This window comes from Elephas maximus, chromosome 9, assembly GCF_024166365.1.
Source record: "Elephas maximus indicus isolate mEleMax1 chromosome 9, mEleMax1 primary haplotype, whole genome shotgun sequence".
Taxonomy (NCBI): Eukaryota; Metazoa; Chordata; class Mammalia; order Proboscidea; family Elephantidae; genus Elephas; species Elephas maximus.
In genome coordinates, this window is record NC_064827.1 from 3234448 (window position 1) to 3304082 (window position 69635).

The 69635-nt window shown below is 50.7% G+C and overlaps 3 protein-coding genes across 4 annotated transcripts; 1 reads left to right on the forward strand and 2 right to left on the reverse strand.

Moving 5' to 3' along the window:
- Positions 1-7040: 7040 nt before the first annotated feature.
- On the reverse strand, positions 7041-11730 carry MRPS2 (mitochondrial ribosomal protein S2). Of its 2 annotated transcripts, XM_049896374.1 has the most exons (4): positions 11631-11730; positions 11083-11208; positions 9771-9900; positions 7041-8214 (listed from the first exon to the last, which is right to left on the reverse strand). In XM_049896374.1, exons 1-4 carry the CDS (start codon positions 11671-11673, stop codon positions 7668-7670), a joined length of 846 nt encoding a protein of 281 aa, XP_049752331.1. In that variant the 5' UTR covers positions 11674-11730; the 3' UTR covers positions 7041-7667. The 2 variants fall into 2 exon arrangements, with proteins under 2 accessions (XP_049752331.1, XP_049752332.1); XM_049896375.1 differs by lacking the exon at positions 11631-11730 and having other exon boundaries at positions 10228-11176.
- A 561-nt stretch (positions 11731-12291) lies between these two features.
- On the forward strand, positions 12292-29598 carry PIERCE1 (piercer of microtubule wall 1). Its single transcript, XM_049896376.1, has 3 exons — positions 12292-13317; positions 15893-15971; positions 29063-29598. Exons 1-3 carry the CDS (start codon positions 13175-13177, stop codon positions 29249-29251), a joined length of 411 nt encoding a protein of 136 aa, XP_049752333.1. The 5' UTR covers positions 12292-13174; the 3' UTR covers positions 29252-29598.
- A 3512-nt stretch (positions 29599-33110) lies between these two features.
- Positions 33111-40852, reverse strand: PPP1R26 (protein phosphatase 1 regulatory subunit 26). Its single transcript, XM_049896363.1, has 2 exons — positions 40791-40852; positions 33111-38604 (listed from the first exon to the last, which is right to left on the reverse strand). The coding sequence occupies exon 2, from the start codon at positions 38541-38543 to the stop codon at positions 34776-34778; it is 3768 nt and encodes a 1255-aa protein (XP_049752320.1). The 5' UTR covers positions 38544-38604; positions 40791-40852; the 3' UTR covers positions 33111-34775.
- Positions 40853-69635: the final 28783 nt, after the last annotated feature.

Consider the following 69635-nt stretch of genomic DNA (forward strand, 5'->3'; position numbering starts at 1 on the left):
CCCACACGTCCATCAACAGATGACTGGATGAACAAAGTGTGGTCCATCCACACAATGGAATACCATCGAGCCTTAGACTGAGAAACTGACACATGCTACAACATGGATGGACCTCGAACGCGTGAAGCTAAGAAGTAAGATACAAAAGGCCACATGTTTCTATTTAGATAAGAAATCGAGGGCAGGGAAATTCATAGGCACTGAGAGCCAATCACTGATTGTCATGGGCACAGGGAGGGGGCACAGGGAAGACTACTTCATGGGTCCAGGGTTTCTGTTTGTGGTGATGACAATGCCCTGAAGTCGGTACTGGTGATGGTTGGATAGGCTAGTGAAGTACATAAAGCCACTCTATCACACCTGTTAAAACTGGAAAAACAGAACTGTATTTAATGAGAAATCTACCAGTTAAAATAGTAAAAACTATAAAGTATAAAGTGAGCTGTAAAAATACCACAAATAAGCCACACAAATGCCCAGTCAGGTGAAGGTAAGAACGGATCTCGTTCTGAAGCCGATGCTCCCTGGCTGGGGCTGAGGAGCTGTTGTGGAGAAGGTGTGGCGACTTGCTGGGACCCTGGTGCCCGGGCCAGAGCTGGCGATGGAGGATCGGGGCCGTGTTGAGCCCCGGTGTCGATGCAGGAGCAGGATTCACAACACCTGGTGGCCTGGAATCCAGTTCTGGAGGTGGTTCAGGGTTAGAACCTGGCTTTCCAATAGGCTCTTTGGTCTAGTGCCTGGACCAGGGCTGGAGGCGGAGGAGCTGTGGATACACTGAGCTCCAACACTGCTCCAGGCTTAGTATCACAATAAGCTTGTGGCCCAGGATTGAGTACTGCAGGTGGCTGACTTTCTAGCAGGCTGGAAGCTTGTTCTGGGGGTGGCCCAGGATAACAATGGAGCTTTTCAGTAGGCTCTTCGTCTGGAGTCTGAGCCAGAGCTGGAGATGGAGGACATGGGACCATAGCTAGGTCTGCTGTTGCTATAGGAATAGGGTCGACGTCAGTTGGTGGCCTGGAAGCTTGTTCTGGAGGTGGCCCAGGATAGCAATGGAGCTTTCCAGTCAGCTCATTGTCTCATGTCTGGGCCAGAGATGGAGATGGAGATGGAGGACCTGGGGCTACACTGAGTCCCTGTGTTGCTGCCGGCTTAGGATCACAATCAGCTTGTGGTCCAGGATCGAGTTCTGGAGGTGGCCCAGGATAAGAATCTGACTTTCCAGCGGGCTCTTCATCTGGAGCCTGGGCCAGAGCTGGAGATGGAGGACATGGGACCATATCTAGGTCTGCTGTTGCTATAGGAAGAGGGTCGACATCAGTTGGTGGTCCAGAAGCTTGTCCTGGAGGAGGCCCAGGATAACAATGGAGCTTCCAGCAGGCCCTCCGTCTGGTGCCTGGGCCAGAGCTGCAGATGGGGGACACAGAGCTACACTGTCACCTGCTGGTTCTGAAGGAATAGGATCCATATCAGCTGATGGTCCAGAAGCTTCTTTGGCGGTGGCCCAGCATAAGAATTGAGCTTTCCAACAGGCTCTTTTCTGGCGCCTGGTCCGGGGCTAGAGATGGAGGACCTGGGGCTACAGAGAGCTCCAGAGTTGCTGCAGGCACAGGATCGACACCAGCCAGTGGTCCTGGATTCGGTTCTGAAGGTAGTCCAGGATACGAATCCCACTTCCCATCGGGTTCTTTGTCTGGAGACCGGGTCTGAGCTGGAGACGGAGGACACTGGGCTACTTTGAGCCTTGGCGTTGGTGTGGGATCAGGTTACTCTGGAGCCAGTCCTTTAGGTGGCCCAGGGTAAGCACCTGGATTTCCAACAGGCTCTTGGCCTGGTTCCTGGGCCAGAGCTAGAGATGGCAGAGATGGGTTCTCCTAAGCACTGGTGTGGGGGCAGGTGGAAGATTGACATCGGCTGGAGGTCCAGGATCTGGATTTGGAGGTGGCCCGAGATTGTTGTCGTCGTTGTTAGGTGCAATCGCGTTGGTTCCAACTCATAGTGACCCTATGTACGACAGAAGCACTGACCAGTTCTGTGCCATCCTCAAAATGGTTGTTATGCTTAAGCCCACTGTTGCAGCCACTGTGTCAATCCATCTCCTTGAGGGTCTTCCTCTTTTTTGCTGACCCTGTGCTTTACCAAGCATGATGTCCTTCTCCAGGGATTGATCCCTCCTGACAACATGTCCAAAGTATGTGAGATGTAGCCTTACCATCCTTGCTTCTAAGGAGCATTCTGGTGTACTTCCTCCAAGGCAGGCCCAAGATTAGAATCTGGGTTTTCAACAGGCTCTTAATCTGGTTCCTGGGCCAGAGCTAGAGATGGAGATGGAGGACCTGGGGCGACACTGAGTCCCAGGGTTGGTGCAGGTGGTCCGGGAGCCAGTTTTGGAGGGGGCCCAGCATCAGAATCCAGCCTTCCATGGGGCTCCCCATTTAGTGCCAGTGCTGGAGCTGGTGATGGCATAGCTGGTGCTCCATGGTGCTCCGAGGTTGGTGCAGGAGCAGGACTGACATCTGCAGGGGGTCCAGGAGCTGGTTCCCGAGGTGGCCCAGGACAGGAATCCACCCTTCCAGCGGCTTTCCTTCTGGTGCCAGTGCCGGAGCTGGTGATGGCATAGCTGGTGCTGTGTGGAGCTCCGGTGTTGATACAGGAGAGGATCGACATCTGCAGGGGGTAGAGGGGTCAGTTCTGCAGGTGACCCAGGAAGAGAGCCCGGCCCTCCAGCAGCCTCTCCGTCTGTCGACGGAGGTGGTGGTGGATGATCTGGTGTTCTACCTAGCTCCTGTGATGGTTCAGGAGCAGGCTCTACCTCACCAGGTGCTACAAGAGACAGTTCTGGAAGTGACCCAGGAAGAGAATATAGCCCTCTGGCAGGCTGTCCATCTGGTGTTGGTGCTGGCGATGGAGGCCCTGATGCTCTATTGAGCTCCAGTGTTGGTGCTGAAGCAGGACCTGCCTCACGAGGTAGCCCTAGATTCCAAGCTGCTTTTAGACCTGGTGCCAGCCCTGATGCTGGAGGTGCAAGAAGAAAAACTTACAAATATGACTGCCTTTTCTCACACCTTTCCATTGATGGAAAGCATCCCACTGCTCTGAAAAGAAGCCCAAGCCCAAGTTTTCCACCCCAGGAAGTCTTCCCAGACTGTGGTCGACCGGAGGAGGGTCTGAGGTCACTCTGAGCTCTGGCCCAACCCCGCCTCTGTGGGTCCTCCCTGTGGGAGCAGCCCCATGTCCCCCTCACAAGCTCACATGCAGGCATGCCCAGTCCTCCTCACTCTCTGGCTCTGCCTCAGTGGGCTCCAGGTGGTCCAGCTGGGCACAGAGAAGAAGGGTACGGCGCTCCAGGTCTGAGCCCGCATGTTCACCTGCACGTAATCCACCAGGGGAAGTGCACGGGCTGGTCGAAGTCTACGAGTATTCATCCACCCAGGTGTTCAGGATCAAAGAGATGGCGCTGTGGACGGATGATCAACAGCAGGGCAGAGGCCTGGCCTTTCCCACCACACTGCCCTCCCAGGACACCCCTGAAAGGCACCGGGTCCCTCTGTCTGTCCCTGTCCTTCCAAAGGCCAGCTCTACTCTGCACCACACCCTCTGGCCGTCCTGGCAGTGGCAGGCTTGATCATTGAGCAGGGGTCTAACTCAGAGCCTCGGTCCCAGGGAGCTCCCCATCAATTGTCTGATCAACTCTTCCTCCTTGGGGAGCCTGACTTATGTCCTTGTCTGTCCCCTGGCCCATTCCCCACTGAACAGTAAATGCCTGAGGGCAAGGAGGGGTATGTCTGAGAGTTCACATCACAGCCTGGCACGACGCAGTGCTCCAGGGATATATGAGGCTGAGGATACACCGAGTCCACCCCCTGCCCAAGCCTGCCCAGGCCTGCGGGCCCCTCCAGTGGAGTGTGCACAATAGTCGTATTAACTGATTGTCCTTGTAGCTGTATGCATATCCTTCTATCACCAACAGCGTTGTACTTCAGGATGAATCTTAAAGTGTTCTTTTAGAAGGTGAATACATCGCCCAAAACAAAACCAAACAAAACCCCTGAGACTGTTGCTGTCGATTCCAACTTACAGCGGCCCTATAGGACAGAGTAGGACTGCCCCATAGAAGTTTCCAAGCAGCACCTGGTGGATTGGAACTGCCGGCCTTTTGGCTAGCAGCCATAGCACTTAACCACTACGCCACCAGCGTTTCCAATGCATCGCCATTCCTGGCGTAGTAGACCATAGGACTGTCCTATTCAAAATGGCCAATACCAGTCCACCTCGACCCACTAATGCCTACGTTTACGTGTTCCATTCCTTTTTTTAACGATTTCCAGTTTTCCTACACTCGTACTTCACACTTTTCGTGTTGATTATTAATGGCTGTTTGCAGCTCTTTCTTTTCGAGTTGTGCCACATCAGCAAATGAAGGTCCCAGAAGCTTAGCTCCGTCCCGTAGAGTCATGAAGGTTGACTCTACTTTGAGAAGGCAGCTCTTGCTCACTCTCCTTTTGAGTGCCTTCCAGCCTGAGGCGCCGTATCGCATACTGTGCTGGTGGTTTTTATAAGGTTCTCACTGGCGAATTTTTCTGAAGTAGACTGCCAGGCCGTTCTTCCTAGTCTGCCTTAGTCTGGAAGCTCCACCGAAACCCGTCTACCATGGATGATCCCACTGGCATTTGAAATACATGGCAGAGCTTCCAGCATCACAGCAACATGCGAGCCACCACGGCATGACAAACTGACAGCCCCATGGGGAAGCAGCATGGAGTACAGCTCAAAACAGGGCTGGGTTGCGGTTGTGAGCTTGGGAAAGTCACTTCCCCTCTTGGCCTTGTTTCTCAGTTGGCACCAGGAGGGTGTTGGGATTAAATGAACATCAGGTATCGTTACCCTCTGGATAAAACCCTCCGATAACTTCTGTTATATTTAGAAGCCAACCCAGTGTCTCATCTCAGACTAGGGGGCGCGCAGCCTGTACGATGGCTGTCAACGATCCCGCCTTCCGGCCTCCACTTCCTGTGTGACCACCTTTCCTGAGTGTAGACTGGACTCAGGGCCTTGCTTCTAAAGAATCAGAGAGGACAGCTGTCTCTTTCCTCGCTCTCTCTGTCATCTCTATCCCCCCGGAAGCAGCTGTATGACCTGCCCTATGAGGCCCACATAACAAAGATCTCAGTTTGGGCCCTGATCAACAAAGAAGGACCGAGGCCCCCAGTCCAACAACTCACGGAGCCCTTCCCGTGACCTGGAACGAGCAGGGGGCGAATCCTCCCCAGTCGAGTCTCAGTTGAGACCACAGCCCCAGGCTCCTGAGAGGACTTGAGGCAGAGTCACCAGCTAAGCTGTGGCGAATTCTTGCTCCACAGACTGTGGGATCATCGGCGTGTCCTGTTGTAAGTCATCAGTTTTGGGGTGATGTTGTCACAGGGCAGGACACAGCTCCTCCAGCCCACCAGGTCCTGGGACCTGGACCTGCCTTCCTCCTCCCTCGCCTCTGTTCTCCCCAGCTCCCTCCCGCCACACTGGCAGCTTTCCAACCCCCTCTCTGGGCAAACTCACATCTGCCTCCCAGGCTCTGCACCAGCTGTGCCTTCTCCCTGGCACACTGTCCCCAGACTCGTGCAATTCCATCATTCCGGTCACACCTAAGTGTCACCTCAGTGAGCCCTTTGCACCCCCACTCAGTGGCCCATCCCTCTCACTGGCCACACCCTGCTTTATTTTCCCTATGGAATATGCTCTTTTCTCTCCCATGTATTTGTCTTCATGCTCTTGTCCCTCTCCCCTCCACTGTGAGCTCCTGGGGCAGGAACCACGTGGGTCATTTTCAGTTCCCTCCCAGGATCTAATACAGACCTGCCCACGGTGAGAGCTTGGGCACCACTGCTGAATGAATAAATGACAGGATCTGATTCACTTCCTGTCTGACCAGCTCCGAATGCAGACATGGATAGTAATATAAGGAGTTGCAACTCCCAAACCAGAACGAGCTTGGGGTCTCCTAGTCCAGCTGCTCCAGCAAAGTCCAGAGGACAGGGCCAGCAAGGGAGTCTGTTGCCCCCTGGTGGCCTGAGCTAGTACTGCAGCCCCAGGGAAGAAACCTCTTATCCCACGTCTGTGTTGAGGTGTCCTGGAGGCAGCAGCTCCTCGGTCCCCGGGTGGAACGGGCAGGACCTACAGGTCCACAGGCGGTGTGAAGGACCTCAGGAGGCTCCCTAGCTCCCTCTTTGCCTCCACTGGCCCAGGGGTGTCCAGCTCACTCACGAAGAATCCTCCCCACATTAAGGGCAAATACTCAGGCCCCACTTGTTCAGGGAGACCCCAAGGCTCTACCAAGTACTGGCCCTGACCCTGGACCTGGCCTTGTGCTCCACGGCTCTGCCATGCAGCACCCCATCCCAACTCTCCAGTCCCTCAAGCTTACTGTGAGTCTAAGTACCTCCAGGGAGTAGAAAGCATTTTCCAAGAACCTTAGAGCACAGCAGGCCACTGAGGAGAACCGAGGCCAGCACACTTCTCTGAGCCTTGGAGCCCTCTGGGTTCCCTTACTCTCCATTTATAGAAATGGGAATCAAGGCCTTCTCTCCGGCAGCCCCCTTTACTCTAGGTTTCATCCTAGTTCCAGGGGCTCAGGGCGGTGACTACAGGACTCAGGCCATCCTCTTGAGGTTGCCCTGGAGATGGCCCTGGTCCCCTTGTCCATCACCACGGCACCTCTTCCATCTACATTATGGGCCATTGGGCATGTTTCTAGGAGACCTGAAGAGTGCAGAGACCAGCAGAAGTAGCGAAAGGAGCACAGGGGCAGGGATGCCGTCTCTGTTTGAAAGGGTGGAGCACCCGTCCCCCTGCTTGTAGAGAAGGGGCCACTATCTAGGTTTCAAGGATTGGGGTTGCTGCCACCTGGGCTCCTAACATGGGGCTGCTGTTCAGATAGGCCAGGAGGATGTGGCCACCCAGAGGAAAGCAGGGCTGATAGATGCCACCCCCCTGAAGTGAATCCATGCAGACCACACACTGCGGAACCCAACGCTCCGCGACAAATGCGTCCAAATGTCAGTTTTATTTCTGTTCCAGCCCAGAGTGAGCTTCTTAGCGGCTCACCCTGCAGTGGCACATCACAAAACATCTGCTGAACCAGGTAGCCAGGAAAGGAGTCCAACGTGAGGAGACTTCAGAATAAAAATCCAGCTGGTCTAAGAACCTTCCTGCCAGACAAAGGAGTCATGGCAAGGTAGAAGTGAGGGCCTTCCTGATCTCCCAGGGAAGGGATGCTGAGTGTGGTACCAGAGTGGCATACGCTGAGACTCCCGACACTGAGTGCAGTACCAGGGTGACATACACTGAGCCTCCCGCCGCCCAGCCATCCAGGGAGCAGTCTTCAAATCCCAAATCTGGCTCAGCACCACCATTTTGCACAAGCCACTTAGTCTGTCTGCAGAGAAAACATGGCCCTGGGTCTGAGGTGGAGCCTGGACGGATGCACTCTGGGAACACAGGGGAGCAATCAGTACAGTAACGGTGGCCCAAATGCCTAGAGGCACTGGGAACATGGGTGGGGAGGTGACTCCCAGCTGAGGAACCGGCTTGTCTGCTGTATTTGGAGGCGGAGAGTGGCGGCATCACGGGAATGACGCTCCAGTCGGTGTTCTTGGGGAGGAAGGGTCCACGGGTCCTCACCTCTTGGCTGCCTGGAGGCCCTGCAGTCGATACAGGGTCTCAACCCGCCTCCTCTTCTCCTTGGCTCGGGTGATTGTTGTCTGGAAGAGCCTGCAGAAGAGGTGGACGGACGGGGGCGAGTCGTCGTTGCCGGGGATGGGGTACGTGATGAGGCAGGGGTTGCAGTTGGTGTCCACGATGCCCACAGTGGGGATGTTCATCTTGGCTGCATCTCTCACGGCCACGTGAGGCTCAAAGATGTTGTTGAGTGTGTGAAGGAAGATGATGAGGTCTGGCAGGCGGACTCTGGGGCCAAAGAGCAAGGAGGCATTGGTAAACAGGCCGCCCTTGAAGTAGCGCGTGTGGGCGTACTCGCCGCAGTCGCGGGCCGTGTTCTCAATCAGGTGGGTGAACTGCCGGTTCCGGCTCACAAACAAGATGATCCCTTTGCGATAGGCCACGTGCGCCATGAAATTCAAGGCCAGCTGGAGGTGTGCGGCTGTCTGCTCCAGATCAATGATGTCCTGGCCCAGGCGGTTCCCAAAGATGTATGGCTCCATGAACCTGTCCAGGAGACCCAAGCAAGGTGAGGGCGAACAGGGCTCCCGAGGCTAAGACCACCAGCCCCTCCCTCATGACAGCCCTCCACAGCAGGCCCAAGGCTCCTCAGCAGGGGTCACACCACCCCCATGAGCACAGACAGCAGCGACCACCCCATCCAGCGAGTGACTGCAGGGCAGGTTGGGGGCTGGGCTTGAAGGGCTGCAGGCCACTTAGGAGCCTCAAGCAGTGGCTGAAACCTTCTGACCCTCTGCTTCTTTCCCAGGACATGGGGATTCTAACAACTGCTGGATGTCTAAACACAGTGTCATAAAGTATCCTCCCCGGTGTTGGTCACACAGCAGCCATTTGTCGTTATCATGGTCTCCAAGGCTTTACAGACAAGATCCCTCTGGGACTGAGGGACCAACAGAGCAGGGGAGGGGCTCCAGGCTGAAAGCATGGCAGGGTCGGGGCAGGCACCAGGCAAGTCAGGGTGGCGGACCCCAAGGGCATAGAACCACTGGCTGCCCTGGGCAGAGGGTCAGTGGGGCAGAGGGACTGCACTGCCCCACTTCTCAGCGTGTGGCAAATGAGCCGTCCACACCAGTGGTCCATGTAGCCTCCCCTCCAGTCCACTCTTCAGCTCACTCCTGCTTGGGTTTTGTTTTCTCAACTGACACCACTCACCAAGCACCCAATGACCCTCCTTACCAGATCCCTGGTCCCTTCCTGCCTGCAGGCCTTCTCAGCAGCGCTAAGCAGTCCCCACGTCCCTCCCCCCGCCCCGTTCTCATCCCTCCTCATACTCTTGCCGTGCCTTCTCAGTTTCACCTGCTGCTCCTCCTCCTCTTCGCAGCCCTTAGAGGGCCCGGGGCTCATTCTTGGGGGGACCTCCTCTCCATTCTGCCCTCCCTCTCTAGATGACCCCCAGCGCCCCGCCTCTACACAAGGGACTGCACTCCCACGTCTCTCCCAGGCTGGGGCTTGTCCCTCCATGGGCCTGCCTGACATCTCCCTGGGATGGCCCAAGGCCGTGACTTCCCCACGAGGTCTCCCAGCTGCTCCTCCACTCCGCTGATGACATGGTAGTCAGAAGAGCTGCACAGACACCTCTGATGGTTATCACTCCTCCACGTGACCCAGCATGTTCCCACTGCTCCTCCTACAGCCTAGAAAGCCCCACCTGATCTGACCTCACCAACCCCTCCCCGGCCTAGGCCTCCTGGCCCTTCTGTCTCTGACCCTGCCAGGCCTTTTGTTTACTGCCAGCTCTGTCCCTGCTTCAGGCAGGGGGCCACAGGCCAAGGCCCTGAGCGGTCAGAAGTATGAGCAAAGCCGTATGATAAATCAGTGCCCAACCCGAAGCTTGGTTCCCACTGAGAGGATGGCGGGGCTGGACCTAACAGTGGTGAGGACAGAGTGGACACCGAAACCTTCGTTCAGTTAAACAGAATGACTCACGACAGTACAAAATGTGCCCCTGAACCCCCAGGGAGGAAGGGACAAGGCCTGCTGGGACCAATCGCTGATACACACACCTAAGCTGACATCCCACTCAGCTAGGGGTTTTACCCTACCTGTGGCGACAGCCGGCTTTGTGTCCCAGGTGCACGCGGGCATTAAAAAGGCTTGTAACAGAAAACAATTCCTTGACATTGAAGAAGTCGGAGTGCTTGAGGGGCTCATTTATAATTTCGTCATTGAAATCTACAGCAAAGCACAAGAGAGAAAGGAACATGACTCTTAATGCAGGTTGCAGAGTGTGGCACTGGCCCACCCGGTCCCATCTGCCTGCGAACAGAGGAGACGTGGCTGGGTGGGTGAGAGAAACCATCAGTTGAAAACACCCAAAACCAGGCGATCTGGAAGCTGCAGATTTTTACTCCCAACAAGCTCAGGCCCTCTGTTACAGCTGAAAATTCCTAACCTCGTAATCTCAGGATACTAGAAACTGGAGCTGGGTTCTGATCACGACTTCACTCTTGGGTAAATCTGTCACTGCCCAACCCTCAGTTTCTAAAGTCCTTCTAGCACCTTCAGGCATGCAGTCTCAGGTGCCAGAAGACAGCAGTTGGGGCTGACGCCCATTGGGAGTCTAACAAAGTGCACTCAGTCCTTCCGGAGCCTGATGGTCACCAGACCCGTCAGGAGAGGGGACCCTGAGGAGGCTCGGGTGTTCTGACTCGGAGCTCTATGTCTCGGTGGTTGTTGTTGGTGGGTACTATCATGTTGATTCTGACTCATAATGACCCAACGTGACACAATAAAACTGCTCCATATGGTTTTCCCGGCTGTAGTCTTTACAGGCTGAGAAGGCCTGCAAGCAGGGAAGGACCGGGGATCTGGTAAGGAGGGGGCACTGGGGCGCTCGGTGAGGTGTCGGCTGAGGCACAGATCGCCAGGTCTCTCTCCAGCGGCGCTGCTGAGTAGGTTTGAACTGCCAATCTTTCACTTAACCAGTCACACCGCCAGGGCTCCTTCCCGCTCTGGAAAGGAGGTGCTATGTCAGCTCTTTGCCCAGGTGACCAGAGCGGAGCTGAGCTGCAGTGAGCTACGGATGGACCCCAGCTGCAGCTCAGGAGTGGTGGAGCCAGGGTTGGGACTTGAGGCTGGGTGACCCTAAGGCCCTGCTTTAACCATGTAGTTTGTCGGGAATTGCTGGGCTCGGTTTGGGCAGTGGGGACAAAGCAGCCAGTCAGAGCTGGAAATGATGACAGACTGAGGCACTGACCAGGCAGGCGGCCCTTTCCCCCACCCCTCCTTGGTCCAGGCAACCCCAGGGCTTTACACCTAAACCCAGAGGCACACAGGACTCCAAGCGGCAGATAACTAAGGCCTGACTGACTTCCCACTGCATGTCCCCCTATCTGCTAAGCAGCCCAGGGTTACCGCTACGGTCCTCGAGCTTGCTGACAGTAGAGGCCGGGGCGCTTCCAAACGTCCTGTTGCTCAGCTGAGACGCTTCTGGGGTCGCCTTCCTGAGGAAATCCAGCCACAGCGACTTGGGCCAGGCACCTGGGGGAGGAGGCAGAGTCCAGACGCTGAGAAAGGCGGCCGAGGCTCTGTCAGGCGCTCCGCTCCAGCTGCGGGCTGTCGGCAGTCTGTCCGTCCTTGCAGAGCCGGCGGACGACAGTTCGCCGCCTCCCCCCGCGGCCTGCCCTCCGGCCCGACGCAGCCTGACGCACGCGGGCCGCCCTGCAGGCCCTGGGTCCTGGTCCGCTGCGGGTGCGGTCCCTCCGACCCCAGCGCAGCGCTGGACCCAGGGCCACTGCAGCGGAGCCCCGCGCGGGCCAGGGCTGCGCGCCGTCGGGTATCTCAGCGCCCGCTCGGGGCCGGTTCCCGCCGCGGCTCCAAGACCCACGCCCCCACCCAGGACCCTGCGCCCCGCCCCAAACACCTCCCCGCGGGCCCTTGGAGCGGCGGGCATGCACGCTCACCGGCGCCAAGCAGCCGAGGAAGCGCGGCCCTGACGGGCGCCATGGCGCGGGCAGACGCGGAGCCAAGCCGGACGACCGGACTTCCGGCATGTGGTCCCGGACTTCCGGCGGGCGGCTTCCTCTTCCGCCGCGGCCACGCAGGCCGCACCGCCCCCTGCAGGCCGGGAGGTGGCACTGCACGCCCGCGCCCGGGCCCAGGGCTCTGAAGACTTCTCCGGCCGTGGCTCCTGGTTCCCGGCACCCGCCGCAGTGCTGGGCCCCAGAGCCTCGTCGCGGCCCGGAGGGAGGGAGGGCGCGGGCCGGGCCGGGGGGCACAGGTCGGGGGGCGGGGGCCGCGGGGCGGGGTCAGATCCTGGGGCGGGGCGGTGGGAGGGACACAGGTCAGGGGGCGGGACCGCGGGGCGGGGACCCCGGGGCTTGGGTCAGGGTCCCGGGCGGGGCCGGTTGGGGTGCACAGGGCGGGGGGCGGGGACGGCGGGCGGAGTCAGGGTCCCGGACGGGGCGGGGGGACCCCCGGCCAGGGTGCGGGGACCGCGGGGAGGAGGGCCGAGCGCGCGGGTTAGAGGGCGGGGGGCGCAGGCAAGGTCCGGATGGGGCCGCCGGTCGCCGGGGTAGTGGGTCCTCCCACCACTGTCCCGGGAAGGGCGGCAGGAGCGGCCTCTGGCCCCCTCGCTGCAGAAGTGCGAGGCAAACCCCAGAAGACTGAGAGCCGTCACTCGCGGGAACCTCCCTGGGGGATGAGGACCCTCCTAGCCTCCCGCCAGGAGATTTCTTCCCCAAGGCCAATACAACCTTTCTCACCGAGACCATTTATTATTTCTGAACACTTATATTATATATTCGTTGCCGTGGAGTCAATTCCGACTCATAGCGACCCTATAGGACAGGGTAGAACTGCCCCATAGAGTTTCCAAGGATCGCCTGGTGGATTTGAACTGCTGACCTTTTGATTAGCAGTCGCAGCACTTAACCACTAGGCCATCAGGTCTGAACACTCTGCACTCCATAAATTTATCCAAATGTCGAATTTAAATTTAGACTCAGGGTATTGGGCACATGAAGTTACCGGTCAAGATGCACCCCGGCGCATACAGTAAGCGTCAAATCATTGATTGACACGTGGCCTTGGGGTAACGGTAACCCCCTCAATTTGCTGATGAAGCCCCCAGGACCTCGGGTTTCATTTGCCCCCAAATCCGACCCCAAGGCTCCATATCCTGCGCGCCTTCCACTGCGTTTTGGAAAAATCCTCGGTTGGGTCGCGCGCCTTTTCGCCTGATGACTAATAGTGACACGCTCCGCAGCCCCGAGTCCCAGCAGGAACAGGCTCAAGCCCTTTGTTGTTCGCAGGAAGGTTCTAGACCTCGCATTTATCCCAAGTCCCAGCAGAAGCCCTGGCCTGCGTGGCTCGGCGCCTTTAAGAACCGGGCCCTCCCCGGTCAGGTGACCAGGCCGTCGCTAAGCAACAGGACGCCACGCCGACAGTCGCGGCTTTGCTGCCGAGCGTGCTTCCGCCCTTCTCGTTGCTGCGGTGGCCAGAGACAATGTCCCAGGAAGACCCCAAAGAGTGGGCAGAACCCGCCGAGCACAAGGCCAAGTCTCCCCCGGAGAAAACCAGCGACTATTACCGAGTGAGCGAGGACCTACCGGCCAGGTTCAACAACCCGGGGTGGTTTCGGGGCTACAGGTGAGGAAGAAGGTGCGAGGTGAGGGGAGCTGGATCTCCCCTAGGGTCCACCTGGCGGACACAGGAAGGAGAGGCCCCCGGGTCCAACATGGGGGGGGGTGGTGAGCAAGGCGCCACCAGCTGCTCTTTCTCCCAGCGCTCAGATAGTCCTCTATGCAGGGGTCCTCCAGCCCCCCCAGCCTCTCCTGGCATCTGAAGGCAAGAGCAGTAGCGTGGCCAGCAGCATGGCTCGTGCTGTCCTGGACTGCCAATGGCTGTGAACGTGCTGCCTAAAATTTGCAAACCTACACATGGGGTTGGTGGGTGCAGGCCAGGGCAGTGGGGTGGAAGGGGCCCCAGGGGAGACCAGAAAGCCCAGGCCTGGTCCCAATGCCACCGCGCTGTGCCCTGGGGCAAGTCTCCCCTCCTCTCTAGCCTCCGAGGCCTCCTCTGCAAAACCTCCATCCCGGGGCTGTTGGCAGAACCCACCACCCGTAAGCTATTAAAGTGCTCTGAACGCCGTGATGAGTGATAGGTGGCCGCTGTGGAGTCACCCTGCACTCAGGGCGGCCTCGGTACCACAGAACAAAAACTTGCCTGGTCCTGCATCATCCTCACAAGCTTGGCACGTTGCAGCCCATTGCTGCAGCTTTTATGCCAGTCTGTCTCACCAGGGTCTCCCTTACCCCGGTGGCCCTCTCCTTCAGCAAACGCAGTGTCCCGCTCTAGCAGTTGACCTCCCCGATGACATGTCCAAAGCCAGCGAGTTGGACCGTGTTCTGTGTGATTCATAGGTTTTCATGGGCTGGTTTTCTATAGTAGATTGCTAGCCTTTTTCTCTCTAACGAATGTTGTTGTTGTTGTTGTTAGGTGCCGTTGAGTCGGTTCCGACTCATAGCGACCCTGTGCACAACAGAACAAAACACTGCCCAGTCCTGAGCCATCCTTACAGTCATTGTTATGCTTCAGCTCATTGTTGCAGCCACTGTATCAGTCCACCTCATTGAGGGTCTTCCTCTTTTCCGCTGACCCTGTACTCTGCCAAGCATGATGTCCTTCTCCAGGGACTGACCCCTCCTGGCAACATGTCCAAAGTATGTAAGACGCAGTCTCGCCATCCTTGCTTCTAAGGACCATTCTGGTTGTACTTCTTCTAAGACAGATTTGTTCGTTCTTTTGGCTGTTCAGGTATATTGAGTATTTTTCAGCAACATGACAATTCAAAGGCGTCAGTTCTTCTTCGGTCTTCCTTATTCATTGTCCAGCTTTCATATGCATATGATGCGATTGAAAATACCATGGCTTGGGTCAGGCGCACCTTAGTCTTCAACGTGACATCTTTGCTCTTCAACACTTTAAGGAGGTCTTTGCAGCAGGTTTACCCAATGCAATGGATCTTTTGGTTTCTTGACTACTGCTTCCATGGCTGTTGATTGTGGATCCAGAGATATCGTTGTTGATGTCAGCTGGATCCTGGCTGAAAGCAGAGAATACCAGGAGGATGTTTACCTGTGTTTTATTGACTATGCAAAAGCATTCGACTGTGTGGATCATAACAAATTATGGATAACATTGCGAAAAATGGGACAATGAATGATAGCAGATATCTATTACTGTGGGGCCCTGTGCTCAGCTCCTTGCTGCCCTCCACCACCTAATCCCCTCAACAGTCCTATACAGCAAGGTCTACTATTGTCTCTGAGATGTAGAAAGGCACTAACTTGTCCAAGACCCTGTAGTTAGCATGCGGCTGCGCTCTCTGAATGCAGAGTCTGGCAGGTAAACAGCTCTGCTGGCAGGGACCGTGGATACTGCACATTTCAGGCAGGCTTCTTCTTGATCTGCACTGGTGGAAGCATGGCCTCCGCCAGCTGGGACTCAAGCCCAAGGACCCCCGGGTGGCAGGCTGGAGGCTGGCAATGCCAAGGCCCCATCAGCCGGAGCCCCGTGATCCCCAGGAGGGGGCTCGTGGAGGCTCAGCCAGCTGGCGCTGGGGGTTGGACCCTTCCTTGAGGCTGCTGTAAACAAATTCCACACTGTGGGTGCCTTTAATGAACAGACACTTCTTGTCTCATAGTTCTATCTCTTCTGACTTCTGGGAGCCCCAGGCGTTGCACCAGGTGTTCCTTGTCTTGTAGACATGTGTTCACGTGATTGTCTTCTCCCTGTGTCCCTTCTCTTTTATTAGGATATCACTCAGGTTACATCAGTACCCACCACTCCCACTGAGCTCACGTTAACCTAAGTGATCACATCTGCAAAGACCCTATTTCCAAAGAGGGTGTGTTCAGTGGTACCAGGGCTAGGACTTCAGCACATCTTTTGAGGGGACACAGTTCAATGGATAACAATGCCCTTTGGGGCTTTGGCTGCTATGGGAAAGAGCAGGGCAGTGGGGAGCAGAAGTTGGGGGGCTGCTTCTGTCAGGCAAGTCCACCCCGCACACTGGGACCGTATTCATGGGCCATCACCTGCCTGGGTACATGACTCTTTCCTTGGGGTATATCAAATGAAGCTCCATCGACCAAACCCTTGAAGGCTGTGACTAGGGTGGAGTTAAAGTCTATGGAAAATCCATGTGTTTCTCATCTGACAGGACCAAGGAGCCTGGCTCCATGTACAGGACCAGCAACCAGGCATATGGAGGCCAAGCCCCCACGGTGCACGAGATGCCGGTGAGTCCTGGGCAAGGTGGCAGCAGGGTGTGTGGGGCAGGGGGGCAGAAACCTGGAACTCAAAACAGTGGCACATTGGGAGGTGGAGGACTGAGGTGGGGATGGGCCCAGAGGCCCAAAGCCCACTGCCGTCCAGTCAATTCTGGCTCATAGTGATCCTCCAGGACAGAATAGAAGTGTCTCATAGGGTTTCCAAGTCTGTAATCTTTATGGAAGCTGACTGTCACATCTTTCTTCTGTGCCGTGGCTGGTGGATTTGAACCACTGACCGTTTGGTTAGCAGCCAAATGCTTTAACCACTGTGCCACCTGGGCTCCCTGGGATGGGCCCGGGGGCGCCAAATCACCAAGGCAGAGAGAGGCACCTCAAACCCTGTTGATCAGGGCAGGGGAGAAGTAACTTAATGAGTGAATGTAATAATAAAATCATTTCAACGGATGAGGAAGGGGGGTGTATTGCTACAGCACCCTGAGAGGCTGGCCTGTTCCCCTTCACATGTACGCACACGGGCACAAAACCGTCTCTTGTAAGTAGGCAGTCAGCTTGGAGGCCAAGAAATGGAGACCTACTTTATTTCTGGAATTACCAGCCATCCTCTGAGATAGTAACTTAGGGTCTGAAGACGCACATTCCGCTGCAGCCTGACAGACAGCACAGTGGGCAGAAGGGTGGGGCACGTTGGTGGGCCCCAGGGGTCTGAGCCTGTCTGGGAGAGCTGGGCTGCCTTGAGATTGGCCTCATACCAGGGTGGCCCCCCCAGAGCCCCCTGGATGCCCCTGTTGGGTCCGGGTGTTTGGCCGGATGGATCACTGTGGCCATGCCCTGGATGCTCAGGATGGTAGGGCTGCCCGTTTTTGGGGTGAGGATGCTGTTTTTTTTTTCTTCCAAATACTCATCGTTTACAGTTCCAGGTAATTGTCTGCTCATTTGCTTTGCGTGGGTAACAGAGCCCTTGTGGTGAAGAGAATGTTGTTGTTGTTAGGTGTCATTGAGTCGATTCCCACTCGTAGCGACCCTGTGTGACAGGGTAGAACTGCCCCATAGAGTTTCCTAGGCTGTGATCTTTGTGGGAGCAGATCGCCAGGTCGTTCTCCATGGAGCCTCTGGTGGGTTCAGACCGCCAGCTTTTCAGTTAGCAGCAGCCAAGAGCTCAACTGTTGCGCCACCAGGGCTCCTGAACGATGGGATTGTTTGTCTAAAAAATTTCTACAGTCCTCGAGAGTCACTCTCACAATCCAGTGATTCTGACTTTTCCCTCGGGATCAGGCATTTCTGAGGAGAAGGCCTGCATGCTGCTTGAGTAACACAGGATTGTGGCAGTTTTCCGTTCACTGGCTGAGTAGCATAGCATTGTGGGAGTTTTCCACAGCATCACCACGGCACAGGGATCGGGGACAGGGTCCAGAGTAGGTGTTCCCTGCTTCTTGTTATTGTTGTTGTTAGGTGCCCTTGAGTCGGTTCCGACTCGTAGCGACCCTGTGCACAACAGAACGAAACACTGCCTGGTCCTGCGCCATCCTTACAGTTGTTGTTATGCTTGTCCTCATTGTTGCAGCCACTGTGTCAATCCACCTCGTTGAGGGTCTTCCTCTTTTCCGCTGACCCTGTACTCTGCCAGGCATGATGTCCTTCTCCAGGGACTGATCCCTCCTGACAACATGTCCAAAGTATGTAAGACCCAGTCTCGCCATCCTTGCTTCTAAGGAGCATTCTGGCCACATTTCTTCCAAGACAGATTTGTTCATTCTTTTGGCAGCCCATGGTATATTCAATATTCCTCGCCAACACCACAATTCAAAGGCATCAATTTTTCTTCGGTCTTCCGTGTTCATTGTCCAGCTTTCACATGCATATGATGCGATTGAAAAACCATGGCTTGGGTCAGGCACACCTTAGTCTTCAACGTGACATCTTTGCCCTTCAACATTTTGAAGAGGTCCTTTGCAGCAGATTTACCCAATGCAATACATCTTTTGATTTCTTGACTGCTGCTTCCATGGCTGTTGATTGTGGATCCAACTAAAATGAAATCCTTGACAACTGTCTTTTCTCCGTTTATAATGATGTTGCTCATTGGTCCGGTTGTGAGATTTTTTGTTTTCTTTATGTTGAGGTGCAATCCATACTGAAGGCTGTGGTCTTTGATCTTCACTAGTAAGTGCTTCAAGTCCTTTTCACTTTCAGCAAGCAAGGTTGTGTCATCTGCATAACGCAGGCTGTTAATGAGTCTTCCTCCAATCCTTATGCCCGGTTCTTCTTCATATAGTCCGGCTTCTCGGATTATTTGCTCAGCATACAGATTGAATAGGTATGGTGAAAGGATACAACCCTGACGCACACCTTGCCTGACTTTAAACCAATCAATATCCCCTTGTCCTGACCGAACAACTGCCTCTTGATCTCTGTAAAGGTTCCTCATGAGCACAATTAAGTGTTCTGGAATTCCCATTCTTTGCAATATTATCCATAATTTGTTATGGTCCACACAGTCGAATGCCTTTGCATAGTCAATAAAACACAGGTAGACATCCTTCTGGTATTCTGTGCTTTCAGCCAGGACCCATCTGACATCAGCAATGATATCCCTGGTTCCACGTCCTCTTCTGAAACCAGCCTGAATTTCTGGCAGTTCCCTGTCGATATACTGTTACAGCCGTTTTTGAGTGATCTTCAGCAGAATTTTGCTTGCGTGTGATATTAATAATATTGTGTGATAATTTCCACATTTGGTTGGATCACCTTTCTTGGGAATAGGCATAAATATGGATCTCTTCCAGTCAGTTGGCCAGGAAGCTGTCTTCCATATTTCTTGGTATAGACAAGTGAGCACTTCCAGCACTGCATCCGTTTGTTGAAACATCTGAATTGATAGTCCATCAATTCCTGGAGCCTTGTTTTTCGCCAATGCCTTCAGAGCAGCTTTGACTTCTTCCTTCAGTACCATCGGTTCCTGATCATATGCCACCTCTTGAAATGGTTGAACATTGACTAATTCTTTTTGGTATAATGACTCTGTATATTCCTTCTATCTTCTTTTGATGCGTCCTACATCATTTAATATTTTTCCCACAGAATCCTTCACTGTTGCAACTCGAGGCTTGAATTTTTTCTTCAGTTCTTTTGGCTTGAGAAACGCTGAGCGTGTTCTTACCTTTTGGTTTTCCATCTCCAGCTCTTTGCACACGTCATTATAATGTTTTACTTTGTATTATTGAGCCGCCCTTTGAAATCTTCAGTTCTTTTACTTCATCAATTCTTCCTTTTGGTTTAGCTGCTCAATGTTCAAAGGCAATTTTCAGAGTCTCCTCTGACACCTGTCTTGGCCTTTTCTTTCTTTTTTGTCTTTTCAGTGACCTCTTGCTTTCTTCACGTATGATGTCCTTTCCCAGCTTGTCTGGTCTTCAGTCACTAGTGTTCAATGTGTCAAATCTTTTCTTCAGATAGTCTCTAAATTCAGGTGGAATATATTTAAGGTCATATTTTGGCTCTCGTGGACTTGCTCTGATTTTCTTCAGTTTCACCTTGAACTTGCATATGAACAATTGATGGTTTGTTCCACAGGTGGCTCCTGGCCTTGTTCTGAGTGTCAAGCAATATCCTGCTTCTTAGCTACTTGCTTTATCTTGAGTCCAGCGGCCTGTGTCTTAAGCAAGTGTGGGTCCTGGTTGCTAGGAGCGTTTATTTCCCACGTGGGAACGGGAAATAAAAGGGCTTTGCCTTTTAAGAAATGGCTGCTGCCATTTCTCTTTGCACTTGTTTCCTGCCAAGGAATCAAAACATCACATGATCTGCTTGGAGCAGTTGTGGTCTAAGGACACATCACTTCCCCGGGGTCAGATATCCCACAGAGGTTCAGGCCGCTTACATCAGAAACCTCAAGGTCACTGTCTTAGTCATCTAGTGCTGTGTCTTAGTCATCTACTGCTGCTATAACAAATATACCACAAGTAGAAAGCTTTAACAAAGAGAAATTTATTTCCTCACAGTGAAATAGGTTAAAAGTCAGCTCCAGGGGAAGTCTCTCTCTCTCTGTTAGCTCTGGAGGAAGGTTCTTGTCCTCAATCTTCCCCTGGTCAAGGAGCTTCTCAGGTGCAGGGACCCTGGGTCCAAATGACATGCTCTGCTCCGGGTGCTGCTCTTTTGGTGGTATGAGGTCCCCTGTCTCTCTGCTTGCTTTTGTATCTCAAGAGATTGCCCCAAGACACAATCCAATCCTGTAGGTTGAGTCCTGCCTCACTAACACAACTGCTGCTCATCCTCCCTCATTAAATCGTAGAGGCAGGATTTACAACATATAGGAAAATCACACACACACAAAAAACCAAACCAAACCCGCTATGAGTCAATCTGGCCTCATAGCGACCCTATAGGACAGAGTAGAACTGCCGACTTCTTGGTTAGCAGCTGTAGCGCTTAACCACTACGCCACCAGGGTTTCCCTGAATCACAGGATACTGGGAATCATGGCCCAGCCAAACTGATATACACATTTTGGGGAGGACGTAATTCAATCCATGACATTCCACCCTTTGGCCACCCCCAAATCACATTCTTGCAACATGCAAAACATATTCATTCCATCATATCTTTTCATCTGTGAAATCTAGAATACAAGTTATTTGCTTCCAGTGGTACAGTGGCAGAACAGGGACAAGCTAGACGTTTCCATTACAAATGGGAGAAACTGGAGGAAAAGAAGGGATAACAGGCACCAAGGGAGTCAGCAGAACACATTAGCCCTCAAAGCTCTGAAAAGAATCCTCTCTTCTCTGAGACCATTTACACAATAGCCCTGCCCTCCAGACTCTAGGTATGGGCTGCACTCTCCAGACTCTGAGTGGAGCCCCCTTGGCCCTGGGCTTCAACTCCACCTTTCAGGCCCACGGGGACAGCAACTCTGCTCCCTTGGTTTTAGGCTTTAGGTGCACCATTCTCCTAGTCCTTCTGAGTGGTGACTCCATCCTTAGAAATACCACAGGCCGTGGCTCCACCCTTTGAAACCCCTGAGGTCATGGCCATACCTTTTGAGACTGAGGCAGCTCAGCTTCTTGTGTTCCTTCTCTCCTCAGCTTCTGCTTCCTGGTTTCTTGGCCTCCGGGCTCTGGGCCCTCACACCCACATCTGCCCTGCTGAGGCAAGTGTTCCAAAGCTCTGTAGCTCCACCGATAAGTGCCCAGAGGCACCCCACTCCACTAGGAAGCCTCCTACACAAAGGCACTCAGCCCTCTGGCTCTGTGGGTTGGCAAGCCTATATAGCTCCACCAGTAAGTGCCTGGAGGCACCGCACTCCATCGGGAAGCCTGCACACAGGCACTTAGCTCCTCTCGCTCCGTGAGTCGTCTTGCACTGGTCTCCTGGTTCTGCCGATGCAGGCTGGCTGCTGCGCTGGTCCTCTGCCGCTGTCACAACTCTATCCATTCACAGTTTCAAAACCGCTTGTGCATTTTAGATATCTGTTAGAGCAGCACCCCACTCTCGGTACCAAATTGTCTTACTGATCTAGTGCTACCATAACAGAAATACCACAAGTGGTTGGCTTTAACGAAGAGAAATTTATTCTTTCACAGTCTAGTAGGCTGCAAGTCCAAATTCAGGCTGTCAGCTCTAGGCAAAGACTTTCCCTCTCCGTCAGCTCTGGAGGAAGATTCCTTGTCATCAATCTTCTCCTGGTTGAGGAGCTTCTCAGATGCAGGGACCCCAGGTCCAAAGGACGAGCTCTGCTCCTGGTGCTGCTTTCTTGGTGGTATGAGGTCCCCAACTCTCTGCTTGCTTCTGTCTTTTATATCTCAAGACACAATCCAATCTTGTAGATTGAGTCCTGCCTCACTACACAACTACCGCCTGTCCTCCCTCATTAACATCATAAAGGCAGGATTTACAACATATAGGAAAATCACACAGTACTGGGAATCATGGCCCAGCCAAACTGATACGCACATTTTTGGGGGGACATAATTCATGACATGCTGCTATAACAAAAATACAAGTGGATGGCTTTAACAAAAATTTATTCTCTCGCAGTCTAGGAGGCTAGAAGTCCAAATTCAGAGTGCCAGCTCCAGGGAAAGGCTGTCTTTTTCGCTGTCGGCTCTGGGGGAAGGTCCTTGTCAGCAATCTTCCCAGTCAAGGAGCTTTTCAGCACAGGGACCCTGGGTCCAAAGGACATGCTATTCTCCTGGCTGTTGTTTCTTGGTGGTATAAGGTCCCCATGACTCTCTGCTCAATTCTGTCTTTTATACCTCAAAAGAGATTGGTTTAAGACACAACCTAATCTCGTAGTTTGAGCCCTGCCTCGTTAACATAGCTGCTGCTAATCCTGCCTCAGTAACATCATAGAGGTAGGATTTATAAGACAGGAAAATCACATCAGATGACAAAATGGTGGACAATCAGCCACTATTGGGAATCATGGCCTAGCCAAGTTGACAGATATTTTGGGGACACAATTCAATCCATGATAATCACCTAATTGTGCTCGCATCATTTCTAGCACTGCCTGCTTACACATGAGTGGCCATGGCCATGCTCCCCCATATCCCTTGGCACATGCTGATGCTTCTCAGCCTCCACAGGGCAGCCCCTCCCCAGACGTCTCTGCTGGGGGTGGGTATCAGGAACTTTTTTTTTTTTGGTTTTAACAATCATAAATTTATTTTCTCACACTTCAGGAGGCTAGAAGTCTGAAATAGGGGGATTTTTTATTTTTTTATTTTTATTGTGGTTTAAGTGAAAGTTTACAAATCAAGTCAGTATCTCATATAAAAGTTTATATACACCTTGCTATATACACTTTGTTGCTCTTCCCCTAATGAGACAGCACACTCCTCTCCACTCTCTATTTTCATGTCCATTAGACCAACTTCTGACCCCCTCTGCCCTCTCATCTCCCCTCCAGACAGGAGCTGCCCATATAGCCTCATGTGTCTACTTGATCCAAGAAGCTCACTCCTCATTAGTATCATTTTCTATCCCATAGTCCAGTCCAATCCCTGTGTGAAGAGTTGGCTTTGGGAATGGTTCCTATCTTGGGCTAACAGAAGGTCTGGGGACCATTACCTCCAGGGTCCTTCTAGACTCAATCAGACCATTAAGTCTGGTCTTTTCACAAGAATTTGAGGTCTGCATCCCACTGCTCTCCTGCTCCCTTGGGGATTCTCTGTCGTGTTCCCTGTCAGGGCAGTCATGGGTTGTAGCCAGGCACCATCTAGTTCTTCTGGTCTCAGGCTGATGTAGTCTCTGGTTTATGTGGCCCTACCTGTGTCTTGGGCTTATAATTACCTTGTGTCATTGGTGTTTTTCATTCTCCTTTGCTCCAGGTGAGTTGAGACCAATTGATGCATCTTAGATGGCTGCTTGCTAATGTTTAAGACCCCAGACACCACCAACCAAAGTGGGATGCAGATTGTTTTCTTAATAGATTTTATTATGCCAATTGACCTAGATGTGCCCTGAAACCATGGTCTCCAAACTCCTGCCCCTGCTACACTGGCCTTCGAAGTGTTCAGTTTATTCAGGAAACTTCTTTGCTTTTGGTTTAGTCCAGTTGTGCTGACCTCTCCTGTATTGTGTGTTGTCTTTCCCTGCACCTAAAATAGTTCTTATCTACTGTCTAATTAGTGAAAACCCCTCTCCCTCCCTCCCTCCCCACTCTCATAACCATCAAAGAATATTTTCTTCTCTGTTTAAAGTATTTCTTGAGCTCTTATAATAGTGGTCTCATACAATATTTGTCCTTTTGCAACTAATTTCACTCAGCATAATGCCTTCCAGATTCCTCCATGTTATGAAATGTTTCACAGATTAATCACTGTTCTTTCTCGATGCGTAGTATTCCATCATGTGAATATACCATAATTTATTTATCCATTCATTCATTGAAGGGCACCTTGGTTGCTTCCATGTTTTTGCTCTTGTAAACAGGGCTGCAGTAAACATGGGTGTGCATATATCTGTTCGTATAAAGGCTCTTATTTCTCTAGAATATGTTTCAAGGAGTGGGATTGTTGGATCGTATGGTAGTTCTATTTCTTGCTTTTTAAGGACGTGCCAAATCGATTTCCAAAGTGGTTGTACCATTTTACATTCCCACCAGCAGTGTATAAGTGTTCCAGACTCACCACAGCCTCTCCAACATGTATTATTTTGTGTTTTTGGATTAATGCCAGCCTTGTTGGAGTGAGATGGAATCTCATGGTAGTTTTGATTTTCATTTCTCTAATGGCTAATGAACGAGAGCATTTTCTCATGTGTCTGTTAGCTACCTGAACGTCTTCTTTAGTGAAGTGTCTGTTCATATCCTTTGCCCATATTTTAATTGGGTTGTCTTTTTGTTCTTGAGTTTTTGCAGTATCGGGTAGATTTTATAGATTGGACGCTGATCGGATTTGTCGTAGCCAAAAACTTTTTCTCAGTCTGTAGGTAACCTTCCTACTAGTTTGGTGAAGTCTTTGGATGAGCATAAGTGTTTGATTTTTAGGAGCTCCCAGTTATCTAGTTTCTCTTCTGGTGTTTGTGCATTGTTGTAATGTTTTGTATACTGTTTATGCCATGTATTAGGGCACCTAACATTGTCCCTTTTGTTTCTTCCATGATCCTTACCATTTTAGATTTTATATTTAGGTCTTTGATCCATTTTGAGTTCACTGTTGTGCATGGTGTGAGATATGGGTCTTGTTTCATTTTTTTGCAGATGAATATCTAGTTATGCCAGCACCATTTGTTAAAGAGATTGTCTTTTCCCTATTTAACTGGCTTTGGGCCTTTGTCAAATATCAGCTGCTCATATGTGGATGGTTTTATGTCTGGATTCTCAATTCTGTTCCATTGGTCTATGTATCTGTTGTTGTACCAGTACCAGGCTGTCTTGACTACTGTTGCGGTATAATAGGCTCTAAAATCAGGTAGTGTGAGGCCTCCCACTTTGTTCTTCTTTTTCAGTAATGCTTTACTTATCCCGGGTCTCTTTCCCTTCCATATGAAGTTGGTAATTTGTTTCTCCAGCTCATTAAAAAATGTCATTCGAGTTTGGATTGGAATTGCATTGTATGTATAGATCGCTTTTGATAGAATAGACATTTTCACAATGTTGTCTTCCTATCCGTGGTCAAGGTATGTTTTTCCACTTACGTAGGTCTCTTTTGGTTCCTTGCAGTAGTGTCTTGTCGTTTTCTTTGTATAGGTCTTTTACATCTCTGGTAAGATTTATTCCTAAGTATTTTATCTTCTTGGGGGCTACTGTAAATGGTATTGATTTGGTAATTTACTCTCCAATGTTCTTTTTCTTGATGTAGAGAAATCCAACTGATTTTTGTATGTTTATCTGGTAACCAGATACTCTGCTCAACTCTGCCATTAGTTTCAGTAGTTTTCTGGAGGATTCTTTAGGGTTTTCTGTGTATAAGATCATGTCATCTGCAAATAGAGATACTTTAACTTCTTCCTTACCAATCTGGGTGCCCTTTATTTGTCTAGCCTAATTGCTCTGGTTAAGACCTCCAGCACAATGTTGAATAAAAGTGGTGTTAAAGGGCATCCTTGTCTGGGTCCTAATCTCGAGGGGAATGCTTTCAGACTCTCTCCATTTAGGATGATGTTGGCTGTTGGCTTTGTATAAATGCCCTTTATTATGTTGAGGAATTTTCCTTCTATTCCTATTTTGCTGGGAATTTTTATCATGAATGAGTGTTGAACTTTGTCAAATGCCTTTTCTGTATCGATTGATCAAATCATGTGATTCTTGTCTTTTGTTTTCTTTATGTGGTGGATTACATTAATTGTTTTTCTAATGTTGAACCATCCCTGCATACCTGGTTTGAATCCCACTTGGTCATGGCGAATTATTTTTTTTGATATGTTGTTGAATTCTATTGGCTAGAATTTTGTTGAGGATTTTGCCTCTAAGTTCATGAGGGATATAGGGCTGTAATTTTCTTTTTTTGTGGCATCTTTACCTGGTTTTGGTATCAGGGATATGCTGACTTCATAGAATGAGTTTGGGAGTATTCCGTCCTTTTCTATCTCTTGAAATACCTTTAGTAGTAGCGGTGTTAACTCTTCTCTGAAAGTTTGGTAGAACTCTGCTGTGAAGCCGTCCAGGCCAGGGCTTTTTTTTGTTGGGAGTTTTTTACTTACTTTTTCAATCTCTTCTTATGTTATGGGTTTATGTAGTTTTTCTACCTCTGTTTGTGTTAGTTTAGGTAGGTAGTGTTTTTCTAGAAATTCACTCATTTCTCCTAGGTTTTCAAATTTGTTAGAGTATAATTTTTATAGTAATCTGATATGATTCTTTTAATTTCAGTTGGGTCTGTTGTGGTATTGCCCATCTCATTTCTTGTTTGGGTTATTTGCTTCCTCTCCTCTTTTTCTTTTGTCAGTTTGGCCAATGGTTTATCAATTTTGTTAGTTTTTTTCAAAGAAGTAGCTTTTGGTCTTGTTAACTTTTTCATTAGTTTTTCTGTTCTCTATTTAATTCTGCTCTAGTTTTTATTATTTGCTTTGTTCTGGTGCCTGAGGGTTTCTTTTGTTGCTCTCTTTCTATTTAAGTTTTGGGATAATTCTTTGATTTTGGCCCTTTCTTCTTTTTGGATGTGTGCATTTATTGATATAAATTGACCTCTGAGCACTGCTTTAGCTGTGTCTCAAAGGTTCTGGTAGGAAGTGTTTATGAAATTCTATGAATTTCTTTATTCCCTTCTTCATGTCTTCCATAACCGAGTTGTTTTTGAGCAGGGTATTGTTCAGTTTCCAAGTGTTTGATTTCTTTTCTCTGCTTTTTCTGTTATTGATTTCTACTTTTATGGCCTTGTGGTCAGAGAAGATGCTCTGTAATATTTTGATGTTTTGGATTCTGCTAAGGCTTTATGACCTAATATGCTGTCTCTTCTAGAGAATGTTCCAGGTGCACAAGAAAAGAAAGTATTCTTGGCTGCTGTTGGGTAGAATGTTCTGTGTATGTCTATGAGGTCAAGTTGGTTGATTGTGGCATTTAGATCTTTCATGTCTTTATTGAGCTGCTTTCTGGATGTTCTGTCCTTCACTGAAAGTCATGTGTTGAAGTCTCCTATAATTGTAGAGCTGTCTATATCACTTTTCAATGCTGGTAGCGTTTGTTTTATGTATCTTGCAGCCCTGTCATTGGCTGCATAAATATTTAATATGGTTATATCCTCCTGGTATATTGTCTCTTTAGTCATTATATAGTGTCCTTCTTTATCCTTTGTGGTGGATTTAAAGTCTATTTTGCCAGGAATTAATATTGCCACTCCTGCTCTTTTTTGATTGTTGTTTGCTTGATATATTTTTTTCCACCGTTTGAGTTTTAGTTTGTTTGTGACTCTTAAGTCTAAGGTGTGTCTCTTGTAGGCAGCATATAGACAGATTGTGTTTTTTAATCCATTCTGCCACTCTCTGTCTCTTTATTGGTGCATTTAGTCCATTTACATTCAGTGTAATAATGGATAGGTATGAGATTTTTTTTTTTAATGAGTTTAGTGCTGTCATTTTGATGTCTTTTTTTGTGTGTTGTTGATACTTTTTCCCACTTAATTGTTTGCACTGAGTAGTTTAGATATTGTCTTTTCCTCTTATTCATTATTGTTGATTTTGTTTCTGGTGAGTCTCTATTTTTTTCTTGTATTTTATTTTGATGAGTAGGATTGTTAGTCTCCTTTGTGGTTACCTTAATATTTACCCCTATTTTTCTAGGTTTAAACCTAACTTTTATTTCTTCATATTGCCTTGTCTTCCTCTCCATATGAAAGATCTATGACTACATTTCTTAGTCCCTCTTCCTTGTTTCAATGTTGTCTTCTTTTACATAATGACATTGCTGTAGGGGGATTTTTTTTTAAGCTTTACAAATGATTCTAATACTCAGGCCAGGTGAAAAGACACTGATGTAGATATTATTTCTACTCCACAGAAGAGAAAACAAGTTCAGAGAGGCCCAATGACTTGCCTAGAGTAACACAGGTGGCAAAAGCAGAACCAGGGTTGCTTCAGGGCTGACCCCCAAGATAATGCTCATAACCACACCCAGGTGGCCACTGAATTTCTTCTTCTGAAAGTGAGAGGAGGCAATCATGTGAGGCAGCGGTGGCTCAGTGGTAGAATCCCCGCCTTCCATGTGAGAGACCCAGGTTCGATTCCCAGCCGGTGTACCTCACGCGCAGTAAGCAAATGCCACCAGGGTTCTTCTCCTGTCCTATTAGCCGATTGAAGTAAGACGGACACTGATTACAAGGGAAATAGTGGCAAGTTTATTGTCTGCGCAGACAAGGAGCAACGTGGGGTCTAGCGACTGTAAGGCCCCATGCTCACGGTCTGAGGAAGCTGGGGAGATTTTTGTCCAGTGGTTTCCAGGCTTGGGTTTCGTACCCAGAACTCTCTGCCCTGAGCCTTCCCACGTCCATTTGGAGGTCCGGGTGTTAAATCATCTTCCGTTGGATGTCCGTGGGGTGGGACTCCTTGCTTCTCGAATGGAATCGGGTGAAATCACGGGCTGGGAAATATTGTTCTTTCCAGTGACAGTCGTGTCTGGGGTCGAGTGAAGGACGTGATCTCCTCGACCTATGCGTGTTTCAGGGTCTAGCTCGGGCCAGTGTAGTGGGTGGAGCCACTGCCTGCGGTGACTTCCTGAGAAATGTGGCTGAGAGCAAGCTTGCGGTTGGTTAGCAAGACAAGGAAAGGGGGGGGGGGGTGTTGGCTGGGGTTTTCATTTTCAGAGGAGCATCCAGACTGAGATGAACTAGGAAGAAAAGTCTGGCAATCTACTTCTGAACCTACGGCCCCGCAGTGGTCTGATCTGCAGCCCGTCGTGAGGATGACACAGGACCGGGCAGTGTTCGTTCCGTGGTGCACGGGGCCCCACAGGGTCAGCTCACCGGCAGCTGATAACAACACAAATAGCCGTGCCAAACCGCGGGCACAGACTCGGATGGTCTAGAGCAAACTCGGGTGTTTAGTCACCTGGCTTTCCTTTACTAAGAATGACCTACATTTCTTACAAGTTTTTATTTTTCTTCCAAAACTCCCAAACGACTGCTTGTGTGTGATCACGCATCATTCATCTTAGTCTTCCTTTTTTCTTCCAGAAAGTATTTTATCCTCATTCCAGTAAATTTTCCCAACAACTTGCTGCCTTCGGGATGTACCAGAACAACACCTTCAACGTCTTCATGGAGAGAAGCTTCGTGACCGGCCCGGACAACTACATCACCCCCTATGACCGCCTCAACTTCCACCCCAGCTACAACACCAACAGGCCGTCCATCTGCGACTGAGAGACCCGGCCGGTGAAGAATCATCACCCCTGGGCCTGGGTCACCTGCTCGGCTGTAGTGGTTCGGCCTTCACCGCTCGTCCCGAAGCTAACTTTCCTCTCTGCGATAGTGAAACAGGCAAACAGGCCTGCATTTCCTGCTTTATTTTATGTCTAAGATGTACATGGAAAAGATGCTATTTGTATGACTTTCCATTAAAACCATTGCCACGTATAAGATTTCCTGGTCTCCTCTGACATGTGTAACCAAGGGGCAGGACTGTAGACATCCTGGGGTCCAAGTCCGGCTGAGCACCAGGAACATACGAATAATGCCACCGCATCTTTCCTGGGGAGCCAATTTTATATGCATGACAAGGTATGGAGCAGGTGTCATGTGACAGAGCACCCAGGCTGAAATCTGCACAAACAGTGCAAGGACACGGTGGGAGGGTGGGCATAGATGGGGCAGCAGCGTCTGCCCCCATCACTGCTGGGCAAGGAGAGTAGGGCCCATGGGCAGACGTCTTGCCGGGGTAGCTCCACGCTGAAGCAGGCAGGGAGGCGCCAGCACTGAGCCTGGCCGGTGAGAGGTGTAGGCAGGTAGACGTACAGGTTAGCCCCCTCCAGACACAAAGATGGGATGGGGGAGGGCCATAGAGGAAAGCAGGCTGCAAAATGCCTCATGCTGGTGGGGCCTGATGCAGACAGGGCGCGGGGGCGGGGGGAGTACGGGGGGGAGGTTCTGTTCTCTACTTTTGATTTATTTAAAAATCTCAATAAAAATTTTTTTTTTTTTTTTTTAAAAAGCAGGGAATCACTTGTATTTTCCTGAGGCGAGGGTAACTGTGTTAACTGGATTTTTTGTCTATACGCGCTCTGAAATTTTGAGTTAGAGGGTCGTCAGTAAGAAAAAGAATTGTGACAGGATCTATCTTTCAGACGTAGATTGTTTGCCTCACTTTGAGAGAGCGGCAGACGCTCGTTACGGGAAATCTGGACAAGTCAGAGGACTCCAGAGAAGAAATTGTCTTTTAAAAACCGCGGACGATATCTTGTTCACAGAGATCTTCATCCAAACGGGTTCTATTCACTTAGGAGTTTATGAAGAAATTAGACACTATGGTTATTTCTTCTTTGTAAACTTTTTATTATTAATAACAAAAGTAAACATTCGGGCAACATTCTTAATATCCAATATGGGATGGGAATAGTTTCCAGGGAAAATCAATATATTTAATTAAAAAACGACACAAAGCTGAACCTGGGACCGAACTTACACGGTGTCTTTCTCCTCAGCTGGAAAACTGAAAACTAATTCGTAGAGCCCTTCGTTAAAAATACTACGTGCTGACAACCCCTCTGCCTTTAGCCTCTATTGAAATAATAAAAAAAAAAAAAGACAAGACTGTCTTATCAGCCAAGTTTCTAAACATACTGAAAAGAACAAATTCCTTCCTCAACTGGATTAGAACTCGGGGCATGATAAAACTACCAGCCAAGGTAACTTTTCCGCCACCCTGGGACTTTGGGCAGCTGCAGCAGACACCTGAGAGAACCCTCGGGAACCTGGACAGACCCCCAGTCCTAACTGGGTGATATTGAGACTCTGACTGGGAATATCAATAGACCTGACTTTGACAAAAAAAGGGAGTTAATTCTGATGCTATAAGCACAGAAATGCTTTAATTGATCATCTCCGTTGAAATGTTATTTCTGTAACAGTTGCTAAGGAGTTAATGTAAATTTAGACTCTACGTTTAGTCGGAGAAGATGGAAACAGAAATGCCTGTGATATAACATACACGTCCATCTTGAAAACTCAGCAACGTCCTGCCTTCTGGTACCTGGGCCCCCGTGAGCCCCAGGTGGCTGGGGGCCTCTCCGCTTGACTGCTGTCTGGCTGTTCTCAAATGGCTTTGGGTACAGGCACCTCACGGGGTCCTCACAGCGGAGGGAGGCAGGTCTTACCTCTACGGGCGATGGGGGTCCAAAGGAGGTTCCCAGGCTGAACTGCCTTGGGGGTGTCCTTGGGGGGTGTCAGGTCCTCAGCATCTGACCCTGCAGGCGGGGCCCTAACTTTCTGCTTGTTTGTACAAGGCATATGGGAACTCTAGTGATTGTAAATTTCAAGAACCTTGGCTTTTTATTTCCAAAATGAAATCTTGAAGGGTTGAGGAAAAAAAAGTTTAGATTCACCGATCGCACTGAATATGAAAAGAATGTATTTTCTATTTGTGATTATTGAGTCCAAAAAGGCTGAAAATGGTATCAAGTCACTCTTTTGACATTTATGGTCCTTTTCTTTCAAAATCTCAAATTCAATCAGAACTGTTGCAGAAAAGGTGTCTTAAGCCGGCGACAAAACCAGCTTTCAGAATTAAAAAAAAAATTGTTGCTGCCAAGTCGATTCCGACTCATGGTGACCCTGTAGGACAGAGTAGAGCTGCCCCATAGGGTTCCCACGGCTGTGACCTTAACAGAAGCAGACTGCTGTATCCTTCTCCTGTGGAGCACCTGGTAGGTTCAAACTACTGACATTCTGGTTAGCAGCCGACCGCTTTAACCACTGTGCCATCAGGGCTCCTAAATAAAAGGAACAGGGCACAGCAATGTTTGAAAACTTCCCTCTTCATGCCATGACTAGGTCTTTGCTTTATTGGGCCTTTTTATTCTACTCTGAAATTGAAATTTGAAAAATAAAGTCTCCTATCACTTGACTCATTCCTTAAGTTAGCTGCTGAGCTGGCTCAAACCAGCCACTTCTTGCTCTAAAAGTATACTGTCATTAACATTCCTGTGACCTTTCATCTTTTAATTATAGTAGATTAAAGAGTTTCAAATACATAGTAAAATATATTGACATGGAAAAAAAAAATCTGTGCTCAGCACACAAAATGCTAGAAGCCTCAAAAGATTTTACAAGGTAATGTGCCCCCCTCTGCCCCCAGAACAGCCACACCTGGGGAAACCTGGTTGCGATGGGAAGGTGTGGCCTGTGGGGTTTGTGCTGCTGTTTTCCCTCTCGAGGCCCTTTAACTACCGGGGAGGGATGGAGGAGGCAGTACCTCTCTGTTCATAAAATTTTAATTGTATTTATTACTATTTTTACTGCCTGATTTTCTCATGCAAGCGTATCTCAGGAAACCCTGATACCTGACAGTTCGAATTCAGGACTGCATGGACAATAAAGTTGGACCCATCCCTGTGCCTGTCCAAAGATCCTTGCTCTATTAGGATGAGGGTGGGGCACCCATCATCAATCACTGGGCTTTTTTCCTCTTCCCTCACCCAGCCCCATTCCCCTGGGACTTCTGAAATAGACTCATTCTTCCAGGAAAGGTGTCCTTCTGCACAGATACCGTGAGCCCAGGACGGTCTGCCTTGGAGCACAAGACCTCTCCTTCAGCCAGGCCTGCCCCCTCCCCTTTGCATGAAATCACCTGAGCCCCTAGCCCAGGTGTGCGGCCCTACCCACTCCCCACCCACTTGGAGTGAGAGATGTCACAGACTTCCAAAGGGCTCGGTGTAGCAGCCCACCGGCTACTCCACCTGACCCTCTGCAAGCTGGGCGCACACCTCGCATCTTCTGCAACAGCTTGGGAACACGCTGGCACACAGCCATGTTGTCAGGAAAGGGGCTGCAAGCCGCTCAGCTGTCAGTGCTCCTGCCTGTCCTCACTGCTCTTTCCATTCAGGGACCTGTCAGGCAGCGGCTCCGGGCAGGGGCAGGAGAGCTGTGAGCAAAATGAACAAGGGGTGGAGCAGGGTGCACGTGGAAGCGCCACCACTGTGTCTCCCCTACCACGCAGGTGGTCACCGCAGGTCCACGGTGGACCCAGAGAGAACAAACTCCACAAACCGATCCATGAGCAGTGCTTGCTTTATTAGTATATATATATATATATAAAAAAAAAAACAGTTCCTACATACAAAACAAGTTGGTTTTTGTGTTTCAGTGTTAAAAGTACTCTTTAAAAAATTAAATAAAATCTAAACCATGGGTTACATGGAATTGTTTTCACTGGAAGCACTTGAGTGAACGCAAATGTGACAAGGAAGATGCCAAACACACACCAGGCGGGTACCAGACAGTAACATGAACCACAGAGCCCGCTTGTCACAGCTTCGACACAGCTAACACTAACTACGGACAACACCAAACAGTCACAGCCGGGCACAGAGTGACTGCCAAAGCCCGTGGTGAATGACATACAGAAATTCATTGTACGTCCATATACCCACCAGGTTCAGTGGTAAAGAGAGCCCACCCCCATGAAACCACAACACTGGCTTGTCAGACTCCGGCAACCGGTGGATGTCTGTGGGGCAAGCACAACGTAAACACCGTAACGGACGATGCCCAGCGCTGAGTGACACAGCTTCTTTCTCTAGGGTAGCCATGGGCACCGGGGGGCCTCAGAGCAGAAGGCACAGGGCGCCAGTACTCTCTCCTGCTCTGCAAGGCAGCACCGCTCTGCTTTGACACGGGCTGCCTGATTCAAGCCCCGGGAGCCAGCCAGAGCCCGAGGCCTGCAGCCAAGGCACGGCACAGGAAGGGTCCGTCCAGCTCCACCGCAGGCCGGGCCACCCCCAGAAAGCCACCAGTGTTTGCTTTGTTGTTTGGGTGCATCCCTGACTGGACTTCATGTCACAGAGGGCATGGGGGGTGTGCTGGGGGTTGTCCCAAGTGCTGGGCTTAGAGCATCGTTGGCGCTCAAGTGCTCCGGGCTAGAACTCCTGAAGCAATTCTAACGAGGCTCATTTGGTTGCACAGGTCGAAAAAGGAAATTTAAAACACAAATGTTCTCCGTTACCTTTTAGAGCCATGATCAAAACGAAGAACACTTTGCTCCCATACAAAAAGTCTATTTAGAACTGGACAAGATTAGACATGAAACCACATAGGCTTTGGAAGCACAAGCTGCAGAGTAACCTGGGGCTGTGCTGGGAAAACGGAGGGGTTTCTCTGTGCGCTGGAGGTGGTGGGCAGCCCCATCGTCTGCATGAAGCCTTTGTGCTTTGAAATACTTTTCCCATCCAAGGTCTGGCTGCCATTATCTGAGGACCCGCTTTGGTCTCTTGGGACCGGGGAATCTCTATGTAAGAAGTGCTGTCCCGTGAAGGAGCCAGCAGAGGCCTCGGGGGGATATTTTGGGGATTCTCAGGGGAGAATCCGAAAGGCTGGAGCCACAGGCGCCAGCGGCCGTTCCCGCCAGCCAGCGGCCAGAGAGCGCTGGTCTCTGCCTGCAAACCTGGCTGTGACGGTGGGGACCAGTGCTGGCTGATCTGAGCTTTGTGCAGTGGGGAGCACCCTACAAAACGGGACGATGATGTTTTCCAAAAATATTTTTTACAGCACTTCCAATAATTTACAAAAAGCTACAAAACCCATGTATGCCAGGACACACCTGTTAAATAAAAACATTGTTCTGTGTCAGTGTACATATGTACAAGCTCTTACAGCAGGCCCAGGGTCCTCCCGGCAATCACTGGCATGATCTACTCACACACACAGACACACATGCGTGAACATGGCTGCACACTCACAGCTGGAGGGCTTTGCCCTTCACCGCCCCGCCACCGTCCTCCATGGAGCTGTCACTGAACTCGCTGGCATCGCTGCCCAGGGCCTCCTGGTCCTCGTCGTCTCTGTCAACAAGCCTGCGTCTGTACCTCATGTCTAGAATGTTCTCTTCCGACCTCAAGGTCCTTCTGTCGGGTAGCCTGAGGCCCGCTGGGGACTTCCTACTTGGCCAATGCCCGCCTTCCTTCTTCATCAGCAGGTGGGAGCTCCCCAACATGGGGCTGGGGCCCAGCGGGGCCTCCCGGAAGGCCGAGAAGGAGGGCCCCTGCAGCGGCACGCCCAGGTGGGAGCTGAAGAGGCTTGCCTGCTTGCCCCCCCAGGAAACGCTCTTCCCAAAATGGAACAGCTGGGTGGACAGCAGCGGGGCAAAGCCCGTGAAGGGAAGGCTCTTTTTGGGGTCCACCGCCAGGCTGAGGGGACACTTAGCTGGCCCCTCTGTGCCACTGTCTCTCTCGGCCCTGAGGCCACCCTTCCATGCTGTGTCTGGGTGCAGCGCCCAGGTGCTCTGGAGCCTGCTCTGTTGGGTGAAGTTGCTCCATGGACTGGCGAGGTCAGCTTGGGGCCGGCCGCTGAGGAGCGTGCGGCTCTCCCTCTCCGTCCTGGGGCTCGGGGTCAGCAAGCCACAGCTCTGGTGGCTCACTTGGAAGGTGCTGGCACGTTCCACCTCCATGCTGGGGTCGGCACCACTGGGCAGCTGCCCAAAGGCACTCTCTGCAGCAGCGGGCTCAGCCCCTCTCTGATTCTGGTCTTTGCTGCTGTAGGCGTTTCTCCTACATGCAGGGGACCCTTTGGCAGAGAAAGTCCCACTGATACTCTTGGGTGGGGCCAGCTCACATTTGGCCGGGGCAGCTGGGAGGCCCTTGGCACCCTGGCCGAACAGCCTGGCTGCACTCTGGACCCCAGCGGCTCTCTCTGCACTCTTCAGCCCCTCAGCCAGCTGGGAGGCCGCCCGGCCCCTCTGACTCCGCGTGCACACGCCAGGCGCAGGGGCCAGTGCCGGCTCTTTCCTGCCCAGTGTCTCTGGCCTGGGAAGGCCACCTGCCCCAAGAGCGAGGGGGCCGCTGCCATGAACAGCTGCACAGTTCACGGACTCCTTGGCCTTCTCGGCCAGAAACTTGCGAATCTCCAGCTCGATGCTGTCATCGCTGTCCACCGAGCTGCTGTCATCAGACGGGGAGACGGGGCTTGGAGCGGAACACAGGTTTTTGTGGATTTCCATTCCATCAGAGAACAAAATTCCCTCTGGGGCTTTTTTCCTCAGCTGGAAAGCCAGGGGCCCATGCCCATCCCCAGCGCTGTCTGTCCGCGTTCTCTCCCCGCCACTGAAGCCGGTCCCGGTTTTCCGTACCGCGTTCTCCCTGCCGTCCCTGGGGGACTTTGAGAGGCAGCCTTTCAGCAGACAGGGGCCCCTGTCCCTCCAGCCGTCCTGGAGGCTGCCCATCCTGTCCCTCCAGCCGTCCTGGAGGCTGCCCGTCCTGTCCCTCCAGCCGTCCTGGAGGCTGCCCAGCGTCTCCAGGCCCGGCGTCTCGGTGCCGCTGGAGCGGACCCTCTTCTTGCAGACAGCAGCTCTGGGCTCCCTGCACCTCCTCTTCAGCTTGCGCCTGGACCGGAGCAGGTCCTTGATGGCGGCGTCCAGGTCTTCGTCACTGTCCAGTGAGCTGCTCTTGTCATCGGAGCTCCTCTTCTCAGCCACACCTCTGGCCTCGTCCACCTGGCTGTGGTCGTGCGATGCGCCGCCTCTTGTGTCTGGGGCCGCCGGCTCGTCGCCAGGCCTGGCCATCTTGGAGGGGAGAGGCTGGCTCCTGTCCTCGGCCTCCCTGGGTGCAGCCTCTCCGGCTTTCCCTGGGCTGGGCTGATCGCCCACGTGGCCGGGACCAGCATCCCGGGCACCCTCCTTGGCTGCCTCCTTACTTTTCTTCGGTGCTGACGGTTTTGCGGAGCTGCCGCCTCTACGTTTCCTTCTGCAGCTCAGCGGCACGTCCGGTGTCTTAGAGAGCAGAGCCTTGGGGCCACCAGCCTGGCTGTTGGGCCCGGGCGATGACCGTGGGCTCCATGCGGGCGGCGGGCTGCTCTCAGCTTGGGCCAGCAAGCTCCCTGTCTGTGCTTTCAGGGCCAGAAATGTCCGGATTTCCTGCTCGATGCTGTCATCACTGTCCACGGAGCTGCTGTCCCCATCGGAGCGGGAAGGCATGCTGGGGGTGGAGAAGAGCGGGCTGCTGTGCTGGGGCTGGCCACTGGTGCCCGTGGGCACGGGCAGGATCGTCTTGGAAATGTCCAGGATGGCTTTGGCACACATCAGCTCAGTGGGCGTGTCTGCCCGGCATGAGGCCCGGTCTGCATGCTCACTCTTGGCAGCTGCGTTTCCTGGCAGCAGCGAAGCTTTGGTTTCCTTCAGGGGTCTGCAGGGATGGCCTGAGTCAAGGGTACCCAGGCCGACCTCTGGGGCCTTTGTGGCTGCTGACTTCTTCTTGCCGGGGGTTTTCCGGTGGGTTTCGGGCAAGGCACTGTTTGTGGAGGTGCTCGTGCTGTTGGCAGAAGGGTCAGGCCCCTTCTCCTCTCTGAGCTGGGCTCTCTGCAGCACATCCCCGGCGGCCTCCTTCCGGGTTTTCTCCAGCTGGTAGAGCTGAATGGCCTCCTCAATACCATCGTCGCTACTGGAGTCTGACGTGGGGGGCACCAGGGCCGCACTCTTGGCCCTCTTCCCCCTCCGCCCGACACCCATGCTCCTTCTAATGCCCGCTTTGTTCTGAGTTGCATCCGGAGGGCGGCAAGCGGTCGCCGGCTTGGGGGCTGCTGGTCTGGCGTTGCTTGAGGCCTCAGGCCTGGCAGTGACTTTTGCCTTGAGGCCTCGCGGCTGCACACCCGTCATCTTCTGTTTTCGGAAGACAAACTCCTTGCCGGTGCCCGGCCGGTCCTGGCGATGTTGTACCCTCAGGGCCGGCTCTTTACTGGACCGAGGTGACAACCTTGAGGAGAGTTCACCTGCGTCTGGCTTTGTATCCACGGGAATGTCACACTTTTGGATTTCCTGTTGCTTTTTCTCATTCAGAAACTGTTCTATTTCGGCCCGTATACTCTGCTCGAAAGAGTCATCGCTGCTGACACTCACGGGGGAGGTGGGGCCCCGAATGTCACTGGCCCCTGTGCAGCTGCCGGGGACACCTCCTGCTTCAGGTCTGGCAGGACACAGCGGGGTCATGCTGCTGCTCTGGGACGGTTCTAGTTTGCTTCTGCTTACCCCGTCTGCAGCCCCCGAAGGCGGGGACCCGCTGGGCACAGGCTGGGCGCTGCCGCTCTTGGCCTTCAGGTATTCCTGGATTGCTTCCTCAATGTCACGGTCCACGGAGTCATCGCTGTCTGAATCCAGCACCAGGGGGCCAACGTCCGCAGCCTCCTCCTCCTTTGCGGGGTTGAAGTCGGCAGCCAACGCACAGGCAGCGAACACGGGTTGCTCCTTGGGCACGGCCAGGTTGGTGGCAAGCCTGTCATGGCAGCATCGCTCCCCCCGGTGGCTTCTCTGTGTGGCATGCTCATCGCTCATGCCCAAGGTGGCCCCGTCGCTCCGCAGCGTGTTGATGACCATCTGCACTTTGGTGCTGACTGCTGCCCTCGCCACGCCCTCCGTGGACTCCGAGAAGCACCCAGGAAACCTAAAGCTCCCTGATGGGCCGAAGGGCTCCCATTTTGACTGGAGAGCAACCACAGGCGGGGCGTTCATGAGGAACATCCTAGCGGGCGGGAGGGCGCGTGGATAGGCAGTTCCTTTACATTCCTGCCCGCTTCATGTCCTGAGAGGAGAGAAAAGCACACTGGTGTGATGCATCCCAGAAACCAGCCGAGGCAGTTAACGTCGTACATGGCAGCCAAGACACGGCGCGCCGGGGCTGCTTTCTTAAAGATTTCTGACTGACAGAGTTAAAGTGACAGACAGCTAATCCAGAGGCTCAAAGTATGGTTAATACATTTTTTGGGGGGAAAAGAATATCACTAACTTAAGGGCCCAAAATGAAATTTTAGAACTTACCCTGAGAACAAACACATTCAATCACAATCAGCTTGCACTCATCCCTGACAAGAGCCACCAGCTCTGACACCGTCACACGGGGGCAGGGTGGGTGTTCCGCCTGTTTGCGAATTCTGGCACCCCACTAAAAGCCCATGACTCCTGCGTAGTCACTTTTGTGGAGAGCAGGGGGATGCGCAGTGGGGAAGAGGAGCTGTCACTGGCGAGGGGCCATGTCTGCCTGCCTGGCTGTGGGCATTATTCAAACTGCCTCCACAGAACTAAAGAAATTACAAACCACGTTCTCATGAGTCTAAATTGTGAATATTAGCCTCTTAAGCACCAGTACTGCCTTAGAATGAGACCCAGGACAGACGTGCTGGGCTGCGGAGGCTTTTACTACATAGCAAAGTTGGGAGGAGGTCCTGGGTGGTGCAGACGGTAACACGATCAGCTGCAAACCAAAAGGTTGGAGGTTGGAGTCCACCCTGAAGGACTGTGGAAGAAAGGCCTGGCGACCTACTTCCGGAAAACCAGCCACTGAAAACCCTGTGGAGCATAGTGGGATTGCCATGGGTCAGAATCGACTCGACGGTGGCTAGTGGTGGTGGAGCAACGCTGGGGAGGGGGCTTTGTGGAGGGAAACACTTGTGTCTCCACTAACCGTGTTTACTATGCTTTTAAATGTCTGTAGATACAGCATGGCCTCCTAGGGAAGTCTTGTAAGTTGTCAAGTTACCTAGTTCACGAACGAAAAAGAAAAAATCAGAGAGAGTCTCCCGGGGACAGCTTGTGGCTTTAAAACCTTCAGCTACGTCAGATGAATCATTCTGGAAAACTCTCCTAGACTGTACTTGGAGCAAACTGGGAAACATGGCAAGTGGTCCAGCTCTGCCAGACTGCCACCTGTACCCCAGCACCCCGAATCAGGGACACCCAGCATGTGCACCCCAAAGCTGTGTGGTGGCAGCATGCGAGGCACCTGTCGTCTCGGCTGACGCTGACCCCTTGCTGCAATAAAACCAAGTTTAAACTTTACCATCTTAACAATCAGGCGCCCTGCATGAGCAGGCTTCAAAGGGCTCTGTGGTTCGGCTCCAAGCCTAACCTCCTGGGAGGGGGCTTTTCTTCCAGGTTAGGGGAGCCATGCACGGTAGGAGCTGGTCCAGGTGGCAGGGGGGCCCCTCTCCGCCAACCTGGGGGGGCTGTGTCCAAGTCTTCCATCCCTTCTAGAAGCTGAGGTTTTACATCACAGCAAGGTTTCCACCGCCAAAAGCTGCAGCGAAATTCCCGTTCCTGTGTAACCGGGCACGGCGGGGCCCTCTGGGCTGACCCTGCCCTGACCTTTCACTCCACCGTGGCAGACAGCTCTGTTTGGGGGGGCGCTCCCCCCAGACTCTCCCACTGCCCGAAGTGGGGTCCCGCCGCCTGAAGCAGCACCTAGTCCTCAGCCAGGCCAGTGCGGACACCTCCCGCAGGGACGGGGATGGGCAGGCCTCCACGCAGGGTACACCCACCGGGGAATTTTCTGGGATCCGTGGACCGGGGGCCTGGGACCCGTGGACCGGGGGCCTGGGACAAGGAGCCCCGTGACCCTCCCGGAAGCTCTGCCAGGCGCAGAGCGCGCGCTACACCGCGGAGGTCTGGCCAGGGCCTGAGTCCTTCCCGGGGCAGCGACAGCCCAGGCCCAGCCGGAAGCTCGCGCCCCACGAGCCTCACCTGCACCTCACCTGGGCGGCCGCCGGGCGCCCTGCCCGCCCTGCCCGCCCGGCCGCGCCGGCTTTCGAGGAACGCAGGGCGCGCGGAGGCGGGAGACGCCGCGGGGCGCCGCGATCCCCGCCCGGGTAGGTCGCAGTCCGGCCGCCGAGGCCCCCTCCCCGGAGCCCGGCGCCTCCGCCGGGCCCGCCCGCCGCGGCCTGCACCGCCGCCCGCCCTCCCGGCCCCGGCCCACCGCCCCCTGCAGCCGCTCACCTCGGCCCGCCGGCCCGCCCCGGCGCCCTCGCCGCCCGCCCGCCCCGCGCTCGCGTCCCCGGGGCGGCGGCGGCCTCGGGCGGCGGTGGGGGCGGGGGCCGGGACCCGGCTGGTGGCCCCGCCCCGCGCCCCGCCCCAGACCCGCCGCCGTGGGAAGCGCCGGGGGCGGGGCCGGCGGGGCGGGGCGACCCCCCCGGGCGCCCCCTCCCCGCTACCTACCGGCGGCGGCGGCCGCGCTCCGGAAGCCGTGCCCGGTGGCTGGGCATCATGGGAATGGCACGGCCGAGTTCCGGGGGCGGTGCGCGGCCCGGCCGGACCCCCGCCCGCGAGAGCGCGCCCACCTGCCGCCGCGCGCCGCCCGCGCCCCGCGCGCCGCCCGCGCCCCGCGCGCGCTGGTCCCTCGGCGGGGAGGCGGAGGGCAGGCCCCCAGGCCCGGGTGCGCGCGGCGGAGTCACCGCGCCGTTGGCGGCGGGGGCAGCCCCCCAGGCAGAGCTCCGCGCGGGCCTCCTCTGTCCGCCGCCCGCTTCCCGGGGCCCGCGCTGTGCACGGCATGGGCGCGCGCAGCGAGGACGCGCGGGCGTTCTCCGCGACCGCACAGGTGGGTCGTCCCGAGCCTCGAGGGGCTGCAGGGCCGCAGGGACGCGCCTAGCTGGGGTGTGTTCTCGACTGCTGTCGAGTTGCTACTGGAAGCTCCACGTCGCGCGTGAACGCGGTATGCGGGCCCTGTGCGCGGCACCTCCGTCCCGGTCCCGGTGCACAGAGCTGACGGTGGAGCGGGGGCTCCAGCGCTGGGACAGCTCGGCCCCTCTGCTCGCTTCCCTCCTACAGGGCGGGATCTCCTCGGGAGGGCTTTGCTCAGGCCTCCAGCGGCTTTGGTCTTACTGACTGCAGCTGTGCCTGACCACCTGCACTCACTGAGTCTTTCCCCAAATTTAGAGAGAAGTGACGCTTAATAGGAACCCAGAACTTCAGGGCAGCTAGGGTCCCCAGAGGCCATCGCTGGAGCCATTCAGAATGCAGTCACTGAGCACCTATGGATGTGGGCAGGGACCCTGGGCCCTCCCTGCCTCACCTTTTTGCAGGGGATGGAGTGGAGGCTGGTGGAGATTGGCCCATATGCAGACCTGTAGTCTGCTTCTAACCTGGAGAGACTGATGCTCAAGAGACGGTCCCACCTATCCTTGGGTCAGGTCTGTTTGGGGAACCCAAGGAGGCACCACTTCTTAGCAACAGCCTCTGCACTTCACTGCACCTCCTTGGACATCTTCCTAGTTCTCTTTTGTTTTTCCAACAGTCCAGAGATCTTTGTCCAAAGCTGTGGTGCCCCAGCTGCTGCTCATGATGCCAGGAGGCAGGGGACAGGTGGGACCATCGTCTCTGCTGTCTGGGAGCTACTACTCTCATGGGAAGGACAGATGGCAAGCAAGACACAAAGATTGGCCCTGTCGGCCTCCTTGGCCCCCAGTCCCGATGAATCAGGGCTGTGAGCTTTGGAATCGTTTCCTGTCTAGAAAGTACCAGAGGTTTGGTAGCATCAAAGCCAGAGACTTTTTCCAACAAGGGACAAGAAGGGGCTATTTTTACCTTACCAGCCTGGGGCCTCTTTGGACCTGCAGGCCAAGTGTCAGGAAACCTTGACATTGATTTAACACCTTCATTTTTTTTTTTTTAATAAACATTTTTTTATTTAAAGAGTAATACTCGTTCATTATAGAAGGTTTGGGAAATGGATTTATGGAATCAGCTAACCACCCAGAGATAAGGACTGTGAATATTCTGGCACCTTCCTTCACAGTTTTTAAAGTAGTGCTGTGATGAACATCTTTGACAATATGTCTTTGGAAGCGGCCACAGTGTTTCTAGAATACAGACTTAGGCCAAAGACCGAGATGCGTTTTGCCAAAATGCCCTCTGGAAATGCCGGGCTAATTGGCTGTCCACCCACAAGGTGAGTGAGAAATGCCCTCTTCCAACTCTCTTGCCGGCCCTGCACCGAATATCCCATCTTGTCTCTGCCAGTCCAATAGGTAAGACGAGCCGTTGATCACTATGATTTTAATTCCTTCGACTACTGGTGCCACTGAACATCTTTTCATTTTACGATTGGCCGTTTGGAAAATCGTGTGTATGTGTTCTCTATGAGTTTGAAATTTTGTTTTGCTTTTTTTTTTTTAAACAGATTTTAAGAGCTTTTTTAGACTAAGGATTTTAGCACGTTTGTACTATATACTCACGTATATCGCATTTATTTTTCCTGGTGTCATTTTTCTTTCAACTTTGGGTCTATTTTTTTGTTTGTTTGCTGTGCACAAGTTTTTAAATTTTCATGCGGTTAAGTCTATCAGATTTTCACTTATGGTTTCTGGCTTTGGGGTAAGGCCTAGAACAGCTTAACTACTCCAAGATTTCATGAACGTTCACCAATTTAATGCCTACATTTCAAAATAAGAGGATAATGTAATACACACAAAGGCCTGATCCAGGGCTTCCTATGGAAATCAGAGCTTTTTCCAGGTAATGAACAGTTTCTCAAAAGGGAGAGCCGTTTCTTTAGTCCTCTTGGATGTCACCACCCTTTATAGATACGTGTGTGTGTGTGTGTGTGTGTGTCTTGGTCATCTAGTGCTGCTATAACAGAAATACCACAAGTGGATGGCTTTAACAAAGAGAAATTTATTTTCTCACCGTCTGGTAGGTTACAAGTCCAAATTCAGGGCATCGGCTCGTGGGGAAAGCTTTCTCTCTCTGCCTGCTCTGGAGGAAGACCCTTGTCCTCAATCTTCCCTTGGTCGAGGAGCTTCTCAGCTACAGGGACCCTGTGTCCAAAGGACACGCTCTGCTCCAGGTGCTGCTTTGTTGGTGGCATGAGGTCCCTCACTCCCTGCTTGCTTCCCTTTTATCTCTTGAGAGATAAAAGGTGGTGCAGGCCATACCCCAAGGAAACTCCCTTTACCTTGGATCAGGAATGTGACCTGAGTAAGGGTGGTGTTACAATCCTACCCTAATCCTCTCAACATAAAATTACAATCACAAACTGGAGGACAACCACATAATACTGGGAATCATGGCCTAACCAAGTTGACACATTTTTTGGGGGACACAATTCAATCCATAACAGTGTGTATACACGTGCATATATATTTTAACTACTTTGCCTTGCAAGTTCTTCATCTGAGAAACGAGAAGAGGTGTTCGCTTTTGCCCAAGCTTCCCTGTCCTAGGATGTGTTGGCTTTGGCATTGGGGACTCCCGCTTTCCCTCTAATCAGGCTCCTAGTTGAATCAGGCCCCAAGGCCACTTTCCTTCTTTTCTCCTGGTGGGCTCATCTGCCACTGGGGAGGTGACACCTAAGGAAGAATCCTCCCCTCCCTCCGCCCCTGGCATCTCTCCGCTCTGACCAGGGCTGAGCTCTCCGCTCTTGGGGGTGCTGCGTGGTGGTGGGAGCAAGGACTACAGTGATCGCCTGGGCATTGGGCAGTGGGGCTCTGGGCAGGCCCTGGGCCCTGTATGGGTCACTGCTCCCTCTGGGGCACCGTTTGCCCTTGTGCAAAGAGAGCAGAGAATCCATCAGGACCTCTTGCCAACACTCTGTGTGTGGAGGAGGGAGACCTCCAGCGAGACAGCCAAGGCTGGGGACAGACCAGAGTCAGTCCTCATGAGGGAGCCAGGGACCCTGTTATCAGATTCTGTTTTCCTGTGAAGACTTAACAACCAAAAACCAAACCCATTGCCATCAAGTTGATTCTGACCCATGGCAGCCCCATGTGTTACAGAGTAGAAGTGAGCTCCATAGGGTTTTCTTGGCTGTGATCTTTGAATATCCCACGGACTGCCAGAAGAACGAACGAGTCTGTCCTGGAAGAAGTACAGCCAGAGTGCTCCTTGGAAGTGAGCATGGTGAGACTTCTTCTCACATACTCTGGATGTGTTATTAGGAGGGATCAGTCCCTGGAGAAGGACATCATGCTAGGTAAGGTAGGGATTCAGTGAAAAAGAGGAAGACCCTCGACGGGATGGATTGACATAGTGGCAGCAACAGCGGGGTCAAGCATAGCAATGATCGTGAGGTTGGTGCAGGCTTGGGCAGTGTTTCCTTCTATTGTACATAGGGTTGCCATGAGTCAGAGCCGACTTGATGGCACCTGACAGCAACAACAATGTTTACGGAAACAGATGGCCTTTCTTCTGAGGCAGTGCTGGTTGTATCTGAACCACTAACCTTTAGGTTAGTAGTCAAGCACAGTCTGTGCCACCCAGGGTCCTGTGAAGAGTTAACGTCTCCTAATTATAAAGAGGAGCCCTGGTGGTGCATGGTGAAGCGCTTGGTTGTTAACTGAAGGGTCAGCAGTTCAAACCCACTAGCCACTCCGAGGGAGAAAGATATGGCAGTTTTATTCAGTAAAGATTACAGCCCTGGAAACCCTATGGGGCAGTTCTACTCTGTCCTGTACGGTTGCTGTGAGTCGGAATCAATTTGATGGCAACAGGTTTGGTTTTTTGGTAATCAAAGAAACTGAAATCAAAGAAGGCACCATCCCCCGAGGTATGAAAAGTTTGATAGCCGTGAGGACGTGGGGGATGCAGACACCCCATCCCCCATGGGGACCTTTAATTGGTGCACTGTTTGGGTGCCATGTTAAATGCACTGTGCACACGAGTTTGAGCCGATGGTCCTACTAGTAGGAATCTGTCAACGTTATACAGATGTGTGTAACTAACAGACATGGAGCCAGATAGACTGCTCCTTGCTGATCAGAGCAATAAACCTAAAGAGCTATTAAGAGGGGGAAGTAAACACCTTACGGTGTGCCCTGGTCTTCTAAGCCTCTGTTTGCAAGAATGAGGTGCCCTCAGGCCCCAATGTGGAGAGAGGTCAAGGGAGTATAATAAAGAACAAGGAACAGAACACTGCAGAGCTTGTTACAGATGTGACTTTAACACGTGGATGAACATGGTGGCAGGGTGACCAAGTGCCTGTTGGATGGATGTGTACACGCAGTTTTCCTGCCTAGAAGTGCAATCAGTGGCAGTGTGGACGCCCCCGGGGGGGTTTCGGGTGGGGGCAGGCAGGCAGGGGGTAGGGGGCATTTTCTTATTCATGTTGACTCTTGTTAAACTGTTTGGATTTTTAAAAGCATGAGCGTTGCTTTCATATATGCATATATTAACTGGTATATAATATTTAAATAAAAATCATGAATATTCATGTATGCAAATGAGACCTGTCTATACTCACCAGCCCTGTAGGTGAGAGACCTGTCATGGAGATGGGAGGCTAGCAGCTGTTCATCCTGGGTGCTGTTCATCCTGGGTCAAGTGAGAAGCCCGGCAAAGCTAGCAGACGAGGCAACAGCCCATTCTAACCAGGGCCTAAGGAGTTTTTCCACTGATTTGAGTCATTCTTTGGAAATTCTATTTCTGTAAAACAATTTTTAAAATCTTTTACCTCAGAAATGACTTTTAGTGCTTCATTCAGTTTTATTTCTCCAGTGTTAGCTTTATATAGTTTTGCTAACATACATTTTATCCAATTTATTACTGACAATTTAAGAGGACAACCTGATTCTAAGGTTATTTATAAGATAACATTTTAAGGAAATGCAAAAAAAAAAAAAAAAAGCCTCTTGAGACAATTTATTCAGGAAAGCTCAGCGTGCATGGTAAACCAAAATCGAGGTCACATCACCTCAGATTTATTCCCCAAAAAGCAGGATATTTTTCAATTTGGGATTTGATAGGGAAGTGATTTTTTCTCCCTGATTCTTTGTAGAAAGTAAATGGAATGGAGGCCCTTCATTCTTATCAGGCAATTGTGTGATATTTTATCTTATCACCTCACAGGAGGACCAGGTGGAACCTGGATGTGAGGTTATTCAATACACCACTGGGGGCTGGATTGGGCTGAGATGGCTGGCTGACTCTTCAAAGGCAGAAAAAATGTACAAAGAAAAGGGAAAACCAACAAAGGCCACCAGATATCAGACACATCAGAACCACACCTCCTCTGGGACAGGAACCTGCCCTTAGGTCAGGTTCTGGACACAGTGTGAGGAGAAGTATGTGCAGGGAGGCCTCTCTCAGACAGTTCTGGATACACCCTGAGGAGAAGTGTGTGCAGGGAGCCCTCCCTCAGTCAGTTCTGGACACACTGTGAGGAGAAGCGTGCGCAGGGAGCCCTCCCTCAGTCAGTTCTGGACACTGTGTGAGGAGAAGTGTGTGCAGGGAGCCCTCCCTCAGTCAGTTCTGGACACTGTGTGAGGAGAAGTGTGTGCAGGGAGCCCTCCCTCAGTCAGTTCTGGACACTGTGTGAGGAGAAGTGTGTGCAGGGAGCCCTCCCTCAGACAGTTCTGGACACACTGTGAGGAGAAGCGTGTGCAGGGAGCGCTCCCTCAGTTCAGGACACACTGTGAGGAGAAGTGTGTGTGGGGAGCCCTCCCTCAGACTGTTCTGGACACTTCGTGAGGAGAAGTGTGTGCAGGGAGCCCTCCCTCAGTCAGTTCTGGACACTGTGTGAGGAGAAGTGTGTGCAGGGAGCCCTCCCTCAGACAGTTCTGGACACTCTGTGAGGAGAAGTGTGTGCAGGGAGCCCTCCCTCAGTCAGTTCTGGACACTCTGTGAAGAGAATTGTGTGCAGGGAGCCCTCCCTCAGTCAGTTCTGGACACTCTGTGAGGAGAAGTGTGTGCAGGGAGCTCTCCCTCAGACAGTTCTGGACACTCTTATGAGGAGAAGTATGTGTAGGGAGGCCTCCCTCAGACAGTTCTGGACACACTGTGAGGAGAAGTGTGTGCAGGGAGCCCTCCCTCTGTCAGTTCTGGACACACTGTGAGGAGAAGCGTGTGCAGGGAGCCCTCCCTCAGACAGTTCTGGGCACACTGTGAGGAGAAGTGTGTGCAGGGAGCCCTCCCTCAGTCAGTTCTGGACACTCTGTGAGGAGAAGTATGTGTAGAGAGGCCTCCCTCAGACAGTTTTGGACACACTGTGAGGAGAAGTGTGTGCAGGGAGCCCTCAGTCAGTTCTGGACACACTGTGAGGAGAAGCGTGTGCAGGGAGCCCTCCCTCAGACAGTTCTGGGCACACTGTGAGGAGAAGTGTGCGCAGGGAGCCCTCAGTCAGTTCTGGACACACTGTGAGGAGAAGTGTGTGTGGGGAGCCCTCCCTCAGACTGTTCTGGACACTTCGTGAGGAGAAGTGTGTGCAGGGAGCCCTCCCTCAGTCAGTTCTGGACACTCTGTGAGGAGAAGTATGTGTAGAGAGGCCTTCCTCAGACAGTTCTGGACACACTGTGAGGAGAAGTGTGTGCAGGGAGCCCTCAGTCAGTTCTGGACACACTGTGAGGAGAAGCGTGTGCAGGGAGCCCTCCCTCAGACAGTTCTGGGCACACTGTGAGGAGAAGTGTGCGCAGGGAGCCCTCAGTCAGTTCTGGACACACTGTGAGGAGAAGTGTGTGTGGGGAGCCCTCCCTCAGACTGTTCTGGACACTTCGTGAGGAGAAGTGTGTGCAGGGAGCCCTCCCTCAGTTCTGGACACTGTGTGAGGAGAAGTGTGTGCAGGGAGCCCTCCCTCAGACAGTTCTGGACACTCTGTGAGGAGAAGTGTGTGCAGGGAGCCCTCCCTCAGTCAGTTCTGGACACTCTGTGAAGAGAATTGTGTGCAGGGAGCCCTCCCTCAGTCAGTTCTGGACACTCTGTGAGGAGAAGTGTGTGCAGGGAGCTCTCCCTCAGACAGTTCTGGACACTCTTATGAGGAGAAGTATGTGTAGGGAGGCCTCCCTCAGACAGTTCTGGACACACTGTGAGGAGAAGTGTGTGCAGGGAGCCCTCCCTCAGACCGTTCTGGACACGCTGTGAGGAGAAGTGTGTGCAGGGAGCCCTCCCTCAGTCAATTCTGGACACACTGTGAGAAGTGTGTGCAGGGAGCCCTCCCTCAGACAGTTCTGGACATAGTCTTTGAGGAGAGTGTGTGTAGGGGTTAGTGGGGTGTGCTCATGGGACATAGGACTGGTCAGCAGGGGAGCTGGTTGGTGATGTGGATACTGTGAAGCCCTCAGCTGACTCACTGGGGCTCTGCAGCTAGGATGACCCCTCAGGTTTGTTCTACTTGAGGAAAGTGGCCAGGCCTTTACACGCCTGTATAGAGGTTACTGGAGGTGGGCTGCCCAAGGGACAGGTGTGATCTCGGGCAGGAGTCTCCTTGGGGTCAGAATAGTGCCTGCAGGGGAACTCAGCTGTGCCCTGGGCACAGATTTTGCTCCTGGAAACTGAGGGTCGAGCTTCTTGACCCTGGAGGGGGGCCTGGGCTGCTGCCCTGTGTCCACCATATGCCATCGTTTGGATTCAACCTTCCAGGATTCTCTTTTTTTGAAGCAAGTACTTGAATCTTTTACTTCAAAAACTCTGCCAGGAGTTCTCTCTCTATATTTTAGGTGAAGAGTAGTTAACTTGTTAAATCTTCCTCAGAAATTTTATTCAAACTACATTCAGAGGAAGAGACAACTGAAAATGTGTCAGGAATTATAAGACCATAAGGCTTAGATAAGCTGTTGCTGTTAGGTGCTGTTGAGTTGATTTTGACTCATGGTGACCCCATGTGATGGAGGAGATCTGCCCCATAGGGTTTCCTAGGCTGTACAAGATCACCAGATCTTTCTCCCACGGAGCCTCTGGGTAGGTTTGAACTGCCAACCTTTCAGTTAGCAGCCAAGCGCTTAACCACTGTGCCACCAGGCCTCTTATAAGGCTTAGATACAAAAATTCTAAATAGAATTTTTTTTTGTTGTTTCCAAATAGACTTTATTTTTTAGAGCAGTTTTAGGTTTATAGAGAAATTGCCCAGAAAGTAGAGAGTTCTCGTATATCCACCTCCCCACACAAACCCAAAACCAAACCCGTTGCCGTCGAGTCGATTCCGACTCATAGTGACCCTATAGGATGGAGTAGAAGTGTCCCATAGTGTTGCCAAGGAGCACCTGGTGGATTTGAACTGGCGACCCTTGCCTCAGCAGCTGTAGCACTTAACCATTACGCAACCGAGGTTTCCCCACCTCACACAGTCTCCTGATATTAGCATCTTGCATTCCTGCCATACATTTGTTACAACTGATGAACCAATATTGATACAGAGTTATTAACTAAAGAACATAGCTTGCATTAGGGCTCACTCTTTGTGTGGTACAGTCCTGTCTGAAAGAGAATTTTAATAATCGGGATAAGAGTGATGGCAAAGGTGGTGAAGGAAACAAATTCTGGCCAAATATCATGAGGAAGCTTCCATGACCTTCTTAAAGAACGTGGCTCAGAGTATAAATGAGAAAGTTCACACGTTCTTCAAGCCTCAAAAACTTTCCCAAAATCCGTGGAAAATATTCTATTTCAGTTGTCCTTTGGCAGGAAGAAGAGGGAAGCTACTGCACATTCTCTGAATTTTGGGAAGGCAGTATAGAACGTTCTACATTTTTATATAAAAATCTATTTATTATATCCTGACTCACGTACTCTCTTTCTGAGACAGGGTATGGTAAAAAGTATCCTCACAGCTGGGTAGTTTCTTTTTATGGCAGTTGGCTCTGTGCCATTAGAGAAAAGAAGGATGTTTGGAGGGCCCGTGGGAGGAAGCCACTTTTCACCTCAGAGAACTGTTCGGAGAAGAGCTGAAGGAGACTGCTGGAGAAGGGTGTCCTAAGTTTCTCTCTAGACTCAGGAAGCCACTGCCTAACTTCAAACCAAGGCAGCCTTCAGGAAATAACCTCGCTACAACACTTTTTATATCTTGAAATATTTCCCTCCGGTACATGCCGAGGACAGATGTCTGCTGCTTTTCTTCCAGCTATGCCTTGAACGTGTAGACATGAGCAGAGACGATGAGGTGTGCTTTGGTTGATCAAGACACAACGATCCAGGACAAATACTGTATGCTTCCGCGCTACAAAATAAGCACATATATAGAAACCAAAGATTATTAGTGACTCCCAGGGATGGGATGGAGGGGGAAAGGGAGAGTTTTTGGTGACAGAATGATTTGGAAAAGGATGATGACGATCGTTGCACAACGTGAAGAGTGTAGTCAATGTCACTGAATTGTACATGTAGAAATTGTTGAATTGGTACAATATATTTTTACCACAATAAAATTTTAGAAAGGCACACTGGGCACTTGGATGCCGGGGCAAGTTAGAAAGGGAGGGGAGAGAGCACTGGGCATGTGTGTGTGGACGTGAGCAAAGCTAGATTGTAGGTGGGTTTCCTTTGGCAATGCCCACTGGTCCGTACAAGAACTGCTCACTGTTGGTGGGTTCCAGTGAGGAGGGAGACATCTCGATTTTTTTCCCTTTCAGGAAAGGAATGTCGACTGTGAGCTTCAGGGGAAGATGTAGAGGTTCCGGGGTTGATACGGACAAAGGACTTGGCAGTTTCTTCCTCAGAACCCAGAGTCAGCACTGTCTGTGGATGGCAGCGTCATGAGGAAGGCCTTGGTGTGTATGGGCAGCCCCTCACAGCAGGGGCCACCACACAGCGCAGCTCAGGACAGCTCGATGGAGGCCCCACTAGCCGGGCTGTACAGACCTTGGCCCTGCTCTTCTGGGGCGGTCAGAGCCGAGAGCGGCTGCCCTGGTAACCATTCCTTACCCCATCTTAGCCTTCTCGTGCTGCTCTAACAGAAATAGCACAAGTGGGTGGTGTTTAAGAACAGCAATTATTTTCTCAAGATTCAAGAGGCTAGAAGCCTGAATTTGGGGCACTGGCTGGAGGGAGAAGACTTTTCGTGTCTCTTTCAGCTTCTGTTGTTAGCTGCCATCAAGTCAATTTCAACTCATAGCGACCCGATGTGACAGTAGAACTGCCCCGTAGGGTTTTCTTGGCTGTAATCTTTACGGAAGCAGATCACCAGGTCTATCTCCCATGGAGCCTCTGGGTGAGCTCAGACCACCATCTTTTCAGTTAGCAGCTGAGCACTTGACTGTTGTGCCATCAGGGCTCGCTTTTCACCTTCTAGTGCCTGGCAGTCCTTGGGTTCCTGGGCTCGTAGACTCGTCTGTGTCTGTCATGTTCCGATAGTGTCTGTCTTCGCCTGTGTCGGCTTGCTTGTTGCTGTGTTTATGCCGCTCTTTATTTCAACCAGTAGTGACTAAGTTTAGGACTCACCCTACACTGGGATGGCCTCATTAACATAACAAAGAAGATCCTACTTCCAAGTAGGATTACATCCACATGTCCTGGGGTCAGGACTCCAACACATATTTTGGGGGAACAGAATTCAATCCATAACAGCTGCTGTGCGATTTCTGCCTTAAAGCTCTCCCCATAACCTGCCTCCCAGGCTTGTGGTCAGGGGAAGTGTGTGTGTCCTAAGTGGATGGAGGCAGTAGGGCCAGGAGGATAGCAAAAACCTCATCACCACCCTGCCAGGCTCACCTGGCCATTCTGCTTCATCGTTAAGAAGACAACTTATGAGTCCGCTTATGTAAAACTCAAACACGAACAAGACCAGTCTGTGGTGAGAGACGCCAGGGCCGTGGCCACGGTTGGGACTGTACGTAGGGGGCTTTCCAGGTGTTAGCCAGCTGATGGTGGTACCATGCTATGTTCTCTTGCTAACCCATTAAGCACTTCCATGCTGTATCTTTCTGTATGCTTTCTCTACTTGATTTGGAGGTACAAGAGAAAGACAAAGTATCTTTTTATGTAGTATACCTCTTTTTAAGGAGTCCTGGCTGCTCAGTGGCTAAAGCACTCAGCTGCTAAACAAAAAGTCGGTAGTTCAAACCCACCAGTGGCTCCGCAGGAGAAAAGACCTGGCGATCTGCTTCCATAAAGATTGCAATCTAGGAGACCCTGTGGGGCAGTCCTACTGTGTCCTGTAAGGTCGCTGTGTGTTGGAATTGATTTGATACCACATAACAACAGCATACGTCTTTTTAATATGCATGTATGTAAAAATCTTCATGCATTTTCCTCCACATTTTACCATCAATAATAATGTTGCAGAATCTCTCTTTGCCCTGTGTTGAGAGGTTTCTCGTGTTTTTAAAATCTGATTTAAAAATAAGTGCATTGTGCCTTCGAATGTTCACCAGCAGACGTGGACTGGGATGTTCGTAGCAGCCCTACTTGTGATAGCTACAGACCGGAATGATCTGAATGACACCCACAGTAGAATGGGTAAATAAATGGAGTTCATCCATGCAATGGATTAGTGCAAGCCTCAAGAGCGAGTGAGCTCAAAGTACGTGTAGCCGTAGGGATGGTTCTTTCTGCAAAAGAGAAGATGCTAGAGGGTTCCATTACTGTAAAGTTCACAATCAGGTGAAGCTAACCCAGAGTGGGAGAGTCAGGAGAGCAGTTCCCGGAGGGGACACGGGCCTGCCAGGTGCTGTGATGTCCTGCTCTTTGAGCTGGGCAACCAGCTTAAAACACAGGAGTTCACTCTGGGAGCATCCACAAAGCTGTACCATTAGGATTTGTGCACTGTTAGGGGCTGAACTGTGTTCTCCTGAAACGTGTTGGAACCCTAACCGCTACGTGCGTGGTCGTGATCAAGTTTGGGAATAGCGTTTTCTTGGTTATGTTCATGAGGCTATGTCAATGTAGGCTGTGTCCTAAACCTAACCACTGCTGAGTTACAGAGAGAGCAGATTAGACACAGAACCAAAGCACAAATGGGGTAAGACAGATGCAAGACCACCAAGGAACAAAGGAGCCACCGAGGAACCGGGGCTACAGAAGCTAAAAGAGACAAAGATCTTCCCCCAGACCCAACAGAGAGAGACTCCTCTAGAGCCAGTGCCCTGAATTTGAACTTTAGCCACCTGAACTGTGAGAAAATAAATTTCTTTTCTTTAACGCCACCCATTTGTGGTATTTGTGTTACAGCAGCTCTAGAGAACTAAAGCGTACACTCTTCTGTGTGTATGTGACTTCAATAAATAGGGTTTTTGTTTTTTTTTTAGTTAGAAGCTCTTCCTCTTCCCTTTCCTTCTTAAACTATTCAATCTGAGGAATGGAATTTTTAATTCTCATAGAATCCAGACCTTCTGGGACCATGGAGGTTGAAATGAGCCACCCAAACTGTCACCCTGAGATAATCTTTGAACCTTAAACCTCGAGAAAACTGGTTTCCTGAAAGACATCTTTAGGTCGAACAATGCTGTCATTAGGTGCTGTTGAGTTGTTCTGATTCATAGTGACCCTATGTACAACAGAACAAAACACTGCCTGGTCCTGCGCCATCCTTACAGTTGTTGGGCTTCAGCCCGTTGTTGCAGCCACTGTGTCAGTCCATCGCGTTGAGGGTCGTCCTCTGTTTTGCTGACCCTCTACTTTACCAAGCGTGATGTCCTTCTCCAGGAAATGATCCCTCCTGATAACATGTCCAAAGTACCTGAGACGTAGTCTCACCATCCTTGCTTCTAAGGAGCGTTCTGGTTGCACTTCTTCCAGGACAGATTTGTTTGTTCTTTTGGTAGTCCATGGTATATTCAATATTCTTTGCCAGGTCAAACAGTAGTCTAGCTTAATTAGGGAAGAACATTGCCTTGGGCGTTACGCTCTTTTGTAGAATCGTCTATGTGCGGTCAGTTTCGACAAACAGCAGTTTCAGAGGTCAGACTGGAAGCTGTGTTTTAGGGTAAATCAGTAACCGTCTGAATTGTTCTTTAAGAAAATGTTGCATGTCCACAAATTACTATGTAAACACTGTTCAGGTCCTGTTCCCATGGCAACATATGGTTACTAACAATAAGCTGAAGTATAAGAATCTGTGAAAGATTTTTCTTTTTTGGAACATTTTTGACTCTAGTCAGAAATCTCACCCCAATTCAAAAAATCTCACCCCAATTCAAAAATTACATATTAAATAAAAGGAATCTTGGTGACACAAACCCACCAGTGGCTCCGTGGGAGAGAAGACCTGGTGATCTCCTCCCGCAAAGATTGCAGCCTAGGGGAACTTACAGTGCGGTGCTGCTCGGTTCCATATGGTCACTACGAGTTGGAATCGACTCAACGGCACATGACAACAACATATTAAATAAACTTAAATTAATTTCTATTGTTGGCTTAACATTATTTTTGTTTTAACAAATCCTAAAGCCATCAGGAGCCCTGGTGGTGCTGTGGTTAAGAGCTCGGTTGCCAACCAAAATGTCCGCGGCAGTTCAAATCCAACAGCTACTCTTTGGAAACCCTATAGGGCAGTTCTGCTGTGTCCTGTAGGGTCGCTATGAGTCGGAATCAACTTGATGGCAATTTTTTTTTTAAAGCCATCAGGTGGAGTCGTACAGTATGTAGCATTTAATATTGGCTTTTTTAACAGAAGTAATTAGGCTGAGTGACTAGCTGTTTGGTCAAATTAACAAAGTGGGCAGAGATAAACTTTCACCTCCCCCCATGTAGCCTAAGAATGCCGTGGGTTATTTCCATCCTTAATGCACGTGTACCCAGTACAGACTTTTATGTGGTCAGTTTAATTCAACATCAAATGAAGACGTTCAGAGAAACAAGTTTTTAGATGAAGACGGGCTCAGCAGCAGCTTGCCTGGGTGGGGGAGAAAGAGGCCACAGTTGGTTAGGCCCTGCTGGGTCCCAGGCCGCTGTTACTGCGAGTCGCCTGTGTCGCTGAAGATAAGAGCGCCATGCGAACACTGGATAAGAAGCCGTTCCTGCTTTTAACACGGGAACAGGGCATGCCAGCTCCGTCTGAGGGCTTCATAGCCGAAGAGTCATGAGAACTTGGTGACAGCCAGAGCATACAGCCCTGCTCTGGCACCACCCCCCGCACCCTGGTCCTTCAGGCTGGCCTGTTGGAAGAAGCGACTCCACCTAGAACCTCCAAGGAGGAACCAGGGCACTTAGAGGTGAGAGCGTGGAAGTTTCAGGACCAGCTTCTGCTCCATGCGTTTCCCGAGTACCTTAGGCTGAGCTCCTGGAAGAGAACAAAGCTCTGTGTTCAGAGTCTTACAACTAAGACCTAGAGAGCAGAAAAGGGCTGCCTTTGTCAGTCTGCTGGATCTTCCCAAGAAACCCAAAGCTGGCCCTCCTGTCGGGGCAGGACAGGAAGTAACTTCCAGTGTCCTCTCAAAACCACAGCCTCAGGCCTCGGGGGTGAAGAAGAAAAGCAAACAGAATATTTGTGACTGAAAAAGGAGGGAGCTGATTCCTGGAAACTCTCCTGAGGAATCCAAAGTCAACCAAGAAGCAGGACCTTGTTTTTTTTTTAATTTATAATTTTTGTTTATTTTGTTTATTATGGTAAAAATATATATAACAAAATGCTTGTTAACTCAGCATTTTTTTACACGGACAATTCACTGACCTTAGTTACGTCCGTCATGCTGTGCCACCGTCACCGCTACATGTTTCTAAGCTGTGATTAGAAGCTCGGCGCCCTTTAAGCAGTGATTCCTCTCTTCCCTGTCCACCCACCTCTGGTAACCTCCGATAATCTGCAGTCTCTATGCACTTGGCCACTTCACAGAAGTGGGATCATATAATATTTGTCCTTTTGTGACTGACTGCTTTCACTCAGTGTAAGTTTTCAAGATCCGCCTGTGTCGTAGTGTGTAATCGTTTCTCTGTGGCTGGTGTGCGCCAGCTCAGTAGGGCATCTCCTGCAGGATGGTCCACCCAGACCGTGCTCCCTCCCTCCCACCAAAACAAAAAAACCCCAAACCAAGCCCATTGTCATAGAGTAGATTCTGATTCCAACTCAAGTGACCCTATAGTAGAGAGTAGAACTGCCCCATAGGGTTTCCAAGGAGCGGCTGGTGGATTTAAACTGCCGACCTTTTGGTTGGCAGCCAAGCTCTTAACCACTTCCCACCAGGGCTCCCCCTCTCTCCTGGCTCCCTGGAAATCGCCCCAGGGCCTCTCCCATTGCTCCCCCATCTGCACAGGGGCCTGGTCCCCTCCAGCCCCGGCACATCGCCTCCCTGAGGGCGCGGTGGCTGGGGCTCAAGGGACCACCCTGCCCTCACCACCCCTAGGAGGCTTTCCCAAAGGAACGAGGAGACTGGAGGTGCTGCAGGCTCACTCTCCCGGGCCTTGCCAGTGTGTTCCAGGGGAGCCCCCTTCACTGTGGCCCTGTCCTCTGCCTGCACCTGTTCCAGCCGTCCTGGTGAGTGATGGCTGGCTATCCGGCCCTGCAGGGGAGCCTACCAAAAGGAGTAATCCCCCGATTTGCCCCTTCTCCATGGCCAAGATTACTCAGAGCTGAATACCTCAGAGTGGAAGAACATTGGCCCCCGGCCCCTCCTCCCACCAGGCCTTCCAGGGGGCAGCATGTGCCCCCGTGTGCTCGGGCACACCTCCAGGCTCAGGGCTCTAGGAAGCACAGATGGGGACACCCGTCTGCCGCTTGGCAGCCCTTGGAGGAAGCCCCCACTGATGTAGCCCCTCCATCCACAGTGTGTCTGCCCCTTCCTGGCTCCTGAGATCTAAGGTCCTGGAGAGAGACCACTCGGCTGGCTGCGTCGCCCCTCTGGGAGCGTTCCGGCCCCAGCGGTCACAAAGCATCTCACAGCCCGGGGAACAGGGCTTTATTAAAGTGTAGATATTCAGGACCCCTCCTTGCAGGGGGCTGTGCTTCACACCTTTCAGTTTCCTCAACCTTCAGGCCACTATTAACCAAAAACCCCATTGCCGTTGAGTCGATTCCGACTCTTAGCAACCCTGTAGGACAGAGTAGAACTGCCCCATGGGGTTTCCAGGACTGTAAAATAATTTTTTATTTTAATCTTTACCGGAGCAGATTGCCACATCTTCCTCCTGAGGAGCTGTGAGGCGAACCGCCGACCTTTCAGTTAGCAGCCGAGTGCTTAACCACTTCACCACCAGGGCTCCTAAGCCATCATTACCACCCCCATTTTACAGATGGGAAACAGGCTTGGAGAAATGAGGTAACCACCCAAGGACATGTCACTTGAAAGGGGACATGGGCCGCAGCCCATGCTGTAACCATGGCCACCTCCTTCCGAGGTGCTGGCCCTGCCGAGTGAGTAGACCCCTGAGCTGACTGCTGGCCTCCTTGTCCACTTGGGCTCCCCCGGGCTTCCTCCTCCCTTTCTGACTGCACCTTCAGCTCTACCTCTGCCTCCCACGGCCTTCCGTTGTGGCTGGCACCCTCCGTCCTGCCCCAAGTTCACCCCCTCCTCTTGTCACCCAGCCCTGTCAGAAGACCCTTCCCCATGGTCTTTTTGTTCTCTGCCGGTTGACCACCTCTCCCTGCTGCCCGGGCCTCCTTAGTCAGGTCCTTCAGGACCTTCCCCCATGAAGCCTTCCAGACCACCAAACCCAGAGTGGCCTTCTTTCTTGTCCTTGGTTGTCTCCAGCAGTGTAAGCTCTGGGCATTCCAGGGCAGCCTAGACTTCACGGATGTGGCCCTTCTCAGCCTGGTCAGGCACGTGTCCCGAGTTCTGTCCGGGAACACTGGCCGTGTACCTGTTGCTCTTAGGTGTGTTCAGGGGCAGATTATCCAACAGGCAAGGTGAGCACAGTGCTTACCTTGCTTACCAGATCACCCATAGTGAGCAACTTCACATACTTTACCACATCAAAGACTCTGCTTTTAGGTCTGGCTGGCATCCGTCTCTCCCCCAATCCCACAGCACCTTCCTACAGAATGAAAGCCTCTTTTCAAATTTACCGCCCATGACTGGGGCGGATAACCCAGTAAGCAAGGTAAGCACGGGCTAACTTGTGCTTACTTACTAATCTATAGTGAACAATTTCACATCGGTTTCCCCACATGTGAAATTGTCCACTACAGATGATCTAGTAAGCAAGGTAAGCACTGTGCTTACCTTGCCTATGGAATAACCCAACCCTGAGTGTATTGTTCAGAGAGCACCATACCTAGAACGTGGTGGGGGAGGGGCTAGTGGTCATCGGCCACCCACTTTGCAGATGGGAAAATAGAGGCTCAGAAAGAGGAGTTCGGCTGAAGGTGGCCCAGCCCCTCCTCACTGCGTTGCAGGGCTCCATTCTAAGTCCCTGCTGTGGGAGGGCAGCCCTGTGCCATGCTGGGTGGGCGAGACCTGGCCCTACCCTCGAGTCCAGTGCAGGGACCGATGAGTAGCAGAAGGAGCAGAGCCTTGCGAGAAGGATGAGCCTGGGAAAGAGGACGCCCTGGGTGGTGGTGGTGGTGGTGGGGCTCTTGGCCAAAATCAGGGGGCACGACCTTCTGCCCGCCTAGGCCCTAGCCTGGTTAATCGGTTCTTTGTTTAAGTTATTCAGTGACCAGAACTGCAAGAGACAGACATCGCCAACGAGGGGGCTTTGGCCCAGTCTCTTTTTAAGTCCTATTTCAGATAATGTCAGGTGATAATTGTGTATTAACCACACTGGCTTTCCAGCTCTCTGCTGGTGGTTTTCCTTTAAATCGTTTCCAAAGTCTCGCTGCCGCTGCCATCCCTGAAGACGTAGACAAGAGGGTTTCACCTGTGAGCAGGCCTTAGCTGCTGGCCGCTTTCTTCTCCAACAGAAACACTGTCAGGTGGCAAGCAGGCGACGTTTCTCACGTCCTGGGCAAAGGTGCAGACATTCTGAGCACTGGCACACCCTCCATTCATAGCCCCGTTGGAATTTGATCATCTCTTGGGGAAGGGTGGCTCAAGCCTTGTGGGACCATGTTCTCTGGGTGACAGTGGCTCAGCCACTCCCTGCTTCCCTGTGGGCCATCTGTACCCTAAGACCCCTGAACCCCCCTGCTTCTTGGTCCCCAATTCTCCCAGCCTGGGGCTGTCAGGAGGCTCCCAGGGCTCACAGACAGAGGAGTTAGCCTCTTATCTGTGGTAGATGGGAGGGGGCGGAGGATGGAGAAGGGGAGAGAAGAGAACCCTGAAAACTTATTTTCTTCCACATCACGTTTTTATTCCTTACGAACGGATCTACATTTTAATACAAAATAACAGCTACTTTTAATTTACATTATCAAACATATACGTATATATGCATGACTTAGAAGCACTTGATAACGTATGTTAAGTACTTGTAAGTCAGTTTGATGGGGGGGGGTCAGTTTAGCAAGTGGTGGGTGGGGTTAGGAGAACCCACAGTGGGTGGTGGAGTGCCCAGGAGCCAGCAACCCTGGGGAGCTGTCCCCCTGTAGCCTGAGGGGCAAAGGAAGGGAGTAGCCAATCCACCAGCCTTTGCCGCACCCCAGGTGCTTGGCTGCAGGATCCCCCAAGGCCAACGACCCTGCCTCTAGTGTTGAAGCTTCATTCCTAGGGGAGGAATTTGGCTGGCTCAGCTCATCATTCTGAACCGGCATCAAAGTCAGGAGCCACAGACCAGTTTATGGATTGGTTGTCCTTGGGGTGGATAACCGCTCCCGTCAGCTGTGCTGGGGAGGGAGGCCAATTCCCCTAAGGAGTGTGGGAAAGCTGGGCAATACAAGGGTTAGCCACATGGAAACTAAGACTAAGTTGCCTATTACATGGCCAAGAGGTCCCTGAGACCAAAAGTGGCCCCAAGCAAACCAGCTCCTTCTCTTCCTCTTCTCCTTTGTACGTCCATTCACACTGTCACCTAGGCCAGGAGCCTGAGGCAATAGAATGCCAATGTACACCTGCTCCGAGAAGCCCTGGTGGTGCAATGGTTAAGCGCTGGGCTGCTAACCAAAAGATCAGCGATTTGAACCCACTAGCTGGTCCAAGGGAGAAAGGTGTGGCAGTCTGCTTCCTTAAAGATTACAGCCAGGGAAACCCTATGGGGCAGTCCTATAGGGTAGTTAGGAGTCGAAATTCACTTGACAGTGGACAACAACAACAACACATCTGCTCCTTTGCAATGTGACTGTGCTGCTCTGTCCACCGAGAGGTGGCCTCTATTTCTCCACCCCTTGAATCTGGGCTTGGCCACGTGATTGGTTTGGCCAATGGGATATTAGTTAGCATGATGCAGGGGAGGCTGGTAAGTGCCTGCCCGTGGAGGCTTGCCCTCTCTTGCTATTCCTTGGAGCCTTGAGACCAAAGGTGAAGAAGCACAGACTAGCATGCTGGAGAATGAAGAAGCCATCCCAGGTGAGGACCCCCACCCCGATCATCCAGCCACCAGCCCACCTACCCACTAACGGCAAATCACCAGCTTTTGGATTTCTTTCTTAGTTAATAATTTTCATTTTTCTAATTTATTAATTTCAGCTTTTATCTTTACTAATTTCTTCCTTCTGGTTTCTTTTGGTTTGTTGTTCTTTTTCTAACTCTTGAGTCAGACATTTAAATAAGATGTTTTTATTTTTTCTTTTGTATTGACATAAGTAATTAAGGCTATGCATTTTCCTCTGAGTACTGCTTGAGCTGGACCTTAGTGGTTCTGCTAGATTTCTCACTAATGCAGTTTCCTCCATATTTTGCACGTTTTGTACTTCTTCTCGGGGCCCCAGAGTTGTTGAAAAATAAGTTAGAAGGAAGAAGACTTTTGTTGACCTGATTTTATATTTGATTTCTAGTTTTACTACATTGTGCTCTTTCTAACAATGTTTATCTTATTTTGATCTCCTTCAGTCGTGGGCTGAGATGGGTGAGATCAGTCTCTCTGTGTTTTGGTTGATTCTTTCCCTGGTAATTTCTGCTTTCAGAACTTGCTCCTGTTATTTGGTGAATGGATAACAGTTAAATTTTCGTTGTAAACTGCACAATTAACATTTACAATGCTCTGTTTTATTTGAAGCTTTTTGGGTTGGATCTCATCATGCCTGAGATTCTGATCCCTACTCTGTTTGGTTTCCTTTTGCTGATATACTAGTGTCTATCCTTTATTTTCAACCTTTTCAAATAATTTTTAGGTGTATTTGTTGTGTATAGGCTAGGTTTGGTTTTGCTTTTTGGTACGATCAGTAAATCCCTCTTTTTCTAAATAGATGACATCATCCCATTTACATTTAATGATATAACAGTTATATTTGTCTGAGTTCTTTCGTATTTTGTTTTCTCTTTGTTTTAAAAAAAGTCTTTCAGAACGTTGTGTCTTTGTTTTGCTTTGTTCATTTGATTTTTAATGTGCAATTCTGATACTTAGGAAGGCTTATGTTTTTGCACTAATGGTTATCTTTATTAATATAATCTTATACAATACCTTTAGTCTTTTTGTTTAGATAGTATTAGTAGCCTATTATGAGCAGGAATAAAATTAGCATATTTGCTCTTCTTTTCTCTGCCATCCATTTTCAATCACGTTACCTTTCTTAGCATTTGAACTGTTAACTATTCTTGTACTATTACTGATCATTTTCAAAGAACATCTTTTGATTCCTAGCTATTATGATGAGACAATTAACAACTCACTCTCCCTCCCTCATCTCTCTCTCCTCCAAATCTCTATGCTCTCGTGCTATACGACATTGAAATTCTCTGCCATCTACATTCCTAATCCCTCTTTTGCTTTTGTTTTGGCTTTTTTATATTGTGATAAAATAATTTGTTTTTAACCAGCCCAGCGGCAAGGACAAGAAGGCAGGAGGGGACAGGAAAGCTGGTAATAGGGAACCCCAGGTTGAGGAGGCAGAGTGTTGGCATGTCAAGGGGTTGTTAACCAATGTCATAAAACAATATGTGAACTAACTGTTTAATGAGAAGCCAGTTTGTTCCATAAACCTTCATCTAAAGTACAATAAAAAAAAAATTCTTTTTAACGTAGTTCTTGAGTTAACATATTCAGTGTTAACCATCAGTTTTTTTGCTGGGTTTCCCAGGCATGTTTTGATATGTTGCCGTTTATTCTGTAGCTGTTTCCTCAAGAAGGGCTCATGGGAATCACATCCCCTGAGTTCTGTACCCTCAAAACTGTTTTTTTCTCCAGCCATTAGAGTTGAAGGAAGTTGGCCAGATATATATCATAGGGCCTGATCCTCTCCTTGAGGATCATGGAATACTTCTCTTTGTCTTCTAGCATTGCATGTAGCTGTGCAGGAACCTGAAGCTAGCCTCACTTGTCTTCTTCTGTTAAGGGACTTGATAAACTTGCCTGACTGCCCCAAAGATTCTTTCCTTATTTTTCTTTAATTGCATCTTTAAAATGTGTTCTGACAACAGAGAACCCCTGAGGGAGCAGGAGAACAGTGGGATGTAGGCCCCAAATTCTCATAAAAAGACCAGACTTAATGGTCTGACTGAGACTAGAAGGACCCCGGTGGTCATGGCCCAGGACAGGAACCATTCCCCAAGCCAACTCCTCAGACATGGATTGGACTGGACAATGGGTTGGAGAGGGATGCTGGTGAGGGGTGAGCTACTTGGATCAGGTGGACACTTGAGACTATGTTGGCGTCTCCTGTCTGGAGGGGAGATGAGAGGGTGGAGGGGGTTAGAAGCTGGCGAAAAGGACACGAAAAGAGAGAGTGGAAGGAGGGAGCGGACTGTCTCATTAGGGGGAGAGTAATTGGGAGTATGCAGTACGGTATATATAAGTTTTTGTGTGAGAGACTGACTTGATTTGTAAACTTTCACTTAACATACAATAAAAATTATTTAAAAAAACAAAAACAAACCAAAAAACCAGTTGCCATTGAGTGTACTCTGACTTACGGCAACTCCGTGTGTGTCAGGAGCAGAACTGTGCTCCGCAGGGTTTCCGATTGCAGATTTCTTGGAAGCAGATCACCAGGCCTTTCTTTTGGGGTGCCTCTGGGTAGACTCAAACCTCCATTTCAGTTAGCAGCAGAGTGTGTCAACCGTTTGCACCACCCAGGGACTCCTAGTCATCAGAATGCACCATCAAAAACTATAAAAAGAAAAGTTATATTGTGGAGAATAAATTTGTAAAATTAGTAGAAAAAATTGGGTGAAAGATAAAAATAATCAATTCATAGAAAAAGAAATATGGTTGTTATGGATTGAATTGTGTCCTCCAAGAATGTATGTCAACTTGGCTGGGCCATAACTCCTAGTATTGTGTGACTGTCCACCATTTTGTTATTTGATACGATTTTCCTATGGGTTATAAATCCTAGCCTTATGATGTTAATGAGGTGAGATTAGTGGCTGTTATATTAATGAGGCAGGACTCAGTTTACAAGATTAGGTTGTGTCTTAAGTCAATCTTTTTTTGAGATATAAAAGAGAGAAACAATGAGAGAGATGGGGGGACCTCATACCAGCAAGAAACAAGAGCCAGGAGAACAGCGCATCCTTTGGACCCAGGGTTCATGCACTGAGAAGCTCCTCGACTGGGAAAGATTGATGACAAGGATATTCTCCTTGAGCCAACAGAGAAAGCCTTCCCCTGGAGCTGGCACCCTGAATTCAGACTTCTAGCCTCCTTGACTGTGAAAGAATAAATTTCTCTTTGTTAAAGCTAAAAAAAAAAATGTGTTCTGTTCCATTGTCTTGTTTTTCTTCTTCACGGGCTCCTATAATACACGCATTGGATCTTCTTTGTCCTTATCTTTAATCTTCTTAAATGCTGTTAGTGATCTTATTTAATTTCATCCCCTAATTTGTGTCCTCCATATGGCTTTCTGCCTCCTGAAATACCATGTCTTAGGTTATACCTTTCTGTACTTCCTGCAGAATTGTTCCCCCGCCCTTTTTTTTTAACCTTTGTGTCTTTGATGTTTGTTTTTTTTTTTTCTATTTCTCCTCCTGAATTTTGCCAGCTCACATTTTCTCTTCTCCTGCCATTTTTTCCCTTAAAATTTTGCATGTCTGCTTTATAGTCTTTTCTTCAATAGAAATAATTGCTTTAAAAAAAAAAAAAACTTTAGAAATTCATGATAAAATATCTGGTCACAATTTTAACAGCTCCATTGCAACATTTTTCTGATGAGTATCCTTTGTTAAGAAGTTTTGATGCTCTCTTTCATATTTCCAATAGCATCTTTCTGCCACTGCTGTGTCAACTTATTTTCTCTACTTATCATTAAGTGAGTGGATTCTTCTGACCCAGCTACTTGCAGGAAGTGGCTCTGGGAGGAAAGGGTCAGTGTAGTGTCCTTTGCTGCCACTGAGATGGACAGCTTCCTGCAGATACAGCCGGTCTGTGTAAAGATGTGTGTAGCCCTGCCTTCTTTGACTCTTTGGACAGAGCCCGGTCCATGTGGACTTTTGCCAACAGTGTGGCTCCCTCCGCTTTCCCCTTCCATTGTTACAGACAAGTGATAAGTGGTTTCCTTTCAAACCCAGCCCCCTTCATCTACAAGACAGCTTCTGCTGGTGTGTTCTGAGCTCTGCCTCCTCTGGACCAGCTCACTGCCCTCCAAGCTTCTCCTCTTTGCTTTCTCCTCAGAGCTTCTGCCTGATTTTGGCTTTTTTCTTTTTTGCTTTCATATGTATTTTCAGAATCTGCAGGTTATACTTATCTCCTAGTTTTTTTCTGAAAATAGAGTTTAAAAGTTTCTCCTTGTTGTGTTTATGTGATTATTGGGTGGATGAAGGTACAATTTCTCATTTACACAGCCATGCTCCTCCAGAAGACCCCAAACTCACCTTTTTCAAGTAACTATATCAAGATTAAAAAAAGATGACCCCTTTTGGGAGACTCTGTTCAGGCTTATATTTTCAGCTAAAGGCAACTATTATTTTTCCTGAAACAAATTTTAGGGGTCATCTTGATTTTAGGAAGGCCTATTGCAGTGTTTTAATGCTTAACATAGCATAACTCATAGCATATTATGAGTGTGTATTAAGTCTAAAATATGTAAATAAACTGCTTTAGTAGAATAAACAAGGACAAATTTAACTATTTCTCTTAAAAGAAAAAGAACTAGGAACTCTTCTTTTTCATTTCCTGCTGCTTGGTTTTGTACTTATTTATATAAAAGGGAAAAGTGGTTATTTTTCCTTCCTGATGCTTTACAGGAGGAAGAGGGTGCAAAGGTCATTCATCCCTGTCAGAAAAATCTGGGCCACTGGTTCTGGCCTCCCTGCTAGAGCCTCATGAAATGTGAGTGTGAGAAGATTCCACAAAGACTCGAAGAGAGGTTGGGAGGTGACGGGTGCGGCTTCTCAGTGACAAGAAAAACTTGCAAAGGGCAGCGGAAGCATCAGAAAGTTTGGGGGGAATACAAACTATCAAACCAGGGTGGCATTTTCAGATGCGAACCCCCTGCTTGAACCCAGTCTCCAGAGCCTTCTCCTTTTAAAGCAATTATGAGAACTATCTTTCTCAGCAACACACTCTCATAGGAACCCCCCTGTCCTGTTATGTTCTGGGTGAAAGGCTACAAGGAAAAATTCCCCCCACAGAAAATTCATTCAAGCCCCGTTGAGTGGAAGAGGCTGTAGAAAATGTGTCGGGAATGACAAAGCTTAGACAAAAATAGAAACCTGAAATAGTACTTACAATAATTACGGAGGAAATGAGGGCATAAATGTGATGAGGAAGAAGTCTGTCAAAACCTGCCATTAGAATATTTCCATGTAAAAATGTCCTTTTCCATGGAACTTTTCCCTGAAGAAAATGTTCTTGGTCAAATGACTTACAAAGACCGTCCTCACAGCATATAAATGAGGGAGGTCATTTTTCTTAACAGGCTCAGGAAAGATTCAAAATCTAAGAAATGATTCCCTTTCAGTCAGACGTTCTCATCTGGGCTTGATCTATGCCCCTCCCCGTCCCTTGCCCTCCAGGAAACATGCACCAATGTCTGGGGACACTTTTGGTTGTCACAGCTGGGGGAGGGGAGGTGCTATTGGCATCCAGGCTGCTGCTAAAATCCTACAACGTACAGGAAAACCTGCACGAGAAATTGCCGTTATTGGGTGCTGTCAAGTCAATTCCAACTCATAGTCACCCCATGTGACAGAGCAGAACCGCCCCATAGGGTTTTCTAGGCTGTCGTCTTTATAGAAGTAGATCACCAAGTCTTTCTCCGGTGGAACCGGTGGTGGGTTTCAATCACTGACCTTTTGGTTAGCAGCCGAGAGCTTAACCATTGTGCCACCAGGGCTCCTTAAAAAAAAAAAAAAAAATTCAGCCCCAAATGTCAGTAGCACTGGGAAACCCTGCTTTAAGTGAATCTTTCAGGAAAGGGGAAGTGAGAATCTGAATTTTGACAGAAAATAATGCTGGAGCCTTTTATATTTGTGTGTGACAATATGTTTGCCATAAAGGGCAGTGTGGCCCCTCCCCTGAAACGCCATCTTGCTTAGTGTCCTAACTCAGATAAACACTCCCAGCTGCTTTTCTGTAGTTAGTGATGGATGCCAGGCAACTGGGGAATTAATTGGTTTTAATGTGCCAACCTGAAGGCAGGTTTCATTTGATGGATGTCTGCATCTGGAACGTAGACAACTCTCAGTAAACATTTGTAGGATAAATAAAGCAGTGAAATGCCGTCTGGGGTAGAGAGAGAGAGAGGGCACTGAACACCAGCCTCCCAGCCAAGCCTTCCCACCTAATGTTCTCAGACTGGAGGACCCTGAGGTGGAAGGTTCTGGGCTGCGTCCAGCCTCCAGAACTGAGGCCACAGGAGGAAGCTGCGCACGGGAGGCCAGCCCTCACGGCCCCTCCCAGAGGGAGCGCAGAGGAGAAGCAACCCAGCGAGAAACAAAGAAATGAGCTTCGCAAGCTCCGTGTTCTCTCAAGACACTTCCTAACTTCAAAGTGATAATTAAAAATGCTCTTTGGAGTAGCAATTTTTGTATTTCACCTCAGATATTTTCCTCCGTCAGATGTCTTTTTAAAGTCTGTCTGCCTTCCGCACAGAACGCGTCGTTAGAGGGGGATCGTTAGGCCGTCTGCCTCGGGTCGTGAAAGTTCACGAAGGCTGGGATCCAAGAGGAGCGCGGACAGCCGAGACCTTAGTGTTTGTAGGGAGCACAACACCCTGTGTGCGTGCGCGTGGCCACGAGAGCGTCATGTCCCAGGCAGGGACCTCTCCTCCAGTCTGGCTGAGCGGCGGGAAGACAGGAGGCAGAGCCTAGCCGCTGGCCCGCAGCCTACCTACAACCCCAGCGAGAAACAAACATTTGTTGTACGACGCTGAGACTTGGGGCTGCTTGTTACTGCAGCAAAGCTGAGCAGTGCAGGACCCTCATCCCGCCACTGGCTGCTGTTTAACTTGGTTGTGTCGGGAGAGAAGCTGGGCGACTCCATCACGTTGTCACAAAGGTTTTCCGTGCTGGGGAGGGGAGGAGCTTTGCAGAATCCACCGGGTTTAAATAGAGAACTGCCACCACTGTACTAAAAACAGCCGCAGCCCGGCCCTTCCTGAGCACCTAGTGCTAATTGCTGTGTTGGTGATAACAACATCCTCCTACAACAGCACTGAACTCTTCAACAAGCTGTCACAACAAAACCTCTAAATATAGTTGAAGATCCAGTGAGAGCCACCAGGGTTGATGTAGTTAAGGTACACTGTCAGCTGTGAAGGAGGGACAGAGTAAAGAAATTAGCCCCATAATGGTTGCTTTTAAAGAAATAGAAACTATGACCCAAAAGCACACTATATAGATGGACTGCTTCGTGTGTACACCTGTGTGTGTGTGCACATGCATGCATGCATGTGGCAGACACTGAACAGGGAGAGAGAGCTTCTATCTGGAGTTGTTGACATGGGACAATATCAACCTGGAACTCTGTCTTCCCTTCCTCTGGCTACATGGGGAGGGTTCATTTACAGAAGGAGAGAAAGAGACCAACACAGCCAAGAAACTGAGAAAGTCTCCAGGACATTGACAAGTTCATCTCAGCCCCTGGATCCAGCTACTCCTGAGGCCGCCTCCACCCTGGCTGGTCCCCCCTTTCTGGTGATCAGCTGGTTTAGGTTGCATTTCTGCCACTTGCAACTGAAAGAGATTGGACTAATACAAGCACTTTTCAACTGGGCACATATTTCCCGAGAACACGGCTCTTCACCAAGTCTTTGTAGTGTCAAGTTCGCAGGTCATTCAAACTAGCTTAGACTCAGAAGTTTAAAAATCACAAAATTTAGACAGAAATCAGCATCAATAGCAGATTGTTCAAATCAGAAGGGATGGGCCGTCGCCTGCCAAACAAAGAACAGGCTGGTGACCCTGTTGTTTCTTTCTGTGCAACACACCACATGGCCTCAACTGGATAAGATTACAACAGCCACATTTCATGGAGCGCGTGGAGCCTGGGGGTTAGAAATCCAAGCAGGACACAATGGAGGAGGGAGGGGGATTTGGTTTTGCTCCGTGAGGGGTCATGGTTGAGAAGGTTCAGATGTCTAGGTTGACTCGAGGCTAGAACCATCTCATGTGTGGAAGGCCGGCGTGATGGTGAATTTTACGTGCCAACGTGGCTGGGCTCTGGTGCCCAGTTGTTGGGTCAGACACTCGTCCAGATGCTGTTATTGAGTGGTTACACGTGATGAAGGCAGTTGGCCTCAAGTAAAGCGGACGACGCTCCGCAGTCTGGTGGGCCTTATCCAATCAGCTGAAGGTCACAGGAGTAAAAAGGGAGTTTCCCCAGAGTGTGTTCTGCCTCCAGATTGTTCCCCCTGACCTGCGGATCTGGGGACAAGGACAGCAGTGAGTGGTCACTGCTGGGATTTGGAAGAGGGTTCCCAGTGCCCTTTAGGGAGGTGGGACAGGGCTTTGTGGGTAATCCCTGGAATCAGGGGACTCATACTCCTGTGAACCAGAGCAAAGACTGAAAGGGCAGCTGGAGTAAAACCATCTATACGACTAAGTTCCTCTGCCCCAAATCCTGTCCCCCTGCCCTCCATAAGCTAGGTCCTGCCTTGCCCAACCCCGGCCTGGCCTTTCTAGCTGGGCTACTGGGGGCACAAGAACTTCCACGCTGAGCCTCCTCCCAAGAAGGGCAACCTTGGGGGTCTGCGACCAGGCCCAGCAGCGGAGGGACGGGGTGTCTGTGTGTCTAGGGTGGGACTCCTGCAGGAATAACCACTTTGAGATGCTCCCTGCAGGCTAGTTGCCACAGAGGCAGGAA

Excerpts from the sequence above, each read along its gene's own strand:
- MRPS2 (XM_049896374.1), bottom strand. The coding sequence starts at position 11,673 with ATGGCGCCCGTCAGGGCCGCGCTTCCTCGGCTGCTTGGCGCCG. Across the intron at positions 11,209-11,630 it reads TCCTCGGCTGCTTGGCGCCG|GTGCCTGGCCCAAGTCGCTG; the intron begins GTGAGCGTGCAT and ends CTCCTCCCCCAG. Across the intron at positions 8,215-9,770 it reads AAAGCCGGCTGTCGCCACAG|GTTCATGGAGCCATACATCT; the intron begins GTAGGGTAAAAC and ends TCTCCTGGACAG.
- PIERCE1 (XM_049896376.1), top strand. The coding sequence starts at position 13,175 with ATGTCCCAGGAAGACCCCAAAGAGTGGGCAGAACCCGCCGAGCACAAG. Across the intron at positions 13,318-15,892 it reads GGGTGGTTTCGGGGCTACAG|GACCAAGGAGCCTGGCTCCA; the intron begins GTGAGGAAGAAG and ends CTCATCTGACAG. Across the intron at positions 15,972-29,062 it reads CCACGGTGCACGAGATGCCG|AAAGTATTTTATCCTCATTC; the intron begins GTGAGTCCTGGG and ends TTTTTCTTCCAG.
- PPP1R26 (XM_049896363.1), bottom strand. The coding sequence starts at position 38,543 with ATGTTCCTCATGAACGCCCCGCCTGTGGTTGCTCTCCAGTCAAAATGG.